Genomic DNA, 72,089 nt, shown 5'->3' with positions numbered 1-72,089 from the left:
ACGTCCTTGAATCTTGTCCAACCGAAAAATATATTTTCCACGTTGAAACAAAAGGAACCCGACAACGTATCAAATATAAGGCAAGTGTATAACATCCGGTACCACAATAATAAGGCGGTTAGGGGAGATAGAAGTGAGATGCAATAACTGTTGAAATTGTCGGATGATAACAAATGCGTGTCGCGGTACAGAGCCTGCGACGATGGGGTTACGGTCTGAGATATTTTTTGGACTCATCCGGATTCAATAAAGTTGTTTATAACGTTCCCGAGAATGCTTTTTCTTGATTCTACCTACAAGACCAACAAGTATAGACTTCCGTTATTTGAGATGGTAGGTGTTACATCCATCGAGAAGACATGCGCCGTTGGTTTTGCTTTTTTGGAGTGTGAAAAAGAGGATAATTTTAGGTGGGCATTAGAGGTGTGTCGGTCACTTTTGAATGAACAAGTAGAGATGCCTAAGGCGATTGTTACGGACCGCGATACCACGGTTATGAATGCGCTGACAAAGGTATTTCCTTCTTCTAATGCATTACTTTTTCGATATCACATAATATGTAATTTGATAAGTAAGGTTAAACCTGCGGTAGGGACGAAATAAGTAGAGACCGAAGGTGGAAAATTGGTGAAGCCCGGTGTGATTGTTGAACAAATAATGGATGGATGGAGTCGTATTGTAAATTCTTCGACAAAAGAATTATATGCCGATTCCGTCATTCAATTTCAGAAAGTGTGTGAAAAGTATCCTGATTTATTGAAATATATTGAAAGCACCATTCTTGATAAGGTAAAGGAGAAGGTTGCTTGTGCGTGGACTGATAATGTCCGACATCTTGGGAATACTACCACCAACAGAGTTGAGTCGGCACATGCTAGTCTAAAAAATTGGTTGGTTAATAGAAAAGGTGACTTGTGTCGAGATTGGGATTCCGTAAATCTCTTGATTAAAAACCAATATAATGAGATACAAACTATATTTGGTCGGAGCATTACGGTGTTGGAACATTGATTCAAGGACAACGTACTTTATTCTCAATTGATCGGCAATGTGTCTCGGGCTGGGTTGAACTATATTTTTCACGAGGCAAAACGAGGTGAAGTTGAAGGTTCCGATAGTGCAAAGTGTGGTTGTACTATTTCTAAAACGTATGGTCTCTAGTGGGCGTATGTTATTGCTTAAAAGATAAAACTAAGTTAGACAATAAGAATGGACGAAGTTATCCCTCATTGGAAAAGACTTAGTTTTGATGATGAAGGTTGCATCGAAGGCGAAAAATCGAATATCTCTATTACTTCCGAATTGGAAGCGATACAAGAGAGGTTTCAAAAGCCGATGACGACATGAAATCCACATCAAAGAATAATTGCAGAAGATTGGATATCCCGAAACAACCGACATGAAACTACGTTCTCAACCGGTTAAGAAAAAGGTTGCACTGAAGAAATTGAAGCCTACAACGACTACACGTGCTCCTTCATATTATGAATACATCGATAAACTTTTTCTCGACTCACCGACTCCAAAATCTCAAATAACTTCAAACAAAGGAGCTCGCATAAGCAAACCGCCTCCGACACCTATTCCGCCGAAAATTCCAATCATCGAAGAGATGCCTATTCTCCTGAAAAAGATAAAACCAGGTTAGGTGTGTTATTTGGCTAAATACCCTTTTTCGTCCCTTATCTTTTACTCGGGGTCCAGTTTAGTCCCTTAACTTTTAAAATGACCATTTTGACCCCTTAACTGTTCAAACTGGATCACGTTTGTCCTTTCCGTCCAAGTGTCAGTAACGACGTCAATTTTTGGTGATGTGGCAAATGACATGGAGCACTGAGCTTTTGTGAAAATATGTCTCTGAAATAGGAGTTATGGATTTTTGAAACACTGTTCATCTTCTAGGTTAAAATCAAGAACACGAAAATATAAAATAATGGACACTAATATTCCTTTGTTTTCTTCATCGCTCTCTTCATCTGTTGTTGAATCATAAAAAGAAGGGTTAAATAAGTTTTTGGTCCCTATAAAATTACCAAATTTCGTTTTAAGTCCCTTCAAATTTTTCCTTCAAATTTCAGTCCCTACAAAATTTTCCGTCTAAAAAAATGGTCCCTGACGTTAAAAGCCACTAACGGCTGCTGACGTGTCAAGACAGTTGGAAATTTTTTAAACCATTTGTTAATTGTTTTAATCCAGCGTGTTATTAAAGGGACCACTCATCATTCCTTTGCCCTAATTCCTCTTCTTCATCTTCTGCCTCCATCGTGACCTATATTCCCCATCTTCTTCTTTTGCCCTAATTCCTCATTCAGTGTCACTTTGTGCTTCTTCTTCGTTCTTTCGTTTTAGTTCTTCTTTGTTCATCGTGACCTATGTCGTCTGTTTCAGTGAAATCGCGATTCGGTGGTAGGTTTTGTGGGTGTCAAGCTCGGATGGTGATGTATCAATGTAACAATGGACCAAATAAGGGGAGGTTGTTTTGGAGATGTCCTTACTGGAAGAATGCTGATACTTGTAATCTATTCATATGGGCTGAAGATGTTGGTGAAAATTCTGGAAATGAAGATCTTACCATTAGGAATTCAGAGTTTGAAGTCATGGAATCTGTGGGATATATGAAGTCATTGTATGAGGATGCAAGGAAGAAGAACAAGAACTTAAAGGCCAAGTTGAAAATATTGGAATTTCATGGAAAAATAAAGATGTTGGTTCTTGTTGTGTCCTTTATGATTAATTTGTATTTTGTGTTCAAGTGTAATTACTGAGTTGTTTAGGCTTGTGAACACTTGTTAATGTAGTTTGGTTATGTTCATTGTTTGATGTATTTGTTTGATGTTCTTGTTTGATGTTCTTGTTTAATGAAATACAATGTAGTTCTTGTTTCAATTTTGTTTGTTATGATACACATAAATGAAAAACCAAAGCAACTGATAACATAAGAGTGGTTCATAATACATCTTAGATTCAGTACAAAAAAAAAAGAGATACATCCAAAAGTGGTTCATAATACATCACACAAATGTTTCAAAGTAAATAACAAAACAGTAGGACAATTTTGGATCACTGAGTCAAGCTCTTTTGGATGTCAGCCCATGGCTTTCTCCCACTAGCACTGCTCACAGTAGAGTCTTCCTCAGGAATTACAAATGGATCATTTTGATCCCTTCCAGGCCCCTGTATATTTTTTGTCTTCAAAGTCCTTAGTCTATCACTCTTTCTAATTGGAGATGCAGCAAGATTGGACTTTTTCCTTGGTGATATCATTACCTTCACCTGTTAAGACAAAAAACAGTTAACAATGGTTTATAAACATAGCATGCCAAGGTATATCACCACTTGTTACAAACTTACAGGGTCATTCCTAGTTGACATAGTTGACTTGTTGGCAGCTTTGGACACCTTTGGAGCAATGGATGGTTTGACAGGTTTTGGAACCTTGGGGCATTTCCCAATAAAGGTCTTGGGACCAGATCTTTTACTCTTGACAGGACTAGTATCAATTCTCAATGGTGCAATATCAAGTATTTCCTCATCATCTAACAAGGCCTCCAATTCATCAGGATCAATTCCACAATACATTTTCATTGCCTCAACTGAACTGATAGTGTTTTGTGAATGAGGCACATCTTCATTGCTATGAGGCACACCTTCAGGTTGAACATCATTAGCTTGCACATCATTAGCTTGCACATCATTAGCTTGATTCTCATTGCTATGAGGCACATCTTCAGCTTGCACATCATTAGCTTGATTCTCATTGCTATGAGGCACATCTTCAGCTTGCACATCATTAGCTTGATTCTCATTGCTATGAGGCACATCTTCAGCTTGCACATCACAAAATTGATTCTCACTTACAGCTTCATGTTGTGGCACATCATTAGCTTGCACAGAAGTTGGTGCATTTGCAGTAGACTTTGACTTCTTTGATTTCCCACCTACTTGCACAGAAGCCTGCAACCAATTTAATTGTAAGAAAATCAACCAAAATAACTGTAACCAATTTAGTTGTATTGCTTACCCTTTTTTTGACTCCAGAAGTTCCCACATTAGGTGTTTGGCTTCCTTGGGTGGGTGCAACACCTGTTGGTACATCTCTTGGTACATCTCTTGGTACTTCACCAACAACAACTGCTAGCTGTTTGTTTTTCTTACAAGTCCTTTTGTTATGTCCATATTCAAAGCAAATCTTGCACCTATGACTTGTGTTATTCCTTTGCCACCTTGTTTGACTTTCTTCATCAGGCTCTCTTCTTCTCAATTTCTTTGGTCTGCCAGGACCTCTCTTATAACTAGGTGGCAAGTTTTCAGGGTCAGTGGTCTTTGGCCATTTATTTTGGCCATTAATAGGACTGATAACTTCATTGTAACATGTTACATAGGTAGACTTATGATAACACTTGTGTACATAGTTAATGGGGTTATCTACCTTCCTATGTATGGCTGCAACAGCATGTCTACATGGGATCCCTACCAAGTCCCAAAAATTACAAGAACAGGTATGTTTTGCCAAGTCCACAACAAAACTATCTGTGAACATTACATGAGTAACCTGAAATGTTAATCTACCTCCATAAGTGGGCAGCCAACTAGCATTTTTTCTATCTCCCTATCTAACCTTCTAAGTGGTTTAGACATAATCTCTCCTTTGTAATTCTCTACCTTCTCCCTAAGAGTGGCAAACCTACCCATTAGATAGTTCCTAATCCATTCAAACATGGTAAGTATAGGTTTATCCCTTTGCATCAAAATAGTAGCATTAAAAGATTCACTTAGGTTGTTCATAAGAACATCACACTTAGAGTAGAAGGGAAAGGCATGCTTACACCACTTATTCTTGGGAATAGCATTCATCCATTCATAGGCATCTGGATTTACCTCTTTAATTTGATTCATCTTAGCCTCATGATCTTCAAAATAGGTTGCCTTTGCTGCAACCATTATTAGATCTCTATAGAGTGTACCACCCCCAAACTTCTTCTTGAAGTTAGCATACAAATGTCTTAAGCAAAATCTGTGCTCAAATTCAGGATAGTCTTCCTCAAATACATTCACCAATCCCTGCATATAAAGACCTAAGTTAATACCTAAAATCACATATAATCACATATAAGGAAAGAAAGATTAACAAATAACACCTTTTGCTGATCAGAAATGAAGCAACACCTATTATCAGAACCTATGTCTTCAAGAAGCAACCTCATAAACCAACTCCAAGAGTCCCTACACTCAGTCTCCACAACACCAAAGGCAAGTGGAAGATACTGATCATTAGCATCCCTACTGACAGCTATCAACAATATTCCACCATATTTGTTCTTTAAGTGACAACCATCCAATCCTATGAAAGGTCTACAACCATTCTTGAATGCTCTCTTTGTACCATCAAAGCACATGTAGCACCTTTCAAACTTAGGTGGCAAACCAGAAATGTTCAACTTAAATGTATTACCTATACATGCCCTTCTCAATTCAGCTCCATATGACCATAACATACTATACTGATTGGTTGAGTCACCTTCAACAACCCTTCTAGCTATTTGCCTTGCTTTGAAAGCCCTACATCCAGTAATTTCTGTGGCAAACCTCAATCTAACATCAGAAACAATCTCATTCAATTTCATACCTGAATTGTTCTTCAACTTGTCCACAATTATTCTAGACACCCAATCAGCATTGGCATTCTTGTTGAAGAACTTTCTTCCACATTTGTGCTTCTGAATTAAAGTCTTAATCCTGAAAGATTCAGTTCTCAAAACTCTACTGCATAAAACAGTGTAACCACATTGTTGTTTATCCTTACAAATAACCCTGCACCTTTCCCCATCATTTTTGGCAAACTTAACTTCCCTACCATTCAACACATTGTGTTCCAGTACAGCCTTTTTAAATTGCTTCAGAGATGAAAATTCCATTCCAACCTTGAACTTAAATTCCTTTCTAAGTTTTTCATCATCCCTAAACCTTATCACTGAAGGCCTACCATCATCACTATCATCATCTGCCCCACTATCAAGCTCATCTGTTAAGTATTCATCATCAATTAAATGTTCCCTTTCCATCTCTTCTGTCATCATTCCTGTATGTATCCCACCTGCACCATTTTCTACTCCACCTGCACCATTTTCTACTCCACCTGCACCATCTTCTACTCCACCTGCACCAGAATTATTGATCTCTTCACCTACATCTTCATCAATATCATTCATCCTCTCCTCTTCACTATCTTCAAAATGTATGCCATCCAAAGAGTCTTCACTTGATTCACCATCTTCACTTTCCTCCACATTAACATTTTCTTTTTCTTTTGGCTCAGTATATATCTCAATATCAGACTTTGTCTCCTCAGCACACATAGCTAACAATGTTGCATCCTCATCATTAACAAGTGGTTTTAGATCATTTTCAAGTGAGCCATGTTCGGACTTCCACCACATTTTCACATCTTCCTTTATAAATGAAGCATCCAAAGCCTTAAATAAATCACATGCTTCAAAATATGACCAGAAATCTGGGTCCTGACCAGCTATAGCAAAAACATCGCCCCCTTCATATGTTACCCCTTCATCTCTTACAAATTTTCCTTTGGTAAAAAAGACAACCTTAAATAACCCCATTCCCTACACATTTCAAGTTAACCAATGGTATATCAGACAGTGAGTTGACAACAAAATAAAACCCTAAACAATGGTATATGGCATGCAAGGAACAACCAACCCTAAACAAGATTCAAGACAGAAATCTCGCAATTATTAAACAATAGAATGAGAAAGTGGGACTTACCTTGTCGTTTTTTGGGACCGGGGCACTCAAAACCAGGAGTTGTCGTTATTGGGACCACTTGAATGAAAAGGCAAAGAAAGGATGAGAGAAGAGGGACCACGATGAAGTCTTGAGAGAGAAGAGGGACCAGAAGAAGAAGAGGAAAAGATAAGGGTGGATTGTCCCTGTACACGCTGGATTAAAACAATTAACAAATGGTTTAAAAAATTTCCACCTGTCTTGACACGTCAGCAGCCGTTAGTGGCTTTTAACGTCAGGGACCATTTTTTTAGATAGAAAATTTTGTAGGAACTGAAATTTGAAGGAAAAATTTGAAGGGACTTAAAACGAAATTTGGTAATTTTATAAGGACCAAAAACTTATTTAACCCTAAAAAGAATCATGTTTTTGTTTAAGATTTACTTTTTTCAACAAAATTCAAACAACTCAGATCTGGAATTAGGTGTACAAAATCCAATCAATTTATAAGAATCAGTGGAGATTGTGTTATAAATAGAAATTAGTTTCACTTTGTTCAGGAACAATTTATAAATGTAATAGCATATTTTTAAGGGTTTCTTTTTAAGTATGTTTTGATGATGGCACAACAAATATTCAACATTTATCTTTGATTCGTTGTTATAAAAGTATGTATGGCTGCTATAATTCAAGCACAACAAGTCTTTTTTTATTTCATTTTTCTCTATAAAAAGACAAGAATATTTTTGTGCAAACATATGAGTTTTTCTACAGATTTGCTCTTAACATTATCATCTCTATAAACATATATATTGAAATGAAACTAGAAATGTTCAATATGTGCATTTAATTATTCTCTTAATAAATATGGATTTGGTTTGGATCTTAGATCACGTACTATATGAATTGGTATTTTTTTCCAGACAACAAAGTGAATCTGAAACAAAATGGAAATGGGTTTGGATATGAAAACCCAAAAATGTGAAACAAAAATGGGTTTGGATATGAAACCCCAAAAATGTGAAATAAAAAATCTATGAGATCCTGTGAGAAAGATTCCGAGGCTTCAAAAACAGGTTTGGGTTTTCTGGGTTTTCATGAAAGTGATTAGATATGGAGAAGAAGATGAAGAACGATGATTAAAATCCAAAAAATATTTGAGTGAAGGATTTCCCGTCGCTGAATCTGTCACAAAGTTGGCCTAAGTGACGTGTCATTCCACATGAGTGCCATGTAATCTTATTAATTGACTTTGACTAACAGAATTGACGGAAATGACTAACGTGGTTCACTTTGTAGAGTTAAGGGACTAAAACGGTCTTTTTAAAAGTTAAAGGACCAAAATGGACCCCGAGTCTAACATAAGGGACGAAAAAGGGTATTTAGCCTGTGTTATTTTTAAAAAGATAAAACTAGGTTAGGCAATAAGAATGGATGAAGTTATCCCTCATTGGAAAACACTTAATTTTGATGATGATGGTTGCATCGAAGGCAAAAAAATAGAATATCTCTATTACTTCCGAATTGAAAGCGATACAAGAGAGGTTTTCGAAAGCCGATGACAACATGAAACTCCACATCAAAGAACAATTTCAGAAGATTGGATATCCCGAAACAACCGACATGAAACCGCCTTCTCAACTGGTTAAGAAAAAGGGTGCACTGAAGAAATTGAAGCCTACAATGAATGACAACTCGACTACACGGGCTTTTTCGTATTCTGAACACGTCGATAAACTTTTTCCCGACTCACCGACTTCAAAATCTCAAACAAGTTCAAACAAAAGAGCTCGTATAAGCAAACTGCCTCCGACACCTATTCTGCCGAAAATTCCAATCATCAAAGAGATGCCTATTCTGCAAAAAATTCCAATCATCGAAGATATGCCTCTTCCGCTGAAAATTCCAATTATCAAAGAGATGCCTATTCCGCCGAAAATTCCATTCATCAAAGAGATGTCGATTTTTATGCACAAATACATTGAACAGATCGTCAATGTTGCGGGGGACGGTAATTGCGGTTACCAGGCCGTCTCGGCGTTGCTTGGTAATGGAGAGGATAGCCATACACTTGTCCGTCATCAACTTATCCAAGAGTTTAAGACTCGTAAAGACTCGTACACGTGGTTATATGGTGAAGAAGTTAAATTTGAAGCGGTTAACACAACCCTGGTCCTTGGTTGGGCGCTTACGTACCGATGTCAAAATGGATGAAATTATCAAAAATGAGACATCTTATTGTATGCACGTATGATAGGGTGTGCATTGACTTGACGCGTTATGGTTTTTCGGAAACATTTTCCCCCTTCCGTACCACACCACCTACAAATCCAAATGATCACATCATGTGTATTGGATGCCTTTCAAAATTGAGTCATTTTATGCAAGCTTACTTGAAACCGGGATGCCCCATACCACCTATGTCACCGAAATGAGCGCTTCATCATACCGAAGATGTTGAGACGTGGCCGAATCTTATTGTTCATAGGATGCACGAATTCGAAGATTGAACAACATCGAAAAGGAATCGAATAAGGAAAAGTCAAAATTGGAACAACCAATAAATTTAGCAGACGATAGTTCTTTTGATGTGTTTTGTAGTTTCAAAGTATAATATATGCACTCTTTAACATTGCAATATAATCATTTTTTGTCAATTATAAATTATAATGGAAGGTTTAGTATGTGTTTATGTCTTTTTAAATTTTGGAATGCATTATAATGCTGTTATGCTAAATAAACTAACAGGGAAAGTTCCGTAGATACATCTATGGAAGGTTCAAAATTTGCAAGTTATGGGTTTTTTCCGTAGGTACACCTACGAAAACAAAATATCTAGGTTCCTTCCGTGGATATACCTACGGAATATTCTGTGACAGAAAATAGGTGGTCCATATTCACTTAGGTTTTCTATAAAATCGGGGTTTCCAATGTTGTATTTCGCACAAACACAAAAATGTCTCAATATGAATACAACGTTTGTTGGTATGTTGCAAGTGTCTCTTACTCCGACGGTAGAACACCCGAGCGGACGTTCAAACTCAACGAGTACACCTCGATCGACGTTATCATTGACGAAATTCACTACCGCTTACCTTACGGTGACAAATGGAAGGTTGTGAAGTTCGAGTATCGTTCATCTTCATTTTACAACGGAGGGAACTTCGTTTACAACAACATTGAGTTCAAGAACCGAGAGGATGTTTTGGCGATGTGGCGAACGTATTACGGTTTTGAAGAGAAAATCCCGCTCGAGTTTGTAACGACAGTGCAAAGAACGGTTGAGCAAATCTTAGAGATGTGCAAGCGTCCATCGGGCTATTGAGATGTAATATTTAATTTGCTGTTGAAATTATCGATGTAATGCCGGTTTTAATCTATGAATGTTGTTTTTATCCCCCCTTGCAATGTTGATATCCTGGTTTTCTGTGTTTGGATTAATCGTAGATATGCATACAAAGGTTTTCCATATACTCCCTTCATTCCTATTTATAAGCAAATTTTAACTTTTATAGATTCATTGAATAATTGATGTATCAAACCTATATATAGTCTAAATACATCATTTACTCAATGAACTAAAAGATGTCAAAATTTGCTTATAAATAGGAATGGAGGAAGTATACATTTCCGGAACATTTTCACGCAAATATAATATAAAACGGTACTTCCGAAGGTACATCTAAAAAAGCAGAAGGGCATTATTGGAAGCACAAATGGTGCCTAAGAGAATAAAGGGGTGTAACAAGAGTTTCTCAAATTTTAACACACTTTAACAAAGTATTTCATTTATTATAGTTATGAATCTACAAAATCATATAAACTCAATATAAATTTGGTAGAAGCGTAAATTTTAAAAAGATAAAAAGATATTTATTTAAAAGTAAATTGCTATTATTAATCATTTTTATTTTAATATTTAAAAAAATGATTGAGTTGTTGTTACTTGACTAAGATATACATTACAGAATAGTAGAAGCGTGGGAAGAAAATGAGAACGTGAGGTGACTATGAATAACGAAAGCCACCAAACAAGAGAGACCGAAATTCTTCTTCTATATCGGTAGTATTCTTCAAAATGGCGGAAGAGAGAAGCATAATGGAGGAGAGTCTGTTAGGAAAAGCGATTGTTTCGAAAACAGAGAGGCATGATGAAGAAGAGAGGAAGAAGAAAGTAATCAGTTGGGATATATACATGAAAGAAATGAAGAGGATTTGTTATTTAGCAGGTCCAATGGTTGCTATAGGTTTGTCACAGTATTTGTTGCAGACTGTTTCAATCATAATAGTTGGTCACTTGGGGGAACTCCAACTCTCTAGCACCGCTTTATCCATCTCCTTCACCACTGTCACTGGTTTCAGCTTCCTGGTAACCCATACTATCAACTTGCTACTTCATAACCACTTTTTTGTTGCCTATTTACTCTCACTAGTTTCTATTGTTTGTTTTTATCTAGCGGTTATTTTTAGTTGTGCTAATTTTCTTTTTTCATATAAACCAGGACACATGCATCCAATTTATCATCCCTACCCCAGAAACAAAACAAAACAACTCTAACTACTATTTTCTTCTTCTTCTTCTTTTGAATTATCATAAAATTTCATCTTTAACAGAATGACTTTTCTCAAATGTATGTCAGAATTCCAAATTCTAATACCAAGTGTACCAGTAAAGCATTGAGTTGACACAGACAAATTTGAATTAATGTATTTACTATTAAGCAAATAGTTTATCTTCATTGGTGATTTTACTCATGCTTACAGGTGGGATTGTCTAGTGGACTAGAAACCATATGTGGACAAGCTTATGGAGCTAAACAGTATCAAAGAATAGGAATGCAAACATACACAGCTATCTTTTCTCTCTTATTGGTTTGTATTCCAATATCTTTCATTTGGATCAACATTGAAAACATATTAGTTTTCACTGGACAAGACCCTCTCATTGCACATGAAGCAGGAAGATTCACAATTTGGCTTCTTCCAGCACTTTTTGCATATGCATTATTGCAGCCACTAGTTAGATATTTTCAAATACAAAGCATGCTTCTTCCAATGCTTTTAAGTTCTTTTGCCACTCTTGTATTCCATATTCCTCTTTGTTGGGCTTTGGTTTTTAAGACAGGATTGAATAATGTTGGAGGAGCAATTGCAACGAGCATTTCCATTTGGTTAAATGCGATTTTTCTTGGATTGTACATGAGGTACTCTTCTTCATGTGCAAAAACTAGAGCTCCAATTTCTATGGAGCTGTTCCAAGGAATTTGGGAGTTTTTGCGCTTTGCTATACCTTCTGCAGTAATGGTTTGGTGACTCATCTTTCCCCTCAACTCAACTTGTATATATTTTTTCACGAAATAAATCAGCATTTCAGCCCTCGAGATTAGAAGGGTCAAGCAATTTAGTCCCTCTATCAAAATATCTTTCAAGTAAACATGCATCTAGACTAATGAAAAATCTACAAATCGATTTAATTTAAATAGTCTGTTGCAGCATCAAGACATACATAAAACATTAAAATCGTTTTTATAACTTTGAAAAAAAATGCTAAATTGAGCAAAGTTGTTCCATTCAAGGAACTAAATTGCAATTTTATATAAGTAGTTGTGTTGTTGTGCTGTTTTTTTCCATTAAATTGAATGATGTATTTATTTTTCATGTTGATGATTGTAGCCTTGAATGGTGGTCATTTGAGTTAATGGTCTTACTCTCTGGACTGTTACCAAATCCACAACTCGAAACTTCAGTTCTAGCAGTTTGGTATGTCGCCTTCACTTTTTTCTTAGTTACTAATCCATCAATCTTAGTTATCTTATGAGATTTTTCGCTAATTATTTTTCCATTTTTATATAGTCACAATATAATTTCAACTCTCTTTATGATACCATTTGGAATTTGTGCTGCAGCAAGGTTACAACTTTAACATAAACGATATTCATTCTTAATATTCTAACCATTGAGCATATATCTAATTGAGTTATCTGTTTATTTGTCTCTGCATATAGTACGAGAGTTTCAAACGAATTAGGAGCAGGCAATCCATTTGAAGCACGTGTTGCTGTGTTAGGCGCCATGTCACTTGCACTCATAGAAGCAAGTATAGTGAGTGGAACCCTTTTTGCATGCCGTCATGTTTATGGTTATGTTTTCAGCAATGATAAGGAAGTTGTTGATTATGTCACTGTCATGGCTCCTTTGGTTTCTATATCTGTTATATTGGACAGCATTCAAGGTGTTCTCACAGGTAAAATCCCCTCTCATAATCATTACTAACTCGTTGAACAGTATTCAAATGATTCTAACAGGATATTCTGTTTTATTTTTCTTTGATTCAGGGATTGCTAGAGGGTGTGGATGGCAGCACATAGGAGTTTATGTGAATCTAGGGGCCTTCTACCTCTGTGGGATTCCTGTTGCTGCTGCATTGGCATTTTGGGTTCAAATGGGAGGAAAAGGACTTTGGATTGGTATACAAGTTGGAGCTTTCGTTCAATGCGTTCTTCTTTCTGTTATAACAACTTGTATAAATTGGGAGCAACTGGTATGCTATTTAACCTTTGTCTTTAAATTCCAAATTTAGTGTGCCAGCTTCTCAGTTTAAAGGACAATAAGATAGAGTAGCAAATTCTGATAAAACTTTCTCTAAGCACTTCTTTTTACTAATGCAGGCAATAAAGGCTAGGCAGAGGCTATTTGATGTTCAATTTTCAGCGGAGAATAGATTGGTATGATATGATTGAGCATATGTCTTGGTGTATCTGACTAGGAATATCAGAGTACTATTCTAATGATACATTGGTTTATGTAAAAAGATTGAATGTATTCTTGTATTAGTTATAAAAAGATTGGTGATCTAGAAATGAGACAGACAAGAATGATATTGGAGTTGTCATAAATTTATCAAACATCTTTATGGAATAGCCGAAGACATTATAGTCAAAATTAATAAATTCTCATTTCTTAATGGTTTCATGGTGACAAATAGAATAAAGGTTCCTCTGATTTCGAACTGACCTTTCATGAAAACTGTGGAAAGATGATTGGCATCAATGTTCAAAAGATGAAAGGTTAAAATGCTATTCTAAAAGACAAAGATACTTGTTTTAAAATGCATGTATCGACGATGCTATCTAAAAGTCAAGAAAAAATTGCTTACTGATACCCCATTAGAAATAGCTTTGCTATAATGAAGAAGAGAAAGAAATTAAAGAATGTCTAAAAGATTTTGACACCGAGAAGGAGCAAAAACTCGCTGAGGAATTATAAGCAAAAGAAAGGGCTATAGACAGGGAGTGTTCGCGGAGCGGTTTAGTTAGATTTTGAGAGAATTATATGCTCAAATCAATAAAAAAAAGGATTAAATTGGATTGAATTTTTTCCGATTAAACCTAAACCGAACAAAACTGAGAAATAACGGTTAGTTTGGTTGGATTGATCGAGGCAAACATTTAATGTGCATGTTCCCAAGGTCATCTGCTCCCACTCACTAGACTTTTTCACGAGAACAACCCGACAATCTCAATCCTTGTATCAGTAAGTAACAATAAAGACTTAGGGGTAAACTATTCCTGACCAGTCAAAGGCCCAATTATAAAAGCCCAATCCAGAGCTCCACTAAGGAGGACTCATGATCAGGTGAAAATTGGTCCACCTCTGAAAATTCAAAATTGTCCTAAAAAAATTTCGGAGATGTATCTCTGAATGCACCTTCAACCCAGTTTTGCTAAAAATTGGTCCAGAGATGCATCTGCGAATACTTCTGAGCTGGGTTCGGAGATGCAACTTTGAAAATTCATATTTTGGATATGCATCTCCGAAAACTTCATTGCATGCATCTTAGGCAGAAATATTGTCTAAGTTTGTATTTTTTTTTTTAATCTGAAGTCATTTTAATCCAACTAACAGTACCATAATCAATAATTTGATTCAAACATTAATAAACATGAACATCATAGAATAAAGTAATGTGTTAATTAAAAAAGCATCCGAAAATATTACAAACATAACTGTAAAGTATGAAAATAATATCAAAACATCTGAAAATACAAAAAAAAAGCATAACCTATTGTGTATGCCTAATCCTAACCCCCTGACTTCTCCTCTACCGCCGGTAACCCAAGACATTCCCTGCCTCGGTAAGAATGGAACGTGTTAGAGAAACCATATCATCACCACCTCTCTCAAACAACCCAGACTCTATGCCCTCATACATAATCTGCATAATATTCTGACAGATCGGCAACATATCAACGACATGGTCATCCCTGACCTGCTCATTCTCTAGAATCTTCTCATGAGCAGACCTAGGTGGACGTCCAGGAGCGCCCGGTGTCATGATAGAGTGTGACACAATATATAACTAAGTCATGATACCGTCCCCATAAGACCATTGACTTGTGGCTGACATACTCCGATACTCCTCTGGTACCAGATGACTCTCGTAATCCGCCAGTATGTCATCCAGATGTATGTGGACGATACTGTTAGGAGCGGCGAAAGGTAATCTCAAAATTATATGCACAAATCCAAACTTACGCATGCATCCCTCCAGCAAATACTTGCACATCAGATTTTGCCCACATGTTAGCCATCCAGAGTAATATGAAATGGATTCAAAGGCAACACTATCCTAGTGAATGGTGTCTAGTCGATGTCATCATGCTGAGTCCTGTCAATATACACACGGAACGGCCGCACAACATCATTCCCTCTGTGCATGCAATACATGCAAGCACGTGAGATATGATCCTTCCTTGAAAAGGAATAAGAAAAAAGTATTAGCAACAAGTGTAAAAAAAATATTTTTAAACTAATAGTGGCTAGGGAAATTACTGTCAGCGGGGTGAAGGAGCTTGTCATTTTCTTTGTCATCCAAAGAGAACCTTCACTTAGCTTGGGGTACAAATATACCAAACAGGCAGCCTTCAATTCCACTCGTGAATGGCCGACAAGTCGATGAAGTACTTAAGGTATGCCACATCGACGTAGGTTGCACTTTTGTCCACAAATGTAACACTCCATTTATTTTCATAATTTAATTTAATTAATTTAATTGAATTATGGGGAATTATTTGGAATTATGGAAGATTATGAGGAATTAAGCAATTGGGCTTGAGTTGTGGTTAGTAAGGAAGGGGGTGCATTGGTAGGCCCTATTACTGATTAAAACAATTTTATTTCAATTTTAATAAAATAGAAGGAGTTGTGGAATAGAGAGGGTTACAGCATTTTGGGAAAAAAAGTCTGAACGTGAAAAGAGAAGAGGAGCAGAGAAGTGCGACAAGAGGAAGAGCGAAGAATCAACCTTCAGGTAAGGGGGGACTCTTCCGTTTATCTTCTATTATGGGATTATAGGTAGTATGATAGAATTTGGTCGTGTTATTCGTATCAATTGGGTTATGCCTAGATTGTAGAAATGTTAGGTTTTTGGGAAAATTGATTTATGATGATTGTATTGATCATGTATGGTGTTAATTGGATGGTTGAATGTATTATAAATGTTTAATAATATGTGTTTGTTTGCTGTATGCGAAATCTGGTTGGAAGGGGATTGGTTTGGTAGTGACTCGGTGAAAGAGGGACGAAATCGCAGGCTGTCTTCTGCGATTCGGAGCTCTGGAAATCACCAGTTCGCGCCGCGTCCAGGAGTTGGCGCCGCGAACTGCTTGGCAGAAGGCCAGGAAGTTTTGTTGTGTTCAGTACGCGCCGCGAGCATATGGCCGCGCCGCGAAGGCGTACTTATTTGCTCATTTCGCGCCGCGAACACATGTTTGCGCCGCGAAGTGCTTGGCAGAATGTTGGAGATTTTTGACTCGCTCAGTTCGCGCCGCGAACCAAGGTTGGCGCCGTGTGCTGTTGGTGACAGGCCATTTTGAAAGTTTAAAAAGGTGTAACTTTTAAACCGTAAACCGGATTTTGGTGCCGTTTCGAGCATGGTGAAGCTAATCAGATAATTTACATAATAAAATGATGTTTTGAGTTGTGACTCGAAATTATTTAAAATTACTCGATTTTATTTGGTTGTGGTGGTTTATGCTTATAGGTACACTAATGAATGTTTTACCTGTATGATGTTGTGGTTGTAACCGGTGTTTATTATACATGTATTGTTGGCGTGAAATATGTGTTTATTTGATGATTATGACATTTGGTCGATTTATGTGGGTGATGAGCATGTTATGGTTGATGCATGCATTCATAATCATTTTGTGGCTGGTCCTTGACGATGGTGGATCAGTGGTAGCTAATTCCCATTGTGTGGAATTAGTGAGTGGGTGTTACTGTATCCTTGACGATGGTGGGTCGGTGAGTTGGGTTATCCCAGATTTTGGTACCACATGCATGTAGTTGCATTGCATTAGGCTGTTTGTACTATTATAACATGAATGGAAGATTGTCCAATGTTATAATATGTATTGATTGGTTGTTTGCTTACTGATTGTATGGTTTGAATCTGATCGTAACTGTGATTGGGTGAATGGCATGTGAAATGATATTTTATTATCTATATCTTATAACATTAGTTAAATGTGAATGAGACTCACCCTTACTGCTGTTATTTTTCAGATTGAGGAGTAGCTCTTGTACTTGGTGAGGATTAGCTCGTCAAGTAGTTCGTTAGAGTCAGTTGGGTCTGTGTCATGCTCTGGTCGTGTAACACTGGGGGCGTTGTTTAGAGTTATTTGTGGAACGCTTTTATTCAGTATTTTATTTATGGTGGCGTTTTAAGTCTATGACTTTGGATGTTGCATTGTTCAGATGTTAAATATATTTCCGCTGTGTTGACATGACGATCTGAATGATATTTGAGTTAACGTTCCTTTTTATGGCATGACATGAGTATTATTTTAATTATATGGCAGTTGTAATGCCCTTTTCATGTTTTACTCTGATTATTGTTTAATATTACGCGGGGTATTAGAAGGGTGTTACAATAGTGGTATCAGAGCATAGTCGGTCGTTTGAGTCAGAGTCTTAGTGTCGGTTAATCCCTCGTATGCGATTAGTGTAAGATTGACACTGTCGATACTTCTTGTTCTAATAAATATTGTTTTATACTTAGCAGAACAATGGCCGGAAGAGGAGGAAGGAACGACGACGCGATTGCTGAGGCTCTCAGTATGATTGCTGGTGTGTTAGGAGGGAATGCCAATGGAGCTGGTATTGGTGCTGACAGGCAGCTGAACAGTTTTCAGAGGAACAACCCTCCGTTGTTCAAAGGCACTCACGATCCCGAAGGCGCCCAGAAGTGGCTAAAGGAAATTGAAAGGATCTTCCGGGTGATTGATTGTGACGAAAATCTGAAGGTGAGATATGGTACTCACATGCTGTCTGAAGAAGCTGATGATTGGTGGATGGCTAGTAGGGACGAACTGCAAGCTGCAGGTGTTGCAATCACTTGGGCTGTGTTCAAGAGAGAATTCTTGCGGAGGTACTTTCCTGAGGATGTTAGAGGCAGGAAAGAGATTGAATTTTTGGAGCTGGCACAAGGTAACATGACCGTGCCAGAGTATGCGTCCAAGTTTGTTGAATTGGCAAAGTATTATGTCCACTACAATAATGATGAGGCTAGCGAGTTCTCGAAGTGTGTTAAGTTTGAGAATGGTCTGTGTGACGAGATTAAACAGGGTATCAGATACCAGAGGATTCGCAGGTTTGTCGATTTGGTTGACTGCAGCCGAATCTTTGAAGAGGACAATATTAAGCTGAAGCCGTCACACTCTCGCGAGTTAGTCGACAGGAAAGGGAAAAAGCATATGGATCGTGGTAAGCCATATGGTAAGGGTAACCAGAAGGCTGGAGGCTGGAAGAAGCCTAGTGGGGGAGACTCTAGTGCCCCTATTAAGTGCTTCAAGTGTGGAGAACCTGGACATCGCATTCACGAGTGCAAAAGTGAGGAAAAGAAGTGCTATAGATGTGGAAAGGCAGGTCACATTGCTATCGAATGCAAAGGGAACACGGTAACTTGTTTCAACTGCGGGGAAGAAGGTCATATTAGTCCTAAGTGTCCTAAGTCGAGGAAGAATCAAGCTGGTGGTAAGGTGTTCGCCTTATCTGGTTCAGAGACTACTCCAGAGGATCGGTTGATTAAAGGTATATGTTTTATCCATGGCACTCCTTTAATTGCAATAATAGATACTGGAGCAACTCACTCGTTTATTTCATTGGATTGTGCTAAACGCCTGAATTTGGAAATATCTGATATTAACGGAAGTATGATCATTGACACTCCTGCGTCGGGTTCAGTGACTACTTCGTTTGCTTGTTTGAACTGTCCAATTGATATTTTTGGTAGAGAATTCGGAATGGACTTAGTGTGCCTTCCGTTGGAACAACTTGATGTTATCCTGGGTATGAATTGGTTGCAATTTAATCGGGTTCATATCAACTGTTTCACGAAGACGGTTATTTTTCCTGAAGATGTCGGTGTTGAGGATTTAGCAATGACGGCTAGACAAGTGGACGAAGCAAGGAAGGACGGGGCTGCTGTGTTTATGTTGATTGCATCCATGGAAGTGAAAAAGAAAGCGGTGAGTAGTGACTTACCGGTAGTATGTGAATTTCCGGAAGTTTTCCCAAAAGATGTAAGAGAATTACCGCCAGAGAGGGAGGTAGATTTTGCTATTGAATTAATTCCTGGAACTAGTCTTGTGTCGATGGCACCTTATCGTATGTCGGCATCGGAATTGACTGAGTTAAAGAGTCAATTGGAAGAGTTACTTGAGAAGAAGTTTATTCGTCCTAGTGTCTAACCGTGGGGTGCACCGGTGTTACTAGTGAAGAAGAAAGAAGGCTCAATGAGGCTGTGTGTGGATTACAGGCAACTGAATAAAGTTACTATCAAGAATCGGTATCCATTGCCGAGGATTGATGATTTAATGGATCAACTGGTTGGTGCGAGCGTGTTCAGCAAAATTGACTTGAGGTCGGGATATCATCAGATTCGGGTGAAGACAGACGATATTCAGAAGACGGCATTTAGAACAAGGTATGGCCATTACGAATATACAATGATGCCATTTGGAGTAACTAACGCGCCAGGGGTTTTCATGGAATATATGAATAGGATTTTTCATCCCTATCTCGACCAGTTCGTAGTAGTATTTATCGATGATATTTTAATATATTCTAAGAATGAAGAAGAGCATGCAGATCATCTTAGATTGGTATTGGAACTATTGAAGGAAAAGAAACTTTATGCAAAACTGTCAAAGTGTGAGTTCTGGTTAAATGAAGTAAGATTTCTTGGGCATGTAATTTCTAAGGATGGTATTGCCGTTGACCCAACGAAAGTAGAAGCAGTATCTCAATGGGAAGCTCCGAAGTCAGTTTTCGAAATCCGTAGTTTCCTTGGTCTTGCGGGTTACTATAGAAAGTTCATTGAAGGTTTTTCAAAGTTAGCGTTGCCGTTAACTAAGTTGACTAGGAAGGGTCAAGCATTCATCTGGGATTCGAAATGTGAAGAAGGATTCCAAGAGTTGAAGAAGAGGTTGACTAGTGCGCCGATCTTGATTTTGCCGAATCTGGCAGAATCTTTTGTTGTATATTGTGATGCTTCGTTGTTGGGATTAGGAGGTGTACTAATGCAGAATCAACAGGTAGTCGCTTATGCGTCGAGACAAATCAAAGTGCATGAGAGAAACTATCCGACTCATGACTTAGAGTTGGCGGCAGTGGTATTTGTGTTGAAATTGTGGAGGCATTATCTATATGGTTCAAGGTTTGAAGTATTTAGTGATCACAAGAGTTTGAAGTATCTCTTTGACCAAAAAGAGCTGAATATGAGACAAAGAAGATGGTTAGAATTTCTCAAGGATTATGATTTTGAACTGAATTATCATCCGGGTAAAGCAAATGTTGTTGCCGATGCATTGAGTAGGAAGTCCCTGCATATGTCTATGCTTATGGTGAGAGAATTGGATTTAATTGAACAATTCCGAGATTTGAGTTTAGTATGTGAAGACACTCCTACCAGTGTTAAATTGGGTATGCTGAAGCTGACTAGTGGTATTCTTGAGGAAATCCGAGAGGGTCAGAAGACTGATGTAGAGTTGGTTGATAAGTTGACTCTGATTAACCAAGATAAAGGAGGTGAATTCAGAATCGACGAGAATGGTATAATGAGGTTTGGTAATCGTGTAACACCCCTCTAATACCCCACGGCAATTAACAAAATTAAATCAGAGTAAACATGCAAAGGGTGTCACAATTCAAAAATAAAAGAAAAACACACGTTTGGCATATGTCATGCAATCACTGAAACATCTGAATTATAACTCATTAGATAAAAATCATGTTTACACAGCGGAATCAAATTATCAAGTCAACATTACATCGTTAATGTATCAGATTTCAAATAAATAAACAATAGAGTTATAATCAAAACTCAAAACATCGCGTTCCCCGTGTTACATCTATCAGAGCATGACACCGACACAACAACTAAACCGACTTATGAGCTAATCCTCACCAAGTCGAAAGCAGCTATCCTCAATCTGAAAATATCAACAGTAAGGGTGAGTCTCATCACAGTTAACAAATGTTATTGCATCTTAAATAACAACACATCATAGTTTATCATTCACCCAATTACATCATATTCAGATCATCAGGAATATCCATTGTTTACACAAACATCATCGGAAACACATCTTTCATACAGACAATCATACCCAACACTAATTCAACAAAACACGCAAGCAACACATCATCAATATTTATAACACTGGAATACTTCCAATCATGTTATAAAAGTATGCATATGTATGAACTGACACTATGCATGTGGTACCAACATCGTCAAATGGGAATAACCCATGACCGATCCAACATCATCCAGATACGGCCCTGCCAGCACAGATTCCTCACAATGGGAATCATGCCCTTCACTGATCCAACACACCCTTATGGATACAGTATCATCAATGCACATGAATGAATGCAACATATACAACATACTTATACCATCGTCAAGTCTAATGAGTAACATCATCAAATACTCATTTCATCATCATCATTAACATCATCATCATCATCATCAAAGTATGTTTATATACATTAGCATCATTCAATACAATCAATCAGCATCATCATCATCATCATCATTAAAGAACATACATGTGTCCACATCAATCATCATCATTAGTAAGAAGAACACACATGTACCCACATCATTCCAAAACAAATCAACCAACATCATACAATTCTCTACAAATCATCACATCATAATGTTTTCAAAACAACATCTTATATTGTCACACTTCATCATATATGTCAACAATACATCATCCAATCAAACAAATCGTCACATGATTAATATTTCAACATAGCATGTATTTCACACATCTCAACGCATATATGTACAATACATCATTCATCAAGAAATAAAATCATATTTAAAAATAATTGGATTCACACCTCATTTCATCATTTAAACACGTAGGTTATCTCATAAGATTCATCGTGCTCGAAACTGCACTAAAAACGGACCTACGGTTCGAAAGTTACACATCATTTAACTTTTCCAAGAAAACAACTAACGCTACAGCCCGCGGCGCAACCAAAGTTCGCGGCGCGACCTGAACCACAAAAACACGTTCGCGGCGCCAACCTATGCACGCGGCGCGGAACGAGAAAAAGTTACGCCTTCGCGGCGCCAACACGAGGACGCGGCGCGAACTGGCGATTTCGCAGACTATCGGGTCTGCGTCAGATCCTGCGATCTGACTCAATCTGAGTCCAAAACTGACTCTAAACATCATATGCAGGCAGTTAATCATCAATTGCATCACTATTCATCATCACACATCAAAACAACACATAATCTATCAACAATTCATGCAATTTTCATCAATTCATAACCTCCCTAAACCTAACATATGATCCAATTGACTCAATAACATCCCTAATCAATATTATTATCTAAGAACACGATAATAGATGATAACCAGAGAGTCCCCCCTTACCTTAGCCAAGAGTTCTTGATCTTTGGTCCTCTTCCTCTTTGGTTCCTCTTTACGTTCCTCAGCTCTTCTCTTCCACTTCTCATTTTTTTCACGTTCTGACTCTTTTCCTCATTTCTCAATTTTCCTTATTTTATGAAACATAACATTTTAATTAGTAAAGGCTTTACTAACATAATACCCCCTCTTTACTAACACCACACTTGGCCCAATAGCCTAACTCATATTTCTTTCCAAATAATTCCACAAAATACTGAAATAATTCCAAATAATAATTTAATTTCCAATTAAATTAAATTTAGAAGATATGGGGTGTTACAACTCTCCCCCACTAAAAGAGTTTTCGTCCTCGAAAACATACCTCAAGTAACCAGCTCGTATGACAGTCCTTCACCTGACTCTCCAGCTCCCAATTAACAGTACCATCAGTCAATCCTCAAAATCCATCCGTCATAACCAACAGGAAACATGTTTCATACATCCCAATCCCAGTTCTTACGTCACATTTGACCATCCAAGGTGTACCACTCATAATATCTCCAAAAGGTTAACAACAATAGAACTTAAGGTACAACCTATACCATACGCTCAACAACTGAGTAATACAATTACACAATCCATAGTATGATCACACTTGATCCACAATGCAGTAATGCATTCCATCTACCAACATACCAACCTCAGACACACTCTTCCATCTGAGCGATAAAACAATACTTACACTTTTCACTAGCTGCTTCCTTCAAGAAACTCAACAATAATCTTCATGTATCGTCGGATTTCAACTATCTGACTCCTCTTAAGTCACACCAGCAATTATCCAACACGTTACATTCCGCTTTTCCGCATTACTCTGATTACTCATCACAATCATCTATACCAAATAGATTTTTCTGAGTTTTACCCGATTCCGACTCTCTCTTTACTAATTCGTTCAAGAATCATTCTTCATCATTCATGGTACCAATTTACCACTTAGCAATACTTACTCGTACTCAAAACAATTTCTTGAATTACTACATCTATTAAAACATTCTAACCATCAGAACGAGTACACACAAGTAATTATAATCACGCTCATCAGTCTCAATACGACATTTCTTACAAAACAGCTCAATTTAAGTTTCGCTCTTTTCTAAGAATTTAATCAATTTCTCCCTTCATCGAGTATAATTCCTCATTATATCTGGAATCTACAATGTCACCTCAATAACAACGCAAAATTATTACAACGTCATATAGCATCAACTCTTCGTTTTAATTTCGCCGGATACATACTCGTTAACTACGTACAACCGTAATAACATATTCATCATCTCGGCAATTATTCAAAAGAGTTACAATCCTTCGACACGACATCCTCACATCCACTGGATTCTAAATGTAACATATAGATCAATACATATTCTCTATGTAGGCTTCCGACATATTAATTCCTTACTTCCCGCGAGTAGTACCCATAACACTACTCCACATCTTAAACCATTAAGGTAACAAAACAAGCTTATTTCTTCTATATGATTCCATCTACTACCAACAAGAGATTTAGGGTGATCAAGTCCTAAATTTGTCAATATTAGTTGAAAATCATATTTAAGCATAAACCGTCGTTACTACATAATAGTGTCCATTTTCCGAGTTTGCACCCAAAGTCATTAACATCTTCATAGTCCAATAATTCACTACGGTGACCTTATAGAATATCCTTCTGAAGCTCAAAACATCAGTTACACAAATCCAATCACTCAACCTCATTACATCGTTTTCGCCGATTCTGAATTCACCGCCTTTACTTTGGTAATTCAAAGTCAACCTATCGATCAACTCAACATCATCTTTCTGACCTTCTCTAATCTCGTCAAGAATACCACTAGTCATCTTCTAGCATACTCAATCTAACACTATTAGGAGTGCCTTCACATACTAACTCAAGTCTCTAAATTGTCCAATTAAATCCAACTCATTCATCATTAGCACCGACATTTTAAGGACTTCTTACGCAACACAATAGCACAACATTTTCCTCATTAGGATGGTAATTCAAACCAAAATCCTAATCCAAAAATATACTCTAATCATCTCTACTGCCTCATATTAAGCCCTTTCTGATCAAAGAGGTACTTCAACTCTTATGATCACTAAACACTTCGAATTTTGAACCATACAATTAGCCTGCAAGACCAAGACAACATTCATAACTCGTGGTTTTAATCCAAATTCTATTACATCCTTCACGTCTAAATATCATCCCACTCGGAATCTCAACAAAGTCTTCCTCACTTCAACAAATGTTAGAAATTCCCTACAATTCTTCTTTTATACTTATCGTTATTTTGCCATCACAAATACGATTCCAAGGGTTCTAAAGTTTATCCCATCTTTACTACTAATGCACTCTTCACTAAAATTCATCGGCCCTCAAACCATCCTTATTACCGAACATCTCATCAACAACATGTTACACTCAATTTTGTTTCCAACAATCACGGTAGTAAGCATTCTTATTCAACAAGTTTCACGCTTCCATAACCGACTTCAGAACCTTTCCTCATAGGGTCACTCTACTATGTTTATAACTCTCCCATAAATTAGAACACAATCCCTCCTCTTCGTAGGTTCAAACGGCACATCAATCCGACACTCGGAACTCAAGATATGAATTTTCCAATCATTGCCCGAAAAATGCAACACTGACATCATGCAGTGACTCTCTATACGATATATCCAAAACTCCTCAATTGGTAAATTCAATTCTTAAAATTACTCCTCAACAAACCTGCTAATTGTTCCTTCGATCCCTTCAACACTGACACTGGCATCCCGTGCAGTACCAATAAACAAGTCTAGTTATAAGAACAAGAGTAACCGTAACTTCGCCTCTTACCAACATCATCCTGTCACAATTAATTATCTTACAGCTGTTGCAACCATTTTTATAACAAAGTTCATCTCATTAGCTTTCCGACGCTTCAAACGGGACTCAATTCGGGTGTCCAGAACTCCAGTTATGAATTTTCGAAGTTCTGCAGCTATTCAACAATTTTCCTGCGTTTTGCTTACGAAAATCTCACTCCAACACTCATTCTCTTCAATTCGATCGCATTCCAAACAGCCCCTTATCTTATCTCTTCACTTCCAAACATTCTTATAACTTGAGCAACACCTCCCATCGCCGAAGCGCAATTTCTGGAACATTACGACAACAATCCTCTTTGCAAACTTGCAGCTGAACCTCTTCCGAGACGCACGGCTACTCAACTGACAACTTCGCAGCCCATCAGCAGAGCTGATACATTACAACCTCTTAATTTCCCTCTCCTACAAATAATCATCAATTACCTCTAATCATTTTCCTTCCAGATGTTCCAACTTAACTACCAGTCAAATCTTAATTCCAAGTCACCTTCGATGCGGAAAACAACAATTCCAACATCACCTGCACTCTTGCAAACCACGGCCTACAAAATCAATCATCTCACAACTGAAACATAACCGAGAAGCGAAGCTTCTCCCCCACTTGTTTCAATCCCACACCTGCAACAAACAACCAAGTACCGACAGTGATTCGCTCACATGTCGCATACCAAGGAATAAAAATGCCGACAGTATTCAACCGTCGTGCAACTCAACTGACTCAACAATTGGCCGGACGGACCGACCTGCTCTGATACCACTATTGTAACACCCCTCTAATACCCCACGGCAATTAACAAAATTAAATCAGAGTAAACATGCAAAGGGTGTCACAATTCAAAAATAAAAGAAAAACACACGTTTGGCATATGTCATGCAATCACTGAAACATCTGAATTATAACTCATTAGATAAAAATCATGTTTACACAGCGGAATCAAATTATCAAGTCAACATTACATCGTTAATGTATCAGATTTCAAATAAATAAACAATAGAGTTATAATCAAAACTCAAAACATCGCGTTCCCCGTGTTACATCTATCAGAGCATGACACCGACACAACAACTAAACCGACTTATGAGCTAATCCTCACCAAGTCGAAAGCAGCTATCCTCAATCTGAAAATATCAACAGTAAGGGTGAGTCTCATCACAGTTAACAAATGTTATTGCATCTTAAATAACAACACATCATAGTTTATCATTCACCCAATTACATCATATTCAGATCATCAGGAATATCCATTGTTTACACAAACATCATCGGAAACACATCTTTCATACAGACAATCATACCCAACACTAATTCAACAAAACACGCAAGCAACACATCATCAATATTTATAACACTGGAATACTTCCAATCATGTTATAAAAGTATGCATATGTATGAACTGACACTATGCATGTGGTACCAACATCGTCAAATGGGAATAACCCATGACCGATCCAACATCATCCAGATACGGCCCTGCCAGCACAGATTCCTCACAATGGGAATCATGCCCTTCACTGATCCAACACACCCTTATGGATACAGTATCATCAATGCACATGAATGAATGCAACATATACAACATACTTATACCATCGTCAAGTCTAATGAGTAACATCATCAAATACTCATTTCATCATCATCATTAACATCATCATCATCATCATCAAAGTATGTTTATATACATTAGCATCATTCAATACAATCAATCAGCATCATCATCATCATCATCATTAAAGAACATACATGTGTCCACATCAATCATCATCATTAGTAAGAAGAACACACATGTACCCACATCATTCCAAAACAAATCAACCAACATCATACAATTCTCTACAAATCATCACATCATAATGTTTTCAAAACAACATCTTATATTGTCACACTTCATCATATATGTCAACAATACATCATCCAATCAAACAAATCGTCACATGATTAATATTTCAACATAGCATGTATTTCACACATCTCAACGCATATATGTACAATACATCATTCATCAAGAAATAAAATCATATTTAAAAATAATTGGATTCACACCTCATTTCATCATTTAAACACGTAGGTTATCTCATAAGATTCATCGTGCTCGAAACTGCACTAAAAACGGACCTACGGTTCGAAAGTTACACATCATTTAACTTTTCCAAGAAAACAACTAACGCTACAGCCCGCGGCGCAACCAAAGTTCGCGGCGCGACCTGAACCACAAAAAACACGTTCGCGGCGCCAACCTATGCACGCGGCGCGGAACGAGAAAAAGTTACGCCTTCGCGGGGCCAACACGAGGACGCGGCGCGAACTGGCGATTTCGCAGACTATCGGGTCTGCGTCAGATCCTGCGATCTGACTCAATCTGAGTCCAAAACTGACTCTAAACATCATATGCAGGCAGTTAATCATCAATAGCATCACTATTCATCATCACACATCAAAACAACACATAATCTATCAACAATTCATGCAATTTTCATCAATTCATAACCTCCCTAAACCTAACATATGATCCAATTGACTCAATAACATCCCTAATCAATATTATTATCTAAGAACACGATAATAGATGATAACCAGAGAGTCCCCCCTTACCTTAGCCAAGAGTTCTTGATCTTTGGTCCTCTTCCTCTTTGGTTCCTCTTTACGTTCCTCAGCTCTTCTCTTCCACTTCTCATTTTTTTCACGTTCTGACTCTTTTCCTCATTTCTCAATTTTCCTTATTTTATGAAACATAACATTTTAATTAGTAAAGGCTTTACTAACATAATACCCCCTCTTTACTAACACCACACTTGGCCCAATAGCCTAACTCATATTTCTTTCCAAATAATTCCACAAAATACTGAAATAATTCCAAATAATAATTTAATTTCCAATTAAATTAAATTTAGAAGATATGGGGTGTTACAAATCGTGTTTGTGTTTCTGATGTTGCCGAATTGAGGAGAAGCATTCTTGAGGAGTGACATCGTAGCGGATTGAGTATTCATCCTGGTGCTACCAAGATGTATCATGACTTAAAGAAGCTGTTTTGGTGGCCTGGAATGAAAAAGGAGATAGCTGAATTTGTCTATGCTTGTTTGACTTGTCAGAAGTCGAAGATTGAGCATCAGAAACCGTATGGAGCTATGCAACCGTTATTTATTTCGGAATGGAAGTGGGATAGTATATCTATGGATTTTGTTTCAGGTTTGCCGAGAACGGTGAAGAATTGTGAAGCTATTTGGGTTATTGTGGACAGGTTGACAAAGTCTGCTCACTTTATACCAATGAGAATGGATTATCCGATGGAAAAGCTGGCTCAATTGTATATTGAGAAGATAGTTAGTCTACATGGTATTCCTTCGAGTATCGTATCAGACAGAGATCCAAGGTTTACATCCAGATTCTGGGAAGGTTTACAGAAGGCCTTGGGTACTAAGTGGAGATTGAGTTCTGCTTATCATCCGCAGATGGGTGGACAGACGGAAAGAACTATTCAATCGCTAGAAGATTTGTTGCGTGCTTGTGTGTTGGAAAAGGGCGGTGCTTGGGATAGTTATCTACCCTTGGTCGAATTTACTTACAATAATAGTTTTCACTCGAGTATTGGTATGACTCCGTTTGAAGCTTTGTATGGTCGGAGGTGTAGAACGCCTTTATGTTGGTACGAATCTGGAGAAAGTGCTGTGATTGGGCCGAAAATTGTTCATGAGACAACAGAAAGGATTAAGATGATTCAGGAGAAGATGAAGACTTCTCAGAGTCGTCAGAAGAGTTATCATGATAAAAGAAGAAGGACACTTGAATTTCAAGAAGGGGATCATGTGTTCTTGAGGGTGACTCCTACAACTGGTGTTGGTAGAGCACTGAAGTCAAGGAAGTTGGCTCCGCGTTTCATTGGTCCGTTTCAAATTACGGAGAGGGTTGGAGAAGTGGCGTATCGTATTGCGTTGCCACCGACACTTGCGAATCTGCATGATGTATTCCATGTATCGCAGTTGAGGAAGTACATTGCTGATCCATCTCATGTGATCCAAGTCGATGATGTACAGGTAAAGGATAATCTGACAGTTGAAACTTTGCCTATGAGGATTGAAGATCGGAAGGTGAAACAATTGCGTGGCAAGGAGATAGCGTTGGTCAGAGTAGCTTGGGGAGGACCAGCAGGTGGGAATGTGACTTGGGAACTGGAAAGTCAGATGAAGGATTCCTATCCAGAGTTATTTGCCTAAGGTATGTTTTCAAGGACGAAAACTATTTAGTGGGGGAGAGTTGTAACACTCCATTTATTTTCATAATTTAATTTAATTAATTTAATTGAATTATGGGGAATTATTTGGAATTATGGAAGATTATGAGGAATTAAGCAATTGGGCTTGAGTTGTGGTTAGTAAGGAAGGGGGTGCATTGGTAGGCCCTATTACTGATTAAAACAATTTTATTTCAATTTTAATAAAATAGAAGGAGTTGTGGAATAGAGAGAGTTACAGCATTTTGGGAAAAAAAGTCTGAACGTGAAAAGAGAAGAGGAACGGAGAAGTGCGACAAGAGGAAGAGCGAAGAATCAACCTTCAGGTAAGGGGGACTCTTCCGTTTATCTTCTATTATGGGATTATAGGTAGTATGATAGAATTTGATCGTGTTATTCGTATCAATTGGGTTATGCCTAGATTGTAGAAATGTTAGGTTTTTGGGAAAATTGATTTATGATGATTGTATTGATCATGTATGGTGTTAATTGAATGGTTGAATGTATTATAAATGTGTTATAATATGTGTTTGTTTGCTGTATGCGAAATCTGGTTGGAATGGGATCAGTTTAGTAGTGACTCGGTGAAAGAGGGACGAAATCGCAGGCTGTCTTCTGCGATTCGGAGCTCTGGAAATCGCCAGTTCGCGCCGCGTCCAGGAGTTGGCGCCGCGAACTGCTTGGCAGAAGGCCAGGAAGTTTTGTTGTGTTCAGTACGCGCCGCGAGCATATGGCCGCGCCGCGAAGGCGTACTTATTTGCTCATTTCGCGCCGCGAACACATGTTTGCGCCGCGAAGTGCTTGGCAGAATGTTGGAGATTTTTGACTCGCTCAGTTCGCGCCGCGTGCTGTTGGTGACAGGCCATTTTGAAAGTTTAAAAAGGTGTAACTTTTAAACCGTAAACCGAATTTTGGTGCCGTTTCGAGCATGGTGAAGCTAATCAGATAATTTACATAATAAAATGATGTTTTGAGTTGTGACTCGAAATTATTTAAAATTACTCAATTTTATTTGGTTGTGGTGGTTTATGCTTATAGGTACACTAATGAATGTTTTACCTGTATGATGTTGTGGTTGTAACCGGTGTTTATTATACATGTATTGTTGGCGTGAAATATGTGTTTATTTGATGATTATGACATTTGGTCGATTTATGTGGGTGATGAGCATGTTATGGTTGATGCATGCATTCATAATCATTTTGTGGCTGGTCCTTGACGATGGTGGACCAGTGGTAGCTAATTCCCATTGTGTGGAATTAGTGAGTGGGTGTTACCATATCCTTGACGATGGTGGGTCGGTGAGTTGGGTTATCCCAGATTTTGGTACCACATGCATGTAGTTGCATTGCATTAGGCTGTTTGTGCTATTATAACATGAATGGAAGATTGTCCAATGTTATAATATGTATTGATTGGTTGTTTGCTTACTGATTGTATGGTTTGAATCTGATTGTAACTGTGATTGGGTGAATGGCATGTGAAATGATATTTTATTATCTATATCTTATAACATTAGTTAAATGTGAATGAGACTCGCCCTTACTGTTGTTATTTTTCAGATTGAGGAGTAACTCTTGTACTTGGTGAGGATTAGCTCGTCAAGTAGTTCGTTAGAGTCAGTTGGGTCTGTGTCATGCTCTGGTCGTGTAACACTGGGGGCGTTGTTTAGAGTTATTTGTGGAACGCTTTTATTCCGTATTTTATTTATGGTGGCGTTTTAAGTCTATGACTTTGGATGTTGCATTGTTCAGATGTTAAATATATTTCCGCTGTGTTGACATGATGATCTGAATGATATTTGAGTTAACGTTCCTTTTTATGGCATGACATGAGTATTATTTTAATTATATGGCAGTTGTAATGCCCTTTTCATGTTTTACTCTGATTATTGTTTAATATTACGCGGGGTATTAGAAGGGTGTTACAACAAACATGGACGTCCAAACCAAGAATAGGAGGAAACACCCCAAAGCACACTCCCGGTGGTAGGTAGTCGGTAATTCATCGCCATCAGCATCATCAGCCAACTCCAAGTTTCATAAATGAAGAACTTACGCCCAAAAAAATGTCTGAATAAAAAAAGTAAAATTTTTCGCACAATGTTCCACTGGGCATGCTAATTTGTTTACTGGTAATTCTGATAAACAAAGACAAGTTTGATTTCACGTAAGGGAGTAAACTCAAAAATATCCCAGGACGAATAGTGCAAAAATCATTAGTTTGAAACACATTTGACAATGAATGTCAAAACAGAAAATGAGAAATAACTACAGTAAATGAGATAATAAAAATAAAAGGAAACTGGATTTATAAATGAAATGCAAATGTATACATTAATTCAAATCGCTTGTTTCTCGCTAACATTTGGATATTTTGAGTATACATAATTTGTGTGAAATTGCGGACCTCTAATCCTACAAACACGAACTACTTATATACTAGTTTTAAATATAACCGTCACCAATGGTCGATTTAACAAAGGTTGACACGTCTCCATTTCCATGCATCTTTCGCCTTTGACAAGCTTACCTGTGTTCTTTAATAAAGTTTGATCTTATCCTTTTATACCTTGCTCCAACAAAATGCATCTAGTAGCAACGTAAAAAACTGAAAGTTCTCCAAATTCTAGTAAATCCTAAAACTTGAGCGTACCTTGTCTTCGACTCAACTTTTATTGATATTCCTATTTGAAACTTCAAACTTACATGTATATTTAATTACGAAAAGTGGATCCTCTCATGCATTTTCTCTACTGCTATCTCTCCTGCTCAATTACCAGCCCTTGGATTTAGTCTAACCATTTGAGTTTGCCTATTTTTCGATGCAGATTTTTTATCTCTTTTTTTCTTAACCATTTTGTCAAAGCAAAATGGACAACATGATAAAAGAAATTAGAGAGGATCCAAATCCTTTAATTACATTTTATATTATATTATATTAAATATATTTACATGTGCGGACGCAATTCTTGTTAATTATTTTTATTTTAATATTAAAAAAACGATTTAATTGTTATTACTAAATTGAGTAAGATGCTCTAATAGTAATACATTAGAGAATAATATAAGCGTGGGAAGACTATGAATAGCGAAAGCCACCAAACAAGAGAGACCGAAATTCTTCCATCTCTCTAATCTCTATATCGGTTGTATTCATCAAAATGGCGGAAGAGAGAAGCGTAATGGAAGAGAGTCTATTAGGAAATGAGATTGTTTCGAAAACAGAGAGGCGTGACGAAGAAGAGAGGAAGAAGAAAGTAATCAGTAGGGATATTTACATGAATGAAATGAAGAGGATTTGTTATTTAGCAGGTCCAATGGTTGCTATAGGCTTGTCACAGTATTTGTTGCAGACTGTTACAATCATAATAGTTGGTCATTTGGGGGAACTCCAACTCTCTAGCACCGCCTTATCCATCTCCTTCACCACTGTCACTGGTTTCAGCTTCCTGGTACTATCAACTTACTTCATTACCACTTTTTTCTTGCCTAATTAGTCTCAGTAATTTCTATTGTTTTTTATTAGTTTTGATCGGTAGCACTGACACCTCTGAAAACAGGCCTTATCACACTAGTAATTACTTTTAGTTTGTTTAATATTTTCAAAATAAGTGGTGTCCATGTGTCTGTGTCGTGTTTGTGATCCGTACTTCATAGGTTTTGAGTGGCCTTCCTTCCGGTAATGAAGAGGTTGGGCCGCCATCACTATTGTTTGACAATGAAAGAACACAAGCCCCACCTATATTAAAGATTAAAGATAGAGTTGAAAAAGACTTTATAATAAGTGACATCTCATTCTATAAACCGTATTTATAAGTTATTCGGTGATGGATGTGGTAACGAACTCTCATTCACTGATCCTTATAGTATATCTCACGGTGAAGGTGTACATGCACATACTTTGACGATCAAATTAGTGACAATCATAAATGTGAGGTTTAAAGTTTTAGAATAATGCGTACTTCAGCTTGGTCTACGGCCTCCCTTTTAATTAGGTGTATTAGAACAATTTTTGGGGGACAGTTGCTTCAGTGGGTTGACATCGGTGGATCTGGTTGTCCGTCTGATCTGAGGGTTCTTGGGTGCTTGGTTAACATCGATCTTGTATGGTATTAATGTGTGACCACTCTAAAATCACAGGTTCTAAGTCCTTCTCTTAATCAACTATTTCTAACTTGTTAGCTTGCTCAAAGTTAACCTTATTTTTATTAAAGTTGTATTTGAGTCTCACATTACCTAGGATTCTATTGAACACCTTTATTTAATGAGTTAACTTTTAAGAGTGAAATCTAAATTCATGTTTAACATAGTATGGTGAATTCTGCACTAGCCATAAGGGTGTCCTGTGCATTGAAGTTCCACTTGAATCTCACATTGTCAAAGTTCCTTAGTTAAGCAATGTATTGTATATGTTTGTGCACCCTCATCATAAGATATAACTTTTTAACAATTTTCTCACCGAGTTGCTTAATGCGTTGGTGATTTCACTCATGCTTACAGGTAGGAATGTCTAGTGGTCTAGAAACCATAAGTGGACAAGCTTATGGAGCAAAACAATATCAAAGAATAGGAATGCAAACATACACAGCTATCTTTTCTCTTTTATTGGTTTGTCTTCCATTATCTTTCATTTGGATTAACATTGAAAACATACTTGTTTTCACAGGACAAGACCCTCTAATTGCACATGAAGCAGGAAGATTCACAATTTGGCTTCTTCCAGCCCTTTTTGCATATGCAATATTGCAGCCACTAGTTAGATATTTTCAAATACAAAGCATGCTTCTTCCAATGCTTTTAAGTTCTTGTGTCACTCTTGTTGTCCATATACCTCTTTGTTGGGCTTTGGTTTTTAAGACAGGATTGAATAATGTTGGAGGAGCAATTGCAATGAGCATTTCCATTTGGTTAAATATGATTTTTCTTGGATTGTACATGAGATACTCTTCTTCATGTGCAAAAACTAGAGCTCCAATTTCTATGCAACTGTTCCAAGGAATTTGGGAGTTTTTATGCTTTGCTATACCTTCTGCAGTAATGGTTTGGTGATTCATTTTTTCCCTCAACTCAACTTGTATATATTCTTTCACGAAATAAATCAGCATTTCAGTCCTCCAGATTAGAAGGGTCGAGCAATTTAGTCCCTCTATCAAAATATCTTTCGAGTAAACATCCATCAAGACTAATGAAAAATCTACAAATCGATTTAAATAGTCTGTTGCTGCATCAAGACATGCATAAGACATTTAAAAATGTTTTTATAAATTTGAAAAGAAAAATGCTAAATTGACCAAAGTTGTTCCATTTAAGGGACTAAATTGCAATTTTATATAAGTAGTTGTGGTGTTGTGCTGTTTATTTTCCATTAAATTGAATGATATATTTATTTTTCATATTGATGATTGTAGCCTTGAATGGTGGTCATTTGAGTTAATGGTCTTACTCTCTGGGCTGTTACCAAATCCTCAACTCGAAACTTCAGTTCTATCAGTTTGGTATGTCGCCTTCACTTTTTACTTACTACTAATCCATTAATCTTAGTCATCTTCTGAGATTTATCGCTAATTATTTTTCCATTTTTATAGTCTCAATACAATTTCAACTCTCTTTATGATACCATTTGGAATTAGTGCTGCAGCAAGGTTACAACTTTAACTTATACAATATTCATTCTTAATAGTCTAACCATTGAATGTATATCTAATTGAATTGTCCTCTTTTATTTGTCTCTGCATATAGTACAAGAGTTTCAAACGAATTAGGAGCTGGCAATCCATTTGAAGCACGTGTTGCTGTGTTAGGCGCCATGTCACTTGCACTCATAGAAGCAAGTATAGTGAGTGGAACCCTTTTTGCTTGCCGCCATGTTTATGGTTACGTTTTCAGCAATGATAGGGAAGTTGTTGACTATGTCACTCTCTTGGCTCCTTTGATTTCTATATCTGTTTTATTGGACAGCATACAAGGTGTTCTCACAGGTAAAGTCCCCTCTCATCATTACTAACTCGTCGTAACTGCGTTAAACAATATTCAGATGATTTTAACATGATCATCTATTTTTCCATTTTGATTCAGGGATTGCTAGAGGCTGTGGATGGCAGCACATAGGAGTTTATGTTAATCTAGGGGCCTTCTACCTCTGTGGGATTCCTGTTGCTGCTGCATTGGCATTTTGGGTTCAAATGGGAGGAAAAGGACTTTGGATTGGTGTACAAGTTGGTGCTACTGTTCAATGCGTTCTTCTTTCTATTATAACGAGTTGTATAAAATGGGAGCAACTGGTATGCTATTTAACCTTTGTCTTTAAATTCCACATTTCAAATTTACTGTTCCAGCTTCTTAGTTTATAGGACAATAACATAGAGTAGCAAATTCTGACAAAACTTTTTCTAAGCACTTGTGATATAGAAGATTTGTTTCTAAAAAATAATGTTGTAATGATCATGAGGTAGTATGCTTTTATGCATTATTTTATTGATGTCATTTGTGTGGTTTTACTAATGCAGGCAATAAAGGCTAGACAGAGGCTATTTGATGTTCAAGTTTCAGCAGAGAATAGATTGGTATGATATGATTGAGCATATGTCTTTGTTTCTAATGATAGAATACAAAATATTGAGCAATGTATCAATTTTACTAGCACTGGTGCAATGAACTCTAATTGCTATTTATGTGGTGTCCTTGTGTTGTTTTGTTGACTTAAATATACCAAATCATACTGAGTATTAATGTGTGATAAGAAGTTGGTCTCCATAGAGATTGCATTTTATTATATCTGTGTCACAATGTTAAAGTACTATGAAGAACCCTTTTATGCATAATTTATCTTACCCACATGTAATATCTAAAGTTTTTAGATATTTTTCAAAGAATGGAGAGCAGTATTTCATTTTCTAAAGTATTAGAACATATGTCAAGTTCATGAAGGAGATCTTAACAAAGAATAAAAACACACCGGTGATAAAACCATTAAGTTGGAAGCTAGTAGTAGTGATAAAACCATTAAGTTGGAAGCCAGTCGTAGTGAACTCATCCAGAGAACCATGCTTCAGAAAGCAAATGATTCTGGTAGAGTCACATTACCTATTATTATAAAGCTGTCACGGCGGAAAAATTGGGATTAAAATATCGATTGATTTAATTTGAAAGCAAGAGTCGTCACCGAACTTTATTATTTCTACATAAGAAAAGAAATGTATTATCACCCCCTAACATCTGTGGTATTCTACATAAACTTCTTGAAAATTTGTGTTTAGGCTAAAACGATATTGTTTGCAAAAAAAAAAGATTGAGGTGATGAGAAAATGAATGTTTTTTATTATTTTTTTGTGCTCAGCAAGACATCGTATCTTGTGCCTACATACCCCTTCTATGCAATAGAGAAGTCAGAACATTTGTAATTCATGTAAAAAGAAAACACAAAGGTTTGTTTATTTGTTTTTAATGGAAAGTCAGTTTGTCGCATTCGAGTGGAAAATATCATTTGTCATCCACAAGTATGAGGGAATGTGTATTTGCATCATTTTGATATAGAGAACTTTACTTGAACTATCTCACAAGCATGTCTCAACATGCAAGTGGAAAATATCAATCACTTGTACCACATTTCTTAGGGGCCTTTGGTTTGCATCACTTCAAGAATAAACTAATGCTTTCCTTTCTGAAAAGGTTCTAAAAGAAAAAAAAATGCACAGAGACACAAAAAGAAAGTTTGATGATGTTTGTCTTTTTGATGATTTTTGAAAGTGTTTAAATATGTTAAATATTTCAGCATTTATTGAGAAAAAACATTTTCGAGATCACTTGACGAAGTCAAGGTTTATTAAGAAAGGTTTTAAGTTTGAAAACAAGAAGGTTTTTTGAAAAAGAGAGAAATTTTGAAAATTAAAAAATGGGGTAAGAGATGAAGAGACTATCCTAAAGCATGAAATAACATGTCTCATTGTAAGATAGTCCAAGAGAATGTCTTTGTGTGTGCAAGTGAACTAACCACAAGATGGAGCAAGCATTTGACATTGGTCAAAATGAACATTCCTTTCCTTTTGGATTTTAGCCACCAAATAAGCAATAAACAAGCTAGCAAAACGTATGACCAGATGAACCCTTAAGCAAGCAGATGAAAGCTAAGTATCAGATGAAGTTCCAAGATCGCAAGTGTATCAGATGAATCCAAAGTTCACAGATGAAGTCTCAAGTATTAGATGAAATTCAAAGCATCAGATGAACTAAGTATCATATAAATTTTAGGATCTCAGATGAAAACTCCAAGCAAAGGGAAAACCTCCTAAGTCTAACTTCAATGTCCAAACTCCACAAGCATATGCTAGTAACCAATGGTCCTCAAGATCACATGAAAGTTTTTTAGGGTTTTGCCTTTATTAATGTTTTTTGGTCTTTTGAAGAAAAAGAAAACAAAATCCCGAGGGACAAAAGGAGAAATGCTTAAAAGTAAAGAGCAAGAAATGTAAAATGACATGAATGTAAATGACATTAAACTAAAAGAGCATAAAAATAAATGTTAGGAGTTAGTACAATTATTAGATCATAATGGGTATTAATGATTAATCAACTGATTCGAGATAATTTAGCGTTATGTTAAGCAATCGTAAATGTACTTATGTAGAAGTATCACCTATAAGAGGCCGGTTAATAGAAATGTATGTGCCAAACATGTTAGAGGAATGATATGAAATCATTCTCCTAAACATGTCACACAAGCCAAAACAAAATAGAAGAAGAGAGAGATGGAGAAAGAGAAGAGATCAACCAAATTGGAAACATACCAAGAGATCATTCATATCAAGTTCGGTCACTTTTTTTAATGGCACAATGAGATAAACCTATCATCAATCCAAAGTACTAAAAATGATCCAAATGATCATTTAGTGATAAATTTGAAATGATGAAAGTTCATACAATCAAATTATCTTCCAAAGGACTTTTGAATTTGATAACACATTGATCACGTCATCATGATCCAAGTCAAAAAAATTTCAAACCAAAAATATGAAGAAAAGAATTAAAAAGTTTTTTAAAATGAATTAAAATAAAAATTAGATGGAAAATTCAAAATATGCATCAAATGATCAAATAAATGACTAAGAAAATTATGAAAAAGTTAGAAAAACTATGAGAAATAAGATCTCAAAAGTTGGATCCAAAAATATTTAAAAATGATGGAGAAATAAATTTTTTAAAAGAAATTAAAATGAAAATACAAGAAAAATAACAAAAATATTAAAAAAATCATTTTAAAATTCGGAAAAAAAACATGTGGTAAAAAATATTTTTAGAAAATTGTGCAAAACAAGTTGAAGTTAAAAATCATTCAGAAGATATTTTTAATAAATTTTTAAATAAAAGGAAATTAAATGAATTAAAATAGAAAAGTTAATTAAAATAGCCACCGGCTAGCTAGGTGTCTGCGTGCTAGTGGTTGGAATTCAAATTTTGGTACCAAAGTGCGCGAAGCTCAGCTTCGTCTTCAACCTCTAGCCAAAATTACAGATCCTTGAGCTTGGAGTTTCAGGCTCAAACACCACATGCTTAAGCTTTTACTCATGTCATCATTCTCATCTCTCTGCATCAGAGCCATTGATTCACTCTGAGCAAAGAGAATTTGGTAAAATACGCAGAAACCTAGAAGCTTCAAAGTAACATTAAATGGTGTAAGTGATGAATAAATTCCAAGTGAGTGAGGACTTTTCATCAGAAGATCAAGACAAAGAGAATGGTAACTTGCTTGTTGCGAAATGGAACTTGTATCTACCTGTTCAGAGTGGAGCTTTAAGGTCTGAAAATGATGAAACGGAGTAGGTACTTGCAAGGCACGACAAGCTCCAGTAATGGTTAAAACAACTTCAGAGGATACCGGTGAAGAGTTATGGGCAAATAAGAAAGTTGAAATGAGCTTGAATTTGAGAAATGATCTTCTAGTTTTTGAGAGGGTCGGGTTGAGATGGAGGCAAAGTTTCTATGGCTTTCAAAGCTAGAAAATGAACGAGAAATGATGCTCTATTTATAGGAGAGAGTATGAGCTCATTATACGTGCCAAGTGAGATCTCATTCGTGTGAAATGAGTTGAGAATTTTCTAGATCCAAACCATGTGAGAAATGGCCCGAAATGTGTGAGTTTTGGCACAATTCAAGTCGTTTTGTGTAGTGGTGAAGCGTGTTTTGTGGTGAGGAGCAAGTTTGCACATGATTTGGGTGGTCCCAAGTTGAATTTCACATGATTTTTAATTATATGTCACAGTGCAAAACAAAGTTTAGGTCACCATGTTCAAGCTGAGGCCAAATGAAATTTTCTCGTGCGTTTTGAGGCGTTTCTTGAGCCAAATTTTCCTTTCATGGAGGAGAACATAATGCAAAAAAAAAAGGTCAAAAGAAGTCTTAAGCTAAAAATGGCATGCTTGAGAAGTTGGGGTTATGGCACTGGAAATCAGGTCTAGCATTAGGTTGACCATGTCGTGGACCTAGTTTTGTGCACATGTGACCGTAAATCCAATTCAAAATTTGAGATGCTTAGAGGCTGAATTGATGTTTGACCTATGAAGGAAAGTTGTATAGGACATCAAAAGGAACATTTGCTCAAAGAAGCGCCCATAAAAGTTGAAAATTGAGAAAGTTATGATCTTTGGACCAAATTGTGTGCCATACTTGATTTTAGGTCAAACCAACATGCATCAACTTGTAACTTTTGATGTTTTCTTGCATCCAAAGGCTCTGTGATGAATATTTGAGTACCATATGAATGTAGCTTGATTTTCTTTTGAAGATACTTGAGGAAAACCTTGGGGAAGTGGATGAAAATGGCATGGAAATAAACCATGAACCATACTTGACCTATCATTGCAAACATGCATCAAACTTGAACTTCTCACGACCAAATGATATTGAATGAAGCTTGAGGTGAATATGACCTAAGATTATAGGTCATCCCATTTAATTAAAAAATACATTTGATAAAGAGTTGACTACCACTTTGACTTTGGGAAACAAAACCCTAATTTGAGAATCATGCTTGATCTTTGGGAAAACTTCAACCACAAACCAAATTAATTTGGACCTTTGATTATTCTTGAACATGAAATAAAGTCCTCTTGAGTATTAACCACTCTCTTGCCTCCTTGATAGCAAACCCTACCTTGCACAATAAGAAAAGAAGAAAACAACAAACACATTTTTTTATTTTGAATAAAGGTTAGTAAAGTTAGATGATAAAACATAAGTAAATAAAATTGCAAAAAGAAACACAAATGTGCTTGGTGATCTCTCCCAAGAGGTAAACCCCAAGATGAGGGGGATAGGAGAATGTCATTCTTATGATCTTGATTGAATGCAAATGAATGATAGGTTAGATCTTATGGGTAAAATTTAGGGTATGACACCAGCTGTCCGGAGTAATATGAAATGGGTTCGAAGGCAACAGTGTCCTGGTGAGTGGCATATGATGTCCATTCGATGTCATCTTCGTGAGTCCTGTTAATATGCACACAGAACGACCACACAACATTATTCCCTTTACGCGAGAAATACATGCAAGCACATAGTCAATCCTCAGTATACCCTAGCAGACGATCAATTCCGTATATGCGGTGAAAGTGGGATATGATCCATCCCTGAAAAAGGAATAAGAAGAAGTATTAGTAACAAGTGTCAAGAAAAAGTCGTTTTAAAAATAATAATGGCTAGGGAAATTACCATCAGCGAGATGTAGGAGCCTGTCCTCCAAAGAGAACCTTCGCTTATCTTAGAGTACAAGTATACCAAATTGGCAGCCCCCTAATTTCACTCGTGAATGGCCGACAATTCCATGAAGTAGTTAAGGTATGCCACATCGACGCAGGTTGCACTTTTGTCCACAAACATGGACGTGCAAACCAAGAATAGGAGGAAAGCTCAAAGCACACTCCCGGTGGTAGGTAACTTGTAGTTCATCGTCATCGGCATCACCAACCAACTCCAAGTTTCATAAATAAAGAACTTACGCGCAGAAAAATATCTGAATAAAAAAAGTAATATTTTCGCACAATGTCCCACTGGGCGTACCAATTTGTTTACTGGTAATTCTGGTAAACAAAGACAAATTTGATTTCACGTAAGGGATTAAACTCAAAAATATCCTAGGATGAATTGTGAAAAAATCATTAGCTTGAAACACATTTGACAATGAATGTCAAAATGGAAAATGAGAAATAATTGCCGTAAATGAAATAATAAAAATAAAAGGAAACTGAATTTATAAATGGAAAGCAAATGCATACATTGATTCATATCACTCGTTTCTCGCTAACATTTGGATACTTTTAGTATACAAAATTTGTGTGAAATTGCGGACCTCCAATCGTACAAACACGAACTACTTATATACTAGTTCTAAATATAACCGTCACCAACAGTCAATTTAACAAATCTTGACACGTCTCCATTTCCATGCATCTTTCCTCTCTGACAAGCTTACTTGTGTTCTTCAATAATTGGTTGATCTTATCCTGTTATACGTTGCTCTGACCCCGACAAAGTGCATCTAGTAGCAATGTAAAAAACTGAAAGTTCTCCAAATTCTACTAAGTCCTAAAACTTGAGTATACCTTGTCTTCGACTCAACCTTTTTTGATATTCTTATTTCGACCAATGTCCCAAACATACCTCGAGTAATCGTTGTTTTCGAATAACCAATTTCAACCTTATGGTCGAAAATGATAATTTAGACTTGGGCACAACCCAAGTCAATTCATCACATGACTGCAGGATCGTCTTTAACCTTCATATTTCTTTTGTGTCGAAAATATGAGATAACACTCACAAATTTCTTTTTTATTTTTGTACAATTATTTAATATAATTGAGTTTGTATTATCATTATTCATTTTAAATTAAATAATTCATTTCAAATTTATATGTATAGCTAAATACATTTTATGTTGGGTGACTTCTAAGGTGAGGTAGCAATTATATTGAGAGCGGTAATTGTATGTGCAGAGGTTTACAAATTCTTTTTTTAATTTGCATAGATCTCAGCCTTTGATATCATCTATTGGTAAAAATTAAATAGTCCACCGATGAGGGACTTAATCGCTCCCTCACCTTAGACATCACCTGTATTAAATATATTTATCTGTGCGGGTATCTTACTAGTAAATTTGATAACCTTCTTATGAATTTTAAGAGGATATTAATTATTATAGTTAATTATTTAAAAAAAATATTGAATTGTTATTATTAAATTGAGTAAGATGACGTAATACATTAGAAAATAGTATAAGCGTAGGTAGGAAGAAAATGAATAGCAAAAGCCACCAAACAAGAGAGACTCAGAGACCAAACTTGTAATCTCTATATCGGTGATGGCGGAAGAGAGTCTGTTAGGAAAAGAGATTGTTTCAAAAACACATAGCCATGAAGAAGAGAGGAAGAAGAAAGTAGTCAGCAAGGATATATACATGAAAGAAATGAAGAGGATTTGTTATTTAGCAGGTCCTATGGTAGCTATAGGTTTGTCACAGTATATGTTGCAGGTTGCTTCAATCATAATAGTTGGTCATTTGGGGGAACTCCAGCTCTCTAGCACCGCTTTATCCATCTCCTTCACCACTGTCACCGGTATCAGCTTCCTGGTACTTTCAACTTACTTCAAAACCAATATTTTCTTTTCTTATTAGTCTCAGTAATTTCTGTTGTTTTTTATTAGTTTTGATTTCTGTAGCACTGACTTAGTCTGATCACGCTTGTAAATACTTTTAGTTTATTTATTAGTGGTGTCCAATTCATATCTTTTGAGTAAATAAGCAAATATAAAATGATATCTTTGATTGATTCCCATTGATTTTGTTGTCACGTGAGAGAGTCTTTTTTCCAGCCTTCCTTCCGGTAATGAAGAGGTTGGGCCGCCATCACTATTGTTTGACAATGAGAGGCTCACGTTACCTAGGATTCTATATTGAACACCTTTATTTTATGAGTTTATTTTGAGTTACTTCTTCTGGTCCGTCTAATTTATAAGAAAAAGTTTACTTTTTAGATTTATTGAATAATCAATATATTTACATTGATTTAGATTTATTGAATAATCAATATATTTACATTGATTTAGATTTATTGAATAATCAATATATTTACATTGATTTAGATTTATTGAATAATCAATATATTTACATTGATTATCTAATGAATCTAAAAAACAAACTTTTCCTTATAAATTGGACAAGACGAGAGGTAGTAATTTTTAAGAGTGAAATCTAAATAAATGTTTAACATAGTATGGTGAATTCTGCACTAGCCATAAGGGTGTGCTGGGCATTGAAGTTCCAATAAGATATAACTTTTTAACTTGACATACAAAAACATTTAACAATTTTCTCGCCCAAGTTACTTAATGAATTGGTGATTTTGCTCATGCTAACAGATGGGAATGGCTAGTGGACTAGAAACCACATGTGGACAAGCTTATGGAGCAAAACAATATCAAAGAATAGGAATGCAAACATACACAGCTATCTTTTCTCTCTTATTGGTTTGTATTCCAATATCTTTCATTTGGATCAACATTGAAAACATACTTGTTTTCACAGGACAAGACCCTCTAATTGCACATGAAGCTGGAAGATTCACAATTTGGCTTCTTCCAGCACTTTTTGCATATGCATTATTGCAGCCACTAGTTAGATATTTTCAAATACAAAGCATGCTTCTTCCAATGCTTTTAAGTTCTTGTGTCACTCTTGTTTTCCATATACCTCTTTGTTGGGCTTTGGTTTTTAAGACAGGATTGAATAATGTTGGAGGAGCAATTGCAATGAGCATTTCCATTTGGTTAAATGTCATTTTTCTTGCATTGTACATGAGATACTCTTCGTCATGTGCAAAAACTAGAGCTCCAATTTCTATGGAGCTGTTTCAAGGAATTTGGGAGTTTTTGCGCTTTGCTTTACCTTCTGCAGTAATGGTTTGGTGATTCATCTTTCCCCTCAACTTAACTTGTATATATTCTTTCACGAAATACATCAGCTAAATTGACCAAAGTTGTTCCATTCAAGGGACTAAATTGCAATTTTATATAAGTAGTTGTGTTGTTGTGCTGTTTATTTTTCATTAAATTGAATGATATATTTATTTTTCATGTTGATGATTGTAGCCTTGAATGGTGGTCATTTGAGTTTATGGTTTTACTCTCTGGGCTGTTACCAAATCCCCAACTCGAAACTTCAGTTCTATCAGTTTGGTATGTCGCCTTCAATTTTTACTTACTACTAATCCATTAATCTTAGTCATCTTATGAGATTTTTCGCTAATTATTTTTCATTTTTATATAGTCTCAATACGATTGCAACTCTCTTTACGATACCATTTGGAATTAGTGCTGCAGCAAGGTTACAACTTTAACATAAAAAATATTCATTCTTAATATTCTAACCATTGAACTTATATCTGATTGAATTATCCCCGTTTTTTTGTCTCTGCATATAGCACGAGAGTCTCAAACGAATTAGGAGCTGGCAATCCATTTGAAGCACGTGTTGCTGTGTTAGGTGCCGTGTCACTTGCACTCATAGAAGCAAGTATAGTGAGTGGAACACTTTTTGCATGCCGCCATGTTTATGGTTATGTTTTCAGCAATGATAAGGAAGTTATTGATTATGTCACTGTTATGGCTCCTTTGGTTTCTATATCTGTTATATTGGACAGCATTCAAGGTGTTCTCACAGGTAAAATCCCCTCTCATCATCATTACTAACTCGTTGAACAATATTCAAATGATTCTAACAGGATATTCTGTTTTATTTTTCTTTGATTCAGGGATTGCTAGAGGCTGCGGATGGCAACACATAGGAGTTTATGTCAATCTAGGGGCCTTCTACCTCTGTGGGATTCCTGTTGCTGCTGCATTGGCATTTTGGGTTCAAATGGGAGGAAAAGGACTTTGGATTGGTATACAAGTTGGTGCTTTTGTTCAATGTGTTCTTCTTTCTATTATAACAACCTGTATAAAATGGGAGCAACTGGTATGCTATTTAGCCTTTGTCTTTAAATTCCAACTTCCAAATTTACTGTGCTCGCTTCTCAGTTTATAGGACAATAAGATAGAGTAGCAAATTCTGACAAAACTTTTTCTAAGCACTTGTGATATAGAAGATTTGTTTCTAAAAAATAATGTTGTAATGATTATGAGGTAGTATGCTTTTATGCATTATTTTATTGATATCAATTGTGTGGTTTTACTAATGCAGGCAATAAAGGCTAGACAGAGGCTATTTGATGTTGAATTTTCAGCAGTGAATAGATTGGTATGATATGATTGAGCATATGTCTTGGTGTATCTGACTAGGAATATCAGAGTACTATTCTAATGATAGAATACAAAATGTTGAACTCTAATTGCTATTTATGTGGTGTCCTTGTGTTGTTTTGCTGACTTAAATATACAAATCATACTGAGTATTAATAAGTGATAAGAAGTTGGTCTCTAAAGAGATTGCATTTTATTATATCTGTGCCTCAAAGTTAAACTACTATGAAGAAACCCTCTTATCTTATGCATAATTTATCTTAGAGAAATGATAACCATATTGCTATACTGTTTTGTTTTTTTAAAATGTTTAATAATTATATTTTCTTTTTTCTTACACACTCCACCACATTATGTTTTACTTTTATATGGTGTAGGTGTAAAATGTCTCATTTCTGGTGTAAGGATAGCACCCCTATTTATCTTATCCACATGCTCGAAGCAAGAATGGTAATGACATGTAATACGTAAAGTTTTTAGATATTTTTAAAAGAATGGAAAGCAGTATTTCATTTTCTAAAGTATTTAGAACATATGTCAAGTTTATGAAGGAGATCTTAACAGAGAATAAATGACACGTCGATGAGAAAACCATTAAGTTGGAAGCTAGTCGTAGTGAACTCATCCAGAGAACCATACTTCAGAAAGCAAATGATTCTGGCAGAGTTACATTACCTTTTATTATTGAGAATATCTTGGGAAGTCACACATTGGTCTAGGTAAAAGATTGAATCTATTCTTTTATTAGTTATAAAAAGATTGGTGATCTAGAAATGAGACAGACAAGAATGATATTGGAGTTGTCAGATAAATTCATCAAACATCTTTATGGAATAGCCGAAGATAGTCAAAATTAATAAATTTTCGTCTCTTAATGGTTTCATGGTGACAATATAGAAGAAAGGTTCCTCTGATTTTGAACTGACCTTTCATGAAAACTGCGGAAAGATGATTGACGTCAATCTTTAAAAGATGAAGGTTAAAATGCAGGACTAAGAGGATGGTTTTGATTTATTTGAAGCTATAAAGCACTCAAAAGACAAAAATACTTGTTTTAAAATGGATGTATCGATGATGATATTCTAAAAGTCAAGAATAAATTGCATAATGACACCCCATTAGAAATAGCTATGTTATAATGAAGAATTTTGATACCTGGAAGAAGAAAAACTCGCTGAGGAATTACAAGCAAAAGAGAGGGCTATAGCCTATAGGTAGGGGTGTTCGCGGGCCGGTTAGGTTAGGTTCGGTTTTGAGAGAATCAGATGCTCAAAATTGATAAAAATATATAGATTGGATTGGATCGAATTTTTTCCGATAAAACCTAAACTGAACCAAACTGAGAATAACTGTTGGTTTGGGTTGGATTGATCAAGACATGCATTTAAAGTGCATGTTCCCAAGGTCACCTGCTCCCACTCACCAGACTTTTCACTTTCACCTCCATAAAGCAAAGGTAAGTGCTCAGAAAACACAAGACGAAAAAAGAGAGCGACCAGACAATCTCAATCCTTGTTTCACTAAGTAAAAATTAGGACTTAGGGATAAACTCTTCTAGACCGGCCAAAGGCCCAATTATGAAGTCCCGATCCAGAGCTCCACCAAGGAGGACTCATGATCAGGTGAAACATTGCCAAAAAGGAAGGTAATTTCTTTTTCTATCTTTATGGTGTGACTCACACCTTTGAAAATCCAAAATTGCCTTCAGAAATTTTCGGAGATGTATCTCTGAACGCACCTTCAGCCCATTTTTGTCAAAAATTGGTCCAGAGATGCATCTGTGAATATTTCTGAGCCGAGTTCGGAGATGCATCTTCGAAAACTCATATTTTGGATATGCATCTCCGAAAACTTCCCTGCAAGCATCATGGGCAGAAATATTGTCTAAGTTTATATATTTTTTTAATGCGAAGTCATTTTAATCAGAATAATAGTGCCATAATCCATAATTTGATTCAAACATTATAGAATAAGATAATGCATTAATTAGAAAAACATCCGAAAATATTACAAACATAGTTCTAGTTTATGGAAAATAATACTAAAACATTCAAAAATACAAAAAAAAAACATAACCTACTGCCTATGTCTAATCCTAATCCCCTGGCCCCTCCTCTGCCACCGGTAACTCACGGCATTATGAGCCTTAGTAAGAATGGAACGTGTTAGCTAGGGCAACCGCATCATCACCACCTCTCTCAAACAACTCGGACTCTATGCCCTCATACGTAATCCACATAATATTATGACATATCGATAACACATCAACGACCTGGTCATTCTTGACCTGCTCATTCTCTAGGATCTCCTCATGAGCAGGTCTATATGGACGTTCAGGAGCACCTGGTCATGACAGAGTGTGCCACATTATAGAACTAAGCCATCTAACCGTCCACATAAGACCATTGTCTTTTGGCTGACATACTCCGATATTTCTCTGGTACCAGCTGACTCTCGTAATTCGCTAGAATTTCATCAAGATGTCTACGCAGGATATTGTTAGGAGAAGCCTCGAAGGAGGATCTCGAAATGGAGTTGTCACAAATCCAAATTAACGCATACATCGCTCCAACAGATACCTGCACATCAGATTCCTCCCACGTGCCAGACATCCGGAGTAATATGAAATGGGTTCGAAGTCATAATGTTGAGTCCTGTCAATATACACATGGAACGGCCACGCAACATAATCCCTTTGCGCGAACAATACATGCAAGCACATGGCGAATTCTCAATATACCCTAGCACACAATCAAACTCGGGTATGCAGTGAAAGTGGGATATGATCTATCCCTGAAAAGGTAGAAGCAAAAAATAGTAACAAGTGTAAAAAAAATTGTTTTTAAACTAATAATGGCTAGGGAAATTACCGTCAGCAGGGTTCAGGAGTCTGTCATTTGCTTTGTCATTCAAAGAGAACCTTCGCTTAGCTTGTAGTACAAGTATACCAAACAGGAAGCCCTCAAATTCCACTCGTGAATGGACGACAAGTCGATGAAGTACTTAAGATATGCCACATCGACGTAGGTCGCACTGTTGTCCGCAAACATGGACGTGCAAATCAAGAATAGGAGGAAACACCTCAAAGCACACTTTCGGTAATAGGTAACCTGTAGTTCATCGCCATCGGCATCACCAGCCAACTCCAAGTTTCATTAATTAAGAACTTACCCACAAAAATGTCTGAATAAAAAAAATAGTTAAATTTTCGCACAATGTAACCTTAAAAGTCAAATGAATGATACTCCGTGTAAACAACTAATTTTTTATCGCACGAGTCACTATTAGTACAATACTTATTTAATACAATTGATTTTATATGATTATTGTTCATTTTAACTAGTTAACTCATTTCAAATTATCTGTAAATTTAAATATATTTTATATAATATTAAATATATTTATCTGTCCGGACGCACAAGCATCTTATGTGAATTCGGTAAAATTCTTATAAATTTTATAAAAAAAAATTAAAATTAAATTGCTATTATTAATTATTTTTATTTTAATATTTAAAAAAATGATTGAGTTGTTATTATTAAATTGACTAAGATGGCGTAATACATTAGAGAATAGTATGCGTGGGAAGAAAATGAGAACGTGAAGTGACTATGAATAGCGAAAGCCACCAAACAAGAGAGACCGAAATTCTTCTCTATATCGGTAGTATTCTTCAAAATGGCGGAAGAGAGAAGCATAATGGAAGAGAGTCTGTTAGGAAAAGAGATTGTTTCGAAAACACAGAGCCATGAAGAACAAAGAAAGGAGAAAGTAGTCAGCAAGGATATATACATGAAAGAAATGAAGAGGATTTGTTATTTAGCAGGTCCAATGGTTGCTATAGGTTTGTCACAGTATTTGTTGCAGGTTGCTTCAATCATAATAGTTGGTCATTTGGGTGAACTCCAACTCTCTAGCACCGCCTTATCCATCTCCTTCACCACTGTCACTGGTTTCAGCTTTCTGGTACTATCAACTTACTTCATAACCAATATTTTCTTGCCTAATTAGTCTTAGTAATTTCTATTGTTTTTTTATTAGTTTTGATCCCTCTGAAAATATGGTGACTTGAGTTAGGGAACCCTGTGTCATCCAGTCAGGGTCGCCTATGTGGGACACATTAGTCCTTTGTCGGCTCTCTGAGTCTTGGTTTCTTGATGGTTGGATTTGCCCATTGACATTCTTCATGTTGATCATTCGGTATATATATTGAGGATTTCTTCTTCCTTGTTTTTCTTTCATTCTTAAAACTTATATGTTTTATGTGTTTCTTTCGCATTCTTAATATTCCCTCAGAGGACGCGCTAAATGATATAGTATGACCTTTTTCTTTTAGTGCTGTTGATGGTGATGAATCTGGTAATGAACTCTGGTGTGTTGGTCTTCATAATATGTTCGATGGTTGGGGGTACTTGCAAACACTTCGATATGCTCTAGGATTTTGAAGCCCTAGTGTCTTTTGTCAAATTGTCAGGGACAATTGTCTTAGAATACATGTGTTACAAGATTCCAGAGTAGCATCTGACGGTCTCTAGGGAACTAGTGAGCTCTGATCAGGTGTACTGCTAGGGTAGAACCATCTTAAGGTTCTGAGGTACTAGAACTTTTTCGGAGACAATTGCTTCAGGGTGATGTCGCTAATGGATCTAGTTGTCTATCTAACCTGAGGGCCGTTAGATAAATTCGACGGGGTAGATGGACAGATGGCCGGTTATCTGAACCCACATACTCGGTGCTATGATGCTAGATTGATTGAATTTTGGCTCAAACCAGAACATTAAGATTGAGTTAGGTTCAACCACAATTCTAAAAGATCTAGAGTCTATTGAATCGGATCACCCACAATTTATATTCACACCAATAGTGGTGGGCGTGAAAAAGTGTACTAAAAAAATTCAAATTCAATATAAATTATATATAGAACTTGAAAATAGTTTATAAAAAGTGACTCTCTCTTATAATTGAATTTTATAATATTAAGTTAGACCCAACCACAGAAAATATAAAATATTGTTACTGAAATTCTAAACCAAGGAACACTCTTATTTCCATACAGATCATATACTCATAATTGCTTTAAGTCTAATGTGTTCCCTTTTCAGCCTATGAAAAATTGAAAATTAAGTTCTGAACCTTCAATGTATAGGTCCATTTTCTCAAAGTACTATTTTTTTTCTTTCTTATAAACCCGGAACAATCATCCAATTTTACCATCCCTACCCCAAAACAAAACAAAAAAGCTCTAACTACTATTTTTTCTTCTTCTGAATCATCATAAAATTTCATCTTTAAAAAAATGACTTTTCCGAAATGTATATCAGAAATCCATATTATAAATACATGTTTAACATACTATGGCAAACTTTGTAGGACATGTGAGAATTGAACCCAATTCCGCACTAGGCATAAGGGTGCGTATTGAAGTTCTACTTGAATCTCTCATTGTCAAAGTTCCTTAGTTAAGCAATGTATTGTATATGTTTGTGCACCCTCACAATAAGATATAACTTTTTAACTTGAGATACAAATACATTTAACAATTTTCTCGCCCAAGTTACTTAATCCATTGGTGATTTTGCTCATGCTAACTAACAGAGGGGAATGTCTAGTGGACTAGAAACCACATGTGGACAAGCTTATGGAGCAAAACAATATCAAAGAATAGGAATGCAAACATACACAGCTATCTTTTCTCTCTTATTGGTTTGTATTCCAATATCTTTCATTTGGATCAACATTGAAAACATACTTGTTTTCACTGGACAAGACCCTCTCATTGCACATGAAGCAGGAAGATTCACAATTTGGCTTCTTCCTGCACTTTTTGCATATGCAATATTGCAGCCACTAGTTAGATATTTTCAAATACAAAGTTTGCTTCTTCCAATGCTTTTAAGCTCTTGTGTCACTCTTATTTTCCATATACCTCTTTGTTGGGCTATGGTTTTTAAGACAGGATTGAATAACGTTGGAGGAGCAATTGCAATGAGCATTTCCATTTGGTTAAATATGATTTTTCTTGGATTGTACATGAGGTACTCTTCGTCATGTGCAAAAACTAGAGCTCCAATTTCTATGGAGCTGTTTCAAGGAATTTGGGAGTTTTTGCGCTTTGCTATACCTTCTGCAGTAATGCTTTGGTGATTCATCTTTCTCCTCAACTCAACTTGTATATATTCTTTCACAAAATAAATCAGCATTTCAGTCCTCGAGATTAGAAGGGTCGAGCAATTTAGTCCCTCTATCAAAATATAGTTTGTTGCTGCATAAAGACATGCATAAGACATTTAAAATTGTTTTTATAAATTTGAAAAAAAAAATGCTAAATTGACCAAAGTTGTTCCATTCAAGGGACTAAATTGCAATTTTATATATGTAGTTGTGTTGTTGTGCTGTTTATTTTCCATTAAATTGAATGATATATTTATTTTTCATGTTGATGATTGTAGCCTTGAATGGTGGTCATTTGAGTTAATGGTCTTACTCTCTGGGCTGTTACCAAATCCTCAACTCGAAACTTCAGTTCTATCAGTTTGGTATTTCGCCTTCACTTTTTTCTTACTATTAATCCATCAATCTTAGTTATCTTATGAGATTTTTCGCTAATTAATTTTCCATTTTTATATAGTCTCAATACGATTGCAACTCTCTTTATGATACCATATGGGATTAGTGCTGCAGCAAGGTTACAACTTTAACATAAACAATATTCATTCTTAATATTCTAACCATTGAACTTATATCTGATTAAATTATCCCCGTTTGTTTGTCTCTGCATATAGCACGAGAGTTTCAAATGAATTAGGAGCTGGCAATCCATTTGAAGCACGTGTTGCTGTGTTAGGCGCCATGTCACTTGCACTCATAGAAGCAAGTATAGTGAGTGGAACCCTTTTTGCATGCCGTCATGTTTATGGTTACATTTTCAGCAATGATAAGGAAGTTATTGATTATGTCACTGTCATGGCTCCTTTGGTTTCTATATCTGTTATATTGGACAGCATACAAGGTGTTCTCACAGGTAAAATCCCCTCTCGGTAGGTATTACTAACTCGTCGTAAGTACGTTAAAAAATATTCAAATGATTTTAACATGATCATCTGTTTTCCATTCTTTTGATTCAGGGATTGCTAGAGGTTGTGGTTGGCAACACCTTGGAGTTTATGTGAATCTAGGGGCCTTCTACCTCTGTGGGATTCCTGTTGCTGCTGCATTGGCATTTTGGGTTCAAGTGGGAGGGAAAGGACTTTGGATTGGTATACAAGTTGGTGCTTTTGTTCAATGTGTTCTTCTTTCTATTATAACAAGTTGTATAAATTGGGAGCAACTGGTATGCTATTTAAACCTTTGCCTTGAAATTCCAAATTTCAAATTTACTGTGCCTGCTTCTCGATTTAAAGGACAATAAGATAGAGTAGCAAATTCTGACAAAATTCTCTCTAAGCACTTATTTTTACTAATGCAGGCAATAAAGGCTAGACAGAGGCTATTTGATGTTGAATTTTCAGCAGAGAATAGATTGGTATGATATGATTGAGCATATATGTCTTGGTGTATCTGACTAGGAATATCAGAATACTATTCCAATGATAATATACAAAATGTTGAACAATTAATCAATTTTACGAGCACTGGTGCAATGAACTCCAATTGCTATTTATTAGGGGTGGCAATAAAATCCATTAAGGGAAAATCCATCCAATCCATCCAATAATTTATCCATCCAATCCATCCATCAACCAAATAACTACTTAATGGATTGGATTCAATCCATCCATTTAACTATATGGATGGATTCAATCCATCCATCTCATTTAATAAATCCAATGGATTTTTTTTAGTTTCATATAAAATTGTTGACTTTATTTTAAAATTTCACAATATTTTTTCTTTTTCTTGAATAATATATATATATATATATATATATATATATATATATATATATATATATATATATATATATATATATATATATATATATATATAGATAGATAGATTCCATATATATATATATATATATATATATATATATATATATATATATATATATATATATATATATATATATAGATAGATAGATTCCATATATATATATATATATATATATATATATATATATATATATATATATATATATATATATATAACTCACGTGACTTCTTTAACTATTCTGAACAAAAAAATCTCAACTGTTTTTCATCTAGTGTTCCATTTGTAAATTAAAATTATAACCACAATCATTTTTCTTCTATCTCAGTTCTCTAGTAACTTTATTATTTTCTATTCTATTTTTTCCTGTTGATAATTTTTCCTAAAGAAATTCTCAATTGAAGAGCCACTTTAATGTGCCGAGCTCTGTTTTTTACGGTAATAATTTTTTTAGCTTCTCCCATCTACGATTAATTTTATATTTGTTAGATGAGAATTAATTAGTTAATATTAAAATAGAAAATCACAAATACTGAAAGAGGGGGCTGTTTCAAAGGAATTAGTGATGATATGAAATACTGGGATGAAGAGAATGGCTACAAGAGATGTATGAAAGACAAAACAACGTGAATGGTTGAACAGTTGTGCGACTAATTATTAAATAAGTCACGTGAGGTTTTAATGAAGCTTTTAATCTGAACCGTAAATATTAATCTAATGGCTTAAAATTATTCCTCTCACTCTCACATAAGAGACCCTTTTCTCACTTGATACATTCCATATATATATATATATATATATATATATATATATATATATATATATATATATATATATATATATATATATATATATATATATATATATATATAAAAGAGAGTGGTAGTAAAAGAACGCCACTTTGAAAATCGAGAAAGTGGTGGAATTTCAGTTTGAAAAGCATAGTTGTTCAATTCATTTGAATTGGAAATCATATTTCAAAATAGAATTGAAAAAATCTATAATTCAACACAGTAGTTAAGTATTGAAGTAGAAATAAGAATGCAATGGTGTCATAATTTAACAACGAAGAAATATATCATTTCAATTATTAAACAAAACTGTAAATTCATACAAAGATAAAAAAAATCAGAAATAACATTAGAAAAAAAGAGAGAAATAAAATAGAATAACTAACAAATAATTATCAAAACTTATCTATCAAATATTATAAATTATGAATAAATATAACATAAATCTATTATATCTATAATATTGTAAAAATATTATTTTAGAGAAATTTAAAAAAAAAGTTTTTGTAAAGTTTTAAAATCTAAAATATTAAAAAAAGTTAATTAAAATATTTAAATAAATGTTTTGGATGGATGGATATCCATCCACTATAAAGATGTTAATGGATGGATTGGATTGGATTTTAACCTTAATGGATGGATTGGATTGGATTTTTTAGATGAAGATTTAGTGGATTGTTAATGGACTAATGGATTGATTAGATTCATCCATTAGCAATCCAATCCATATCCATCCAATCCATCCATTTTGCCACCCCTACTATTTATGTGGTGTCCTTAGTATTATTAAGTGATAAGAAGTTGGTCTTCATAGAGATTGTATTTTATTTTATCTGCGCCACAACGATAAAGTCCTATAAGAACCCTTTTATGCTCGAATCAAAAAAGATAAACACGTGTAATATGTAAGTTTTTAGATATTTTAAAAGACTTGAGAGCAATATTCTTTTTTTCTGAAGTATTGAACATATATTTCAAGTTCATGAAGGAGATCTTAACAACAACAAAAAAAAGACATACCGATGAGGAAACAATTAAGTTGGAAGCTAGTCGTAGTGAACTCATCGAGAGAACTATGCTTCAGAAAGCAAATGATCCTATCCTCGTAGAGTTACATTACCTGTCGTCATTGAGAATGTCTTAGTTGGTTAAAATACACATGGTCTAGGAAATGAGGCAGACAAGAATGATATGGAGCTGTTAGATAAATCCATTAAAGATATTTATGGAATAGCCGAAGACATTATAGTTAAAATTAGTAAATTCTCATTTTTTTATTGGTTTCATGGTGACAATATAGAAAAAGGTTCGTCTGATTTTGGACTGACCTTTCATGAAAACTGCGAAAAGATGATTGGCATCAATGTTGGAAAGATGAAGGTCAAATTGCAGGACTAAGAGATTAGTTTTAATTTATTTGAAGCTATAAAGCATTCAAAAGACAAAGATACCTGTTTCAAAATGGATGTATCGATGATACTATTCTAAAAGTCAAGAATAAATTGCATACTGATACCCATTAGATATAGCTCTGCTATAATGAAGAAGAGAAAGAAATTAATTAAAGAATGTCTAAAAGATTTTGACACTGGGAAGGAGCAAAAACTGGCCGAGGAATTACAAGCAAAAGAGAATGTTGGAATATTTGGAATGATTTAAACTTTGAAGTGGGGAATTGGAAGAATTAATTGATATTAAATTGACCATAAATGAGCATATGTATGAAAATGAATTTGAAGAGATTTATTATAGTCGGACAACACATATTAGTAGTGCATATATATTTCAAGAGGAATTTTTTAGTACACCCCTATACATTGAAAAACACCACTGAAAGTGCGTATCCGAACATACTTTTTTCACATGTTTCGGATATGCACATCCGAAACCACCATGTGTATACGAAAACAAATAATTTGGATATGTACAAGCGAATTTTTGTTTGTGTTTGTCATTTCTATTTAAAACTTCATCATTACATTGATAAAAATGGACAAACGGACTAACATAACCTGATACGATTTAGACGAAAAAATGAATTGGAAATAACAATTACATTAGATGTTATGAAATACCAAAATACAATACATAGGTTGTTCTGAAAGTTCGGAATATAAAACATAATAACATAGGATACTACTACTAAGTATGCCTAATCCTAACCCCCTGCGACCTCCTCTGCCTTCTATAGCCCGCCGCACTAGACGCCTCCCTGACCATCCTCTCAACTATGGCAACCGCCTTTGCACCGCCCCTCTCAGTGATCCCTCTATCCAATGCCCCCTTCCTAATCGAGTGTATCTGCTGACATATCAACAGGACATCAGTGGTATGGTCATCATCGGCCTGCTGATTCTCCAAAAGCTCCCCATGAGATGGCCTAGGTGGATGCCCAGGAGCATCCGGCGTCATGATAGGATGTGACACTTTAAAAAACCATGTCACATATCCCTTTACACAGTGCCAGCTGAGGGATGCCCGCGTCATCTGATACTCCTCTGGCACCAAATGATGCGTCCAATCCTGAAAGATGTCCTTGAGAGCTCGACAGTGAATGGTGTCGGGAGCAGCCTTAAAGGGAGATCTCAATATCATTTACACATATCCAAAGTTTCCTATGCACCGCTCCGGCATATACCTGACCATAGTGTTTTCCCACATGCTAACCATTTGAAATATAGTAAGATGTGGTCGAAGGGGACAACACTCATGTAATCCTCAAACGACATCCAGTTTATGTCATCATGATTAGTACGATCGAGGTACACCCGATATGATGCCACTTTATGATTCTCCCTGTGGAAGACGTACCTTGCAGTCCTAGGCATGTCGTCAGTATATGTCTAATCAGGATCGTAGCCATGAATGCGGTAGAAGTAAGAGATGATCCATCCATCTCTGAAACACAAATACCAAAATATGTAAGTACAAATTAATAAATAACATATTAAATGTAATATGATTGAAATGAAAGGTACCTTAAGGAGTGTGCAAGAGCAAGTCAACTGCCTGATCCTCCAGTTTGATGTTTCATTCAGCTTTTAGTATAGGTATACCAAAATGGCGGCCCCCTAAGCGACCACTGATCTTGCTTCGACCCCTTCTTTTGTCCCAACTATAGAGACTTCTGCTTTTTCTCCCGAGGTATATCAACTTGTTAATGTTACGACTGCTTTAACCATCGAAAGTCAACTCCACCTCCAATTTCAACAAAGAGGGGTACAGGGTGAAGATCATCAATCCCTCTAAGATGAGGATTCTCCTAAACAAACTCATGTTTTCAAGGGTGGTGCTTATGGGGAGGTAACTCCCTTCATAAATATGATGAATGTCTTATCTTCTTGACTTTATCGCACTCCTGAGGAGGCTGTTAATAGTGTTTTGACATCAGATTTATCCTTCATCGAGAATTTTCATGAGGGGGAGAAGATGGAACTTGTCTCCGAGCTTACCGACCGTATATTCAAGGTTGATTCTATATTCTTTGTCATCTCTGATGCTCGGGATGCGTATTAACCCTGGATAATCCCCCCAAATAAATAGATACTTGGAAATGGAAATGTGAAACTAGGAAATCGAGGTGCTCTACTCTTCATGAGGAGGTTGCACTACAAGAGGAGGAAAAAAATCATGACTCTTCTTCCACTTTGGATGCTCGAATGACTAAGTTGGAGGATTCCCTCAAAGATGGGGAAAAGTTGTATCAGGATGCTTCCAATTGTGTTAAGGAGAAAACTCGTCAGGTGGAGGAGCATTAGAAAGCTATTCTTCAGGAGACTGGGGATCGTGTCGAGGTCTTGAAAGCTCTCCAAGACGAGATGGCTGATCTAAAGCAGGCGCTCTGTGATTCTCTTCAGCGGACTATGCAAATTTTACTTGGGGTCCACGATAGAGTTGTGAAACAAGAAAGGAGGTTTGGTATTGTCGCCATAATTTATGTTGAGAAGCTGGACCTGTTTAAATCCGCTTCATTTCTAGGAGCTTTGGCTTGATTTTTCTTTTTCCTTGTATCATTGTATTTCACTGTGATAAAGTGGCAAATTTGCCTCTTGAGTTTTCCTTCTTTTGTGATCTGCAACTTAGTGTATCAAATGATGTTAGCTACCATTTTTGTTGTTGTACTTGATCGTTATATTAAGAATTTGTTGTAGTAGTATATTGATTTGCATATCGCGTTTGGCGAGTTGCTTGTGATCTCTAGGGTGAGGCCCGTGATTGACAAAATCGATTTAATATGGTCGTATCTAGTAGGTCAATCTCGAATATTTGGCATGAACTTCATGGAAAATATCTTTAGACCCCATCGTAACCATAGATATGGATTTGGTATCCTTTTTTCTACTACCTTGCAGAGTTCTCGGGAGTCTCTGAGATCTGGAATTTTGAAGAATCGTAATCGAAACGGTGATTGATTAAATCAATTGCAGCAAGCATCTGTGTTCAATTTTGAATGTTCTCGATTCTAAGATATGAGGAAGTTGCGAATGATGGAGTCGGAAAATAAACGTTAATTTGTGGAAAGCATAGGAATTGAAATTTGATTCGCTCTTGATTAAATTTGAAATTCTAGAAGTCCTAAGAATCAGAAGTCGATTCTCATATATGGAGCCATTATTTTGTTCAGGAACCAAAAATGGATGATAGCGGCTTCGATCTCCTTTATAATGGTGCGGGGTGGGACTGATGGTTAGCACTCCAACGGATAAGTCAGTTCAAGATTCAAGAAGAGTGTAATGAAAAGTGGAAATCAGAGATTCTACCTTACTCTTATCGTGTGAACTGATTTATACCTTGAATCAAGTAGAATGGATTTGAGGTGGACTGGGACTTTGACCATTCCATATATACGAAAGTTTATTTTTGACGTTAATCTTTGTGTATTATATATATATATATATATATATATATATATATATATATATATATATATATATATATATATATATATATATATATATATATATATATATATATATATATATAATCATTTTAATTCCTTGTAATAAATTCTTTTTTAAAATTTATTAAATAATTAAATAAATAATGTATTTGTTTTACATGTAGTCTAGATTCAATAATTATTTAATAAATTAATATTTCCTCCTTCCTATTCATACATAACAAATGTAAAAGATTTTGTTAATAAAAAAATTTAATATTGAATATATTAAACTTTTACCATAAATGAAATTAACCAGTCAAAAGGAATCATAATTAAAATTAGTTTTTGTTTGACTAGCTACTTATTAAAAATATATAAATTATATAATACTTGTATAAATACAATGCATTAGTAAAAAAAACTATATTTTTTGACAAAGTCCAAAATAATATCTTATATAAGAGACATTATCGTGTATGATTACTTTTGCAAAACAATCTGTAAGATATGGGAGAAACATGGATCAAACCCAAAGCCAACTTCATGAAATGCAACATTGATGTTTCTTTCTGTACCATTGACAACTTGGTAGGGTTTGGAATTATAATTCGTGATCATAATGGCCATTTTGTCAAAGCTCAAACTATCCAAATTGCACCAATTTTACATGGTCAAGAAGGAAAAGCTAAGGCCCTCTTGCATTCTATAAATTGGATTATTGAGTTAGGTTTGGTTAATGTTATTTTTGAGATGGATGATGTGATAGTAGTTGATGCTTTTAATAACCCTAATGTTGATGATATGTCTGAATTTGGCTCAACTATTTACGATTGTCGTAAATTAGTTGATGAATATTTGCCAAACTCAACGGTTGTGTTTATTATGAAGAAAGCAAATAAAGCAGCTAGTGTGTTGGCATGTGTGGCTTTGGATATGGTTTGTCCTCAAGTTTATGATCATGTTCCATTATGTATTGCCTCTATTGTTTTCAAGGAAATGTAATGAGTTTCAATTTGTAAAATATGAATAAATTTTGTAAGATATTGTTTTTTTTAAAATTTAATATATTTACTTTCACAGTATTTTAAAGCTCTCTTAAAATTGGCACGGTTAAGAGTCGCGACTAAACGACAAGAGTTGTAATATAGTCACACGACGACACTTTTAAACAAAATGGTTGTTAAATTTTATTTTATTTTTTAGTTGTCATTTTTTAGTTGTCACTTTTAAACAAAGACAACAAAGTTGCATACCTCAATTAAAACTTGAGGATATCAATCGGGAAGTGCCACCAATCATAGAAATTAAAATTTCTCCTACTTCAACAACTTATTATCAACCAGTTTCAGGAAATAATATTAATACACAAAACAACATCTTTTACTAATTTCTTGGTGTTCTAATTAAGAATGAATAAGTTGTATGACTCTCTTCTTACAATGCGAGTATATTACGGTCAGGGCCGGTCCCGACTTTTTAGAGGCCCAGGACAAATAAATAAATGGAACCATAATAAAAAACCCATGTTTAACTCGCCTCCAAAATGAAGAAGAATTTCGTAAGGATAAAAAATATGAAGTTTTGGTTGTTTCGAACAATAAAAAGAATTTCAATGCGGATAAATAATCATATGCAAATTATTAAGAATTCAAAATTGAAATATGATTAACTGAATTAAGAATGAGAATATTTTAATTACCTTAATTTCTAAATATTTAATTATAATATATAAATAATTTCTAAAATTTATACTAAAATAAATTAAAATTATAAGAGTTTCAATAAATAACCATTAAAAATAAATTTTGGATTTAAAATTTAATTATAAATTTAATTTATAATTAAAATTAAAAATGCTAATTAGTTAAATTGAGAGAGTTATGGCACTAATTAGAAATGCTAATTAGTTAAATTGAGAGAGTTATTGCAGGCTAAAAATTGAACTTCCAAAGTTTGGAAGGTAGCAAGATTCGAACCAATAACTCCACGTCTGCAAAGCATTGGACAATCCACTGGGTCAACAAACAACTCCACGTCCAACAACTATAATATAATATTTTAGTTTAATTATTTTTTAACTACACCTCTCAAATTTTGAGGCCCCCATTTTGTTGAGGCCCTGGGCTGTGTGCCTGCTTGCCCTGGCCCAGGGCCGGCCCTGATTACGGTGCCTATGTGTTCGTGTCAAGTTGTATGGGTGATAAATTTGATGACGGAGTTGTGCAGCGAAGAATATAAAGTTGTGATTTTGATGATAGACAACATTTCCGTTATAAACCTTGCTAAGAATCTCATTGCACATGAGAGAAACAAATGTATAGATATGAAATTTCATTTCTTTTGAGAGAGGTTGTATGTGAAAGAAAATTAAAGTTGAGATATCGCAAAAGTGAAGGTCAAGTGGCCTATTTGTTAAGCAAAGGAGTAACAATTAAAGTGTTCAAGAGGTGGAAGGATCACATGAGTATGGAAAATTTGGAGCAATTGAATTAAGGTGGTGTATTGAGAAAACAATATAATTCAATTTCGCATCAGGTTGCAATAAATGTGCAACAGGTTACAGCTATGTTCTGCAGTGATCAGTACCAGACAAAAATGTGTAACAAGTTACACTTCTTCCCGTTTTTATATTTTCTTTTAGGTTGCAGGTATGGAAAATTTGTTTTTTAAATTAATTGGTTAGATGTATTATTTTGTATGATGGTTTAAATACCCATGTTGAATCATTAATATTATAATGACATATTTTCACCCTAATTCTCTCATTCTCTCAATCTCTTAATTATTCATCATTCTTCTTGTGATCGGAATTTTACCCAATAAAATTATAATTATAGTTTTAATTTTTTTATTTGAGCATTCCTTAGATACATTAATTATTAATAAATTCAAACACATTATTCTTAGTTAGAAAGTATTTCTAAAATGATTTATTTAGAAAAACTAACAAAATACTTGTGCATCCACGAGGATAAGTTTATTTAATACGATATATATTTTATCTAGATATACATATAAAATTGAAATAAATTATTTAATTATAAAATAAATAATCATAACATGAATTTAATTGTATTAAATAAATATAACAATTTTAAAATAAAAAAAAGTCCGTGAAATGGAGAAAAAAATCAATTGATAATGAAGTTTTTGTCATTTGGATAATTGAGGAGTCCCTTTTTGAGTTGTTGTTTGATAATGAACATTTCGATAACTATGTCGGAGACAAACATTCAATAGTTTTGAGTGTGAGTGTTTTTCCTAAGAAAATTTCTTTATCAACCCCCATGTCTTCTTGGTCACCTCTGGTGAAAAACCCAAACTACCCCTAACTTCGGAAATGTATTTCCGAAATGCAAGAAAAAGGTGTTTTCGGAGATGCATCTCCGAAAGCGCCTTTTTTTTTGAAAAAATTGTCTTATTTCGGAAGTTCATTTCCGAAAACAGCATTTCGGAAATGAACTTCCCAAATAATGCGCGTTTTGCAGATTAAGCAAAACAGCCCCCCTCCCCCTAATCATTTACCCTAATCATCATCAAACACTTCCAAACTCAAACTCTCTGCAAAAAATCTGCAAAAGCAAGTGTGAAGTAGCCAAACTCTTCTTCCAAACTCAACCAAACTCGTCATCAAACACTAATTGGTAAGTTTATCATTGTTTTTTCAAGTTTTAGATCTATTTGAATAAACTCTAATAGGGTGTTTAGAAACTGAAAAATCACATTAAGATAGGTTAGTACTGATATTAGGATGTTTATTAGGCATAAAAGTAGTTTTGGTTTAGGTTTTTTGGGTCTGCCATTGGAGGCTGTATTGAAGGTCTACGCAGGAGTGTTTCGGAAGTTCATTTCCGAAAACACCTCCATCCCAGTTTTCGGAAATGAACTTCCGAACTGTACCAGAAGTTCTTTTTTTTTCGTTTTTTCATTTGCCTCGCATATTAATCGATTTCGATTGTTTACAGGAACATGTCAGGCAACCAACCAGCACGCATAAGACAGGGGAGAGAGTCCCAGACTGCGTCGGCTAGACGCGAGCGGGCAGCGGCGCAGCTGGCGTCGACCCAGGGACGGGGGCAGGGCCGGGGACGCCGTGTGCGAGTTCCCGTGGACGTGGGAGAGGGTACATCAGGTTCAGGATCTAGGAGTCGACTGGCTCGGGCATCTTCTTCCCGCCAGCGAGAGGAGGAGGAGGAGGAGGAGGTGGCGGCAGTGACTTACCACGAGCCGGAGGGGGTACCGGATGTTGACCCTCCAGCCGGGGAGGAGGATGAGCAGGAGGACAGCTATCCGGGAGGGCCCTTTGACACCTCTGTGCTGATTCACTACCACGATCACGTCGCTCGGCGGATCTGGGAGGGAGAGGTATTTTTTTTAATTTAACCGTTTAATTGTCACCATTTTTTATAGTTTAAACGTTTATTTGTCGCTTATTTAATATATGTCGTTTATTTGTTTTTTTTTCAACAGGAGCGAGAGCCGTTGAAAATGGTGAACCACGCTCGGAAGATATTTAGTCTGTTTAAACCAACAACTGAGTGGTTTAACGACCATGTGCGAGGTTCAGGGCTTTGCGGGTTCTGCATGACGGGTTACACCACCATCAGCACCGGCATGCAGGGGGCATTTGTGGAGCGTTGGCACAAGGAGACGTCCTCTTTCCACCTGCCGGTTGGGGAGATGACGATCACCTTGCACGACGTGCAGTGTCTTCTCCACCTGCCTATTAGGGGGCCACTGTTGCACCACTCCCGGATTCAGAGGGTCGAGGCCATTGAGTGGATGACGCTCTATTTGGGCATGGAGCACGAGGTTGCTCACTTTGAGTGCGTCACGACATCTGGGCCTCATGTCCGGTTCACCACACTGAGCACTTATTTTGAGCACCACCTGGACGCGGCTGCCGAGGCTGAGGGTGAGGGTGACGAGCTATTCACAGAGTATCACCGCGGTTGCGTTCTCCGGTGTTGGTACATGAATGTGGTAGGCGCTGCATGCTTTGTGTATAAGAGTGCCAGGTACGTCGACGTGACCTACCTCCGCTACTTCATGGACCTGGATACCGTTCACCAGTGGAACTGGGGGGCAGCTACTCTGGCATATCTCTACCAGAAGCTGAATGAGACCTCCAACTGGAGGACGAGGCAGTTGGTCGGATCCTGCACACTGCTTATGGTACGTTTTATTTTAATACATTATCGTATTTATTTATTTATTTATGTTTCGTATTTATTTTTAATACATTATCGTGTTTCTTTTTCAGAGCTGGATCATCTCCTACTTCTCCTGCATCCACGGCTTTCACATCGATCCTGCGTACGTGGACGCCATGCCCAGGGCCGCCAGATATGCTCTCCAGAGGGGGAACGATGCGGTGGGACCATATCGTCTGTACTTGGACCGCACGATGCACGACGACGTCACCTGGAGGCCGTTCGTCGACTACGCTCAGATTGTCCCCTTTGACGACATTGCTCTATATTCAGGCTGGTTGGCATCCGGGACCGGCATCATGGCCCGGTATCTCCCTGAGCGGTGCATGCGTCAGTTCGGATTCGTGCAGCGGATACCCAGGTCACCCTTTGAGGCAGCTCCCGACACAGTGACCCGAGTGCAGCTCACTGCCATATGGGAGGACTGGCAGCATCATGTGGTACCGCAGGAGAACCGTCTCACTCGGGTCACACAGGACTGGCACAGTGAGGAGGGGTACGTCACATGGTTCTACCGGGTGTCCCATCCTCTGCTGAGACCCGACGTTCCCGGCGCTCCTAGGCCAGCACATGAGGAGATCCTGGAGAACCAGCAGGCCGAGGATGACCACGCCATTGATTTCCTGCCGATCTGCCAGCGGATAGAGATGCTTGGGCGGGACGCGTTGGATCGAGGTGTCGTTCAACAGGGCGGTCCAGATGCAGTCGCCGTGATGGAGATGATCGTCACTGATGCGGGCCGTGCGGCGGGGTACAGGCGGCAGAGGAGGGCCCAGGGTGAGAGGGTTAGGCACACCCAGTAGTGGTCGGGTTTATTTATTTTTGTTTTCGGATTGTATCTTTAGCACACTATTTTTATTTGTTTCGGTTTGTATATATTATTTTCATCGGATTAGTATTTTTTTTATTTATCATATTAGTATTTTCAGTTTATCTATTGCTTATTTTATTTGGCGTTTACGTTTAATTAAAATGCGAGATTGTTTTCGGAAGTTCATCTCCGAAGACACCCCCCATGAGGTGTTTTCGGAGATGCACTTCCGAATTATGGAATTTTTTTTAAAAAAAAAGCGCTTCGGAAGTTCATTTCCGAAGCAGGGGTATTTTGGGATTTTCGCTAGGGGTGACCCCCATAGGGAGGTGGCTAAAGAAATTTTCTTTTCCTAATTCAAATGTTTTTCATAGTTACAATGATTTGAGTAATAATTAACGAGATAGTCAAAGAACTTAATAAGGACTGGGAAATATTTCAAAATTATTAATAATAGGAAAAATGTTGGTTGTCAAGAATCTCTTAGAGATTTGAATTCAATTTTAATTTAACGAAGGAAAATTAGTTATGTTAATTTTCAAAATTCCTTGTCTTGTGAATCTGGACCAGAGGTGTGTAGACAGATTGAGGGTAATAGAAGGAGAATTCTTTCTGCCATCCTCAAGTTATACTTAGCATCCCACAAACTCTGTGCTTTTATTATAATAATCCTGGACAATTTTATATTTCCTTTTGCAAAACACTTGGACGTTTTTGTATATTTTAAAATTGTTTCAACTTTTTCAGACTAACTATCGGATATTTTCGCTTTGTGACTAGTAAGTGTGGTTTTTTACCGCATTTTTAGTGTTTTTTCTAGATATTTCATATTTTTTACCACATAATCCAAAAGGTCCGACAAAAATGCAAATTCTTCTGGATATTTTGAAAATGTTCGGTAAAAACTCATACGGCCAATCATATTTTTCAAAAGATCCGGTAATGATCATTTATGGATATTTAGGAAAATTGCAGAAAAAATGTATATATTGTACCAGGTATTTCAAAATATCCGGTAAAAATGCATGGATTTTTATGAACATTTCAAAAAATCCGGAAGTTAAGCCGGATATTTGGAAATATCCGATTACTTCATTTTACTAGTTACTACATATTCTGAAATATCTAGAAGGTCTATAATTTCTGGATATTTTGAAAAGTCCGGAAGTAAAGCAATTTTTTGTAGTGAAGACCAGAGGCGCAGATGGTTCGATTGTCGGTAGACAGCGTGATTTAGCTTCTTTTGTAAGGGGTCGAGATAGGGGAGGTGGTGTGGAGGTCTTGTCTCTCAGGGAAAAGGAGAATGGCATCGATTGGCTCTCATAAGAGGCGGTTAACTGATCAGACTTAATTTTGTGCGCCCCGTACAATCAAATGTTGAGGATCTAGGTTTGTTGCTGGATGAACAAAAGGTGATGAGGATGAGCCAGTTGATGTTCAGGCACCATTTGCATCGGTTCAGGATGACATTGAGTGGTGGTAGAGGCAGATGTGCCCCATATTGCAAAGGTGCCTCATCCTTCTGAGATAGAGGTTACTCTAGAGACAGTTATCGAAACGCATACTCCACACACAGCTGATGAAGCGCCACATATTGATGAAGTGGAGATTACTCCACATGTTGAGACACATGTCATTACTACTGCTTCAACATACCCTTATGTGCACATTTGTGGAGGGTTTCCCGGTGGGCTCATTGACACTTCTATTCTCCCATGATATGTGGATCATGTGGCTTTCAGGTTATGGAAGGGAGAGGTGTGTATATGATGTTACTTTATTTATCAATGATATTTTGAAATTAACTGATATTTTTTCATTTGTTTGTTACAAGACTGTATTTCGCTTAAGGTGCCCACCCGTGGGATGAAGCGAAAGAAGTTCTTTGATGTTGTGATGCCACCGGAGGTGAAGATGATAGTTAAGGAGTGCGGTCTGCTTCCATTGGTGGATTCTTCGCTTACCATGATTGACGGTCATCTATTCTCAGCCTTTGTTGGATTGTGGCACCAGTCCACCATTTTCCCACCTTCATTCTCAGATGCCATCAATAACTCAAGTTCATCCTTAGAATCTCCTCTGGCTATGTTGGCTTCTTCATCTTTTCTTTCTTTATTTGACCAGCAATCAACATCAAAATGGTCAAAATTGTTACAATTGTAGCATTGAACATTTCTCTTATCAAACTTCTCCTTTCCCTTCTAAACATTCTTATGTTTATTCTCATCTGGATTGGAGACTGTTGACTTCTGAGCACCACCACCACTCTTTTTCTTGTTCTCTGGCCATGCTTCCTTCTTGTTCTTCTTGACAAAAGAAGCTTTCAGAACCTGTTTTGTTTCCCTTTCAGAGTTCCTTTCAGAACCTATTTTGTTTCCCTTTCGAAGTTCCTTTCAGTCAGATGCAATTCTTGTGCATCTAAACTACCCTGAAGTTCTTCAACTCTCATGGTGCTAAGTCTTTTGAATGTTTTATGCCTACAACTATGTAATCAAATCAAACTGAGGAGTAAGTGATCTTAGTACCTTTTCAATGATTAATTGTTCAGAGAGTGTTTCTCCACAAGCCTTCATCTTATTCGTGACCACAATCACTCTAGAGATGTAATCAGGCACCTTCTCATTATTTTTCATGTTGAGATTCTCGTATTGCTTGCGTACGGACTGCAACAAGTGTGTCTCACGTCGCCTTCATCGTCGTCGAATCAGCAATCTTCTCAAACACTTTCATATCCACACACTAATGGATATAGAATAATGCCTTTTTATACTTCTTCCTCGATTTATGTTGCACATTTTTTGCGCTTCTGTTGCATTCTCTACAACTGGAGTGTAACCGTCATTGATGAAATTAGGAACATCTTGAGCACCAAACAACACACACATCTGAATCGACCACTGATGCCAATTCTTTTTGTCGAATACTGAAAGCTTTGTATTCAAGTTACCGTTTTCGCCACTCATCTTTGTTCTTGTGCAACTCACTCAATTCTCACCAACACTTGTGTTTCCCAAACTCTGATAATCAAGAAATATGATTCTCTTCGATTTCGATCTTCAACTAAGTGTCAATTTGAGGAACAAAATCAATCACACACCTCACGTATACTTGTGTTTTCCTTTGATAAATAATCAGAGTTTTTGATATCAATTGTTGGAGTTAATAATGAAAATCCATTGATGCGCAAGAAGAATATGAAAAGAATATAAAAAGAATTGAAGAGAGGGAGAGAGAGATATGCAACTAACTTTTTTTCTAAAAAAACTCTTAAATGTTCAATCTTATACAAACTGAAAATAACTTTGAATTTATATAGTGAAATTCAAATACAAATCAAATGAAACTTGAAGTAGACTAACTTAAATTTGAATTCCATTTCAACAATTTTTTTAAAATTCAAAGCTAACTTCCGGATTATTTGGATGACATCATTTAGATGATTTGGAAGACATTGAATTTAATTATTGATCAAATTAAATTTATGTGTGGTGGTGGTTTAAGACAGATTTCAAAGCCTTTGATATTATCTTTAGTTTGTGGTAGAATAATCATTTGCTTTGTTTTGGCTTCGGTATTCCTTAGGGGTTGGCTTTGCTAGCCTCTCTTTTTTTATGTATAATATTTCTGTTTGTCATGCTCTATTTGTGCACTCCTTGTGTCAAACTAGAGAGTTTTATCTTCTTTAATACCGAAAAGAAAAGGGAAAAAGATGAAGAGAATTTAGTAAAGACATAATGATAAGTTGATAAGAAAGAAAATAAAGACGGTGGGTGGGTCACGTGACAAAGAGAAAGTAATGAGAGACACGTAAAAGGAAATGCCAAAATGCAAGGTTGGTGGTTGCAGAAACAAGAAGCAGATTATTGAACTTAATTAAATAAAAAGCAATAATAGAAAGAAAAAGTTGAAATAATGCAAATGGATATGATGGAAATTGGAATGGACCATGTTTGCTGCAATGTTTATTTTACTTTTTGTTTACATAATTGGTGTGATGGTGGTGGAGTAGAGGCAAAAAGCTATTTGTCTTCTATTCCAATTTTACTACTATTTTTTGCAATGGTTTTTTTTAATATTATTTTCATATTTTTGTTTAAAAAAATTAATTAAAGATTAATAATTAACACGGAGGCATATCTTTAATTTATAGATTTAATGAAAAAATTAACGATACTGGAAAAACATTTAAAAAAAATCAAAATAAAAATTATTTGAATAAAATTAAGGTACCACACTTGCTAGTAAAATTTTTAAATAATATTTAGATTTTCAACTCCTATTTATCTATCAATTCGGTTACATACTTTTAATTACCTAATTGATTATCCGTTTAATTATATTTTTTATTAAAAAAACTTAATTAAAAATTAATAATTGACATAAATACATAATTTTTAAGTTATAGATCTAATGAGGAAATTGATAATGCTGGCAAAACATATAAAAATTAAGAATAACAAAATTACTTAGAAAATATTGATGTACGACACTTTTTAGTTATTAATTAGTTTTCCATCTCCTATCAATTGATTTTTATCTATTGATTGTATAGTTTTAATTTTAACTTATTTATTTTAAATATCCTTGTTAATATTTGTATATATTAATTTTAGAATAAATATGTGTGATATAGCGGTGAAACGCTTGGGTCTTGAGAGTATGTTTCTCTCAAAGTCTAAAAAAATTTAGAATAGATTATTCTATGAAATATAAAATAAAATATTATAATATATTTGTCAAATTGTTATAGCATATTCTTTATATTGTTAATACGATTAAATGTACAATTAACTAAATATACTACAGTTTTTGTAATATTATTTATACCTCAGCACGAAAAACATTATTTATATTTTTATTTAAATGTTTTTCTTTTATTTTAAAATGGTATTTAGAGTTTAATGAGATATAATCTTTTACTGTTTTTTATTAGATCAATCCTCCATCTTTCTGTGATTTTTTTAGTAAATCATTCCTCAATTCTGATTTGTCTACCATCCAATGTCGTGACTCATTATGACCTTTATTTTTTTTTTGTCAAGTTTTAGTAACCAGCGCCATGGCGCCGCTGTTGCCACTGAATCTGACGAATTTACGGCAAACTAACACTACTGACATAAGCGTATCCTCTAATTCGGCCTTTCCCCAAAATATCACCTCCCGCCGCCTCCACGCATACCCACATGTGGTCGTACATTACTCGTGTAAGGGCCTCATGCACCACGACATCACATTGCGCATGTCAGCGCATATGACCTCTGACCTTGACGTAGTTTTCACCACTACTCTCGTTTTTCTATCTATGCTTCATATATGCCTTATATTTTTTTCTATTTACAAAAAATATGACTTCCTATTCAAATAGTTGTAATTCAACCCGTTCGCGTAGTATTTTTCTCTTCAGATGCTCATGGTTGGTTTGGGTGACTCGTATGGTTCGAAAAACATTTTCACCAACTACATATGTCACCTTTCCACTATCTACAAAGAGGTTGAATGAGTCAAATTACAATAATGGGGCTGCCCACGTCATATTATGAGTTCATGGTCAAGGCTACAATGATCACCTCATAGCAACTTCTAACATAGTGGTTGCAACATAAAAACAAAAACGGGAATAAATTGATGCTCAATTGTTCAGTGCAATCAACTCAACTCTTCATCTCGATATCAAATTGATATTTCGTCTCCAAGTCACATGTGCATCAGTATGAACGCAAGCGGAACAAATCTACATAAATGACATTTACCATCTATATGGATAGTGTCACAAATTGTTTAATATTATTACTCCAAAAAAATATTGACGGGCCTATTTCAACTTATCTTGGTCAAGTTTATACTGCACTTCATGAAACAAATGAACTTATACCTCTCGTTGGATGCACCACTAATGAACAAGAAGCGACATGTGCACAACACAACACCTTAAGCATGCTTATAACTCTACATTGTTTGCCTTATGAATACTCTACTATTCGTGATCAAATTTTAAGCTTTGCTACTATTTGAGATATGTCTACTGTTGTCCTTCTTCGAGTACCTGCAAAACATTCCATTAGCCTCTTGCTTCCCATGCACTTCTTGCTCCCCCGTACCATATGACATTATTGCCCTTGCGTCCCTTTTCAATAATCATAGTCACATTAGAAGAGGGTCATCCAACTCCAAACCTCGTCTCAAGTGTGAGCATTGTAACTATCTTGGTCATACTGTTGACCGATACTGGAAGTTGCATGGCAGAAATCCACGTCAGGTCTTTGCGACTCAAGTTGATTAATCACACATTCTTCAAACCGCACCTACTCTTTAGAGCTTTACACCAA

The 72,089-nt window shown here is 36.0% G+C and overlaps 5 protein-coding genes across 9 annotated transcripts; all 5 read left to right on the top strand.

Annotated features, from left to right (window-relative positions):
* Nucleotides 1–10,738: 10,738 nt before the first annotated feature.
* LOC131643258 (protein DETOXIFICATION 12-like) lies at nucleotides 10,739–13,646 on the top strand. Its single transcript, XM_058913411.1, has 7 exons — nucleotides 10,739–11,110; nucleotides 11,506–12,050; nucleotides 12,415–12,501; nucleotides 12,595–12,651; nucleotides 12,747–12,985; nucleotides 13,077–13,282; nucleotides 13,410–13,646. The coding sequence occupies exons 1-7, from the start codon at nucleotides 10,820–10,822 to the stop codon at nucleotides 13,470–13,472; spliced, it is 1,488 nt and encodes a 495-aa protein (XP_058769394.1). The 5' UTR covers nucleotides 10,739–10,819; the 3' UTR covers nucleotides 13,473–13,646.
* Nucleotides 13,647–32,900: 19,254 nt separating this feature from the next.
* Nucleotides 32,901–36,626, top strand: LOC131643251 (protein DETOXIFICATION 12-like). Its single transcript, XM_058913404.1, has 7 exons — nucleotides 32,901–33,302; nucleotides 34,351–34,895; nucleotides 35,259–35,345; nucleotides 35,436–35,492; nucleotides 35,590–35,828; nucleotides 35,926–36,131; nucleotides 36,357–36,626. Exons 1-7 carry the CDS (start codon nucleotides 33,012–33,014, stop codon nucleotides 36,417–36,419), a joined length of 1,488 nt encoding a protein of 495 aa, XP_058769387.1. The 5' UTR covers nucleotides 32,901–33,011; the 3' UTR covers nucleotides 36,420–36,626.
* A 6,492-nt stretch (nucleotides 36,627–43,118) lies between these two features.
* Nucleotides 43,119–46,648, top strand: LOC131643281 (protein DETOXIFICATION 12-like). The gene is made up of 8 exons (XM_058913469.1): nucleotides 43,119–43,468; nucleotides 44,257–44,801; nucleotides 44,986–45,072; nucleotides 45,164–45,220; nucleotides 45,318–45,556; nucleotides 45,648–45,853; nucleotides 46,079–46,135; nucleotides 46,515–46,648. The coding sequence occupies exons 1-8, from the start codon at nucleotides 43,199–43,201 to the stop codon at nucleotides 46,518–46,520; spliced, it is 1,467 nt and encodes a 488-aa protein (XP_058769452.1). The 5' UTR covers nucleotides 43,119–43,198; the 3' UTR covers nucleotides 46,521–46,648.
* Nucleotides 46,098–53,955, top strand: LOC131643264 (protein DETOXIFICATION 12-like). 5 transcript variants are annotated; one of them, XM_058913436.1, is made up of 8 exons: nucleotides 46,098–46,135; nucleotides 46,515–46,587; nucleotides 51,733–52,277; nucleotides 52,587–52,673; nucleotides 52,766–52,822; nucleotides 52,920–53,158; nucleotides 53,262–53,467; nucleotides 53,603–53,954. In XM_058913436.1, the coding sequence occupies exons 2-8, from the start codon at nucleotides 46,522–46,524 to the stop codon at nucleotides 53,663–53,665; spliced, it is 1,263 nt and encodes a 420-aa protein (XP_058769419.1). In that variant the 5' UTR covers nucleotides 46,098–46,135; nucleotides 46,515–46,521; the 3' UTR covers nucleotides 53,666–53,954. The 5 variants fall into 5 exon arrangements, with proteins under 5 accessions (XP_058769419.1, XP_058769448.1, XP_058769408.1 ...); XM_058913457.1 differs by lacking the exons at nucleotides 46,098–46,135; nucleotides 46,515–46,587 and adding exons at nucleotides 49,990–50,103; nucleotides 50,179–51,548; XM_058913465.1 differs by lacking the exons at nucleotides 46,098–46,135; nucleotides 46,515–46,587 and adding an exon at nucleotides 49,556–50,103 and having other exon boundaries at nucleotides 52,090–52,277; nucleotides 53,603–53,955.
* Nucleotides 53,956–60,246: 6,291 nt separating this feature from the next.
* On the top strand, nucleotides 60,247–60,741 carry LOC131647005 (uncharacterized). The gene has a single exon (XM_058916924.1). It carries the CDS (start codon nucleotides 60,247–60,249, stop codon nucleotides 60,739–60,741), a length of 495 nt encoding a protein of 164 aa, XP_058772907.1.
* The last annotated feature ends 11,348 nt before the right edge of the window (nucleotides 60,742–72,089 follow it).

The sequence above is a fragment of the Vicia villosa genome, linkage group LG1 (assembly GCF_029867415.1).
Source record: "Vicia villosa cultivar HV-30 ecotype Madison, WI linkage group LG1, Vvil1.0, whole genome shotgun sequence".
Taxonomy (NCBI): domain Eukaryota; kingdom Viridiplantae; phylum Streptophyta; class Magnoliopsida; order Fabales; family Fabaceae; genus Vicia; species Vicia villosa.
This window is presented reverse-complemented; position numbering and strand designations above follow the sequence as displayed.

What these genes read in the sequence shown, in the direction of transcription:
- LOC131643258 (XM_058913411.1), top strand. Translation starts at nt 10,820, where the DNA reads ATGGCGGAAGAGAGAAGCATAATGGAGGAGAGTCTGTTAGGAAAAGCG. An exon ending in CCTTCTGCAGTAATGGTTTG is followed by an intron (nt 12,051 to 12,414) that starts GTGACTCATCTT and finishes TGATGATTGTAG; the next exon opens with CCTTGAATGGTGGTCATTTG. An exon ending in ACTTCAGTTCTAGCAGTTTG is followed by an intron (nt 12,502 to 12,594) that starts GTATGTCGCCTT and finishes ATTTTTATATAG; the next exon opens with TCACAATATAATTTCAACTC.
- LOC131643251 (XM_058913404.1), top strand. Translation starts at nt 33,012, where the DNA reads ATGGCGGAAGAGAGAAGCGTAATGGAAGAGAGTCTATTAGGAAATGAG. An exon ending in GGAATTAGTGCTGCAGCAAG is followed by an intron (nt 35,493 to 35,589) that starts GTTACAACTTTA and finishes CTCTGCATATAG; the next exon opens with TACAAGAGTTTCAAACGAAT. An exon ending in CATACAAGGTGTTCTCACAG is followed by an intron (nt 35,829 to 35,925) that starts GTAAAGTCCCCT and finishes ATTTTGATTCAG; the next exon opens with GGATTGCTAGAGGCTGTGGA.
- LOC131643281 (XM_058913469.1), top strand. Translation starts at nt 43,199, where the DNA reads ATGGCGGAAGAGAGTCTGTTAGGAAAAGAGATTGTTTCAAAAACACAT. An exon ending in CATTCAAGGTGTTCTCACAG is followed by an intron (nt 45,557 to 45,647) that starts GTAAAATCCCCT and finishes TCTTTGATTCAG; the next exon opens with GGATTGCTAGAGGCTGCGGA. An exon ending in GTATAAAATGGGAGCAACTG is followed by an intron (nt 45,854 to 46,078) that starts GTATGCTATTTA and finishes TTACTAATGCAG; the next exon opens with GCAATAAAGGCTAGACAGAG.
- LOC131643264 (XM_058913425.1), top strand. Translation starts at nt 49,816, where the DNA reads ATGGCGGAAGAGAGAAGCATAATGGAAGAGAGTCTGTTAGGAAAAGAG. An exon ending in TCACTGGTTTCAGCTTTCTG is followed by an intron (nt 50,104 to 51,732) that starts GTACTATCAACT and finishes GCTAACTAACAG; the next exon opens with AGGGGAATGTCTAGTGGACT. An exon ending in GTATAAATTGGGAGCAACTG is followed by an intron (nt 53,468 to 53,602) that starts GTATGCTATTTA and finishes TTACTAATGCAG; the next exon opens with GCAATAAAGGCTAGACAGAG.
- LOC131647005 (XM_058916924.1), top strand. Translation starts at nt 60,247, where the DNA reads ATGGGAGAAACATGGATCAAACCCAAAGCCAACTTCATGAAATGCAAC.